The 72,089-nt window shown below is 39.2% G+C and overlaps 2 pseudogenes; both read left to right on the top strand.

The window, feature by feature from the left end:
* Nucleotides 1-40,555: 40,555 nt before the first annotated feature.
* Nucleotides 40,556-50,015, top strand: LOC131479859 (formin-binding protein 4-like; annotated as a pseudogene).
* On the top strand, nt 48,570-48,670 carry LOC118758951 (U6 spliceosomal RNA; annotated as a pseudogene).
* Nucleotides 50,016-72,089: the final 22,074 nt, after the last annotated feature.

Consider the following 72,089-nt stretch of genomic DNA (forward strand, 5'->3'; position numbering starts at 1 on the left):
AGAGTTGTCACTGTAATAGTAACAGACTAAACCGAATCTTGGAAAAGAAAGCAAGCTTTACAGCATTTACACAGGATTTCTGCAAAGACTTTTCTGAGTGAAATGATTAGTCTGGGGCATTAGCTGTTGAAACAATAGCATCGAAGGAAGCTGCAATTATAATCCAGAAATCTAAAAAGGGAAGTGAGATAATTCTCAATTTCAAGGTCCTTGCTTTTTTGGCAGATCTGGTAGTTGTGTTAAAGTTGAAGATGTTTTCTCTAGATTTTGCATGGCGACAAGTATAGACAGTAGACATTTTTAGAATATATACCCTTTCTGCCTTTACAATGCCTATTTACTCTCCTAGAGAAGAATTGCATTTTGTTTTAGATTGAAATCTCTTCGGATACTCATAGTGAGTCTGTACGCAAAAAGCACACAGCAGGCATCTGCCTCTGTAATTTAGCAAATCTTGCTGAATGTGTAATTCTAAGAGAAAAAAAGAGACCAATTAAATTTCATGAAGTTAACTTGAGCAAGAAATTATTTTTGACAAATAGGCAGCATTCTAGACAAAGATGCTCCTGAGTGCCTCACACTGACATATGTGCAGGCTATGCTCACATTTAGAGCTACAGGAGAGGAAGTCACACCAGAAATCACTTGATAGGCTGCAGTCTTTTCTTTATATGGTCGTATTATGAAAGATTTTGTCCTCAAATTGGATGTGCAGTTGTTATGATGGGTTATCAATCTGTAGTTTGTTATAATATTCTAGATTAGATTACAACATGCTTATAAAGCAAGCTACAGTACATGCTGTAAACATAAAACCAGCTGTTGGATCAGATTTATTGTTCAGAGGACTGGTAGTGGCATAGTAGACCAATCATTTGCCTGTGTTGACTGCATCCCATGTGAGTACTGGGTCCCAGAGATCCACTTCCACTGTTGCATTCTACGGGCTTCCTGGGAAAACTGCAGGATGAACAAAGCCCGCGGTTCTTGGTGTTTCCTGTCCAACATGTCCCTGCAACCACTGCGAGGGTAAAGCCACGGTGTTCTTCAGCAGCGGCCACCAGTGCAGGCAATCTGTTGGAGCATGTCCGTCTAGTGTAGTGCAAGCACAGACTAAGAAAGGGAATGCAGGGGGGGGCATCTCCTGACAGTCCTCCCACCCAACAACAGCACTGTAATTGGCTAGAAGACATGTCTATCTCTCTAGACTCTCCAATCATGTTATAGAACATGTATGGCTGGCAGATAGGTTTTGGGTCATGTTTACCAGGCAGGTTGGTAGGTAGCATGGCCTGCACCTGACTTCTAAGAGGTGCTTGTCAAGCAAGTCCTAGCACAGCTCACCCAAACAAAGAAGGGAGACTGGAAAGCAGGCCACTGCTTTCACCTGTATGACCAGTGAATAGGCAAGGTGGAGGACTTGGTTAGCTGAAACCAGTACCAAGGTTCCCCCAGGGACAGGGTGTGTCATGTGCCTATGACCTCCCACATAGGCCAAGCAGGTAGAGATCCAAGGATTTCCCACACTTGGGGTCCTGCACCTGCATAGAAGAAACAGAAGTTCCTGGCTTCTGACTTCAGATCCGCTCCTCTCTGGACATTGTAGCCATTTAGGGAGTGAAACAGTGGATGGAGGATTCTCTCTCTCTCTCTCTCTCTTTTTGAAAGAAATAAATCTTTAAGAAACAATGTTCAAGTCTGGAAGGTAATTTAACTACATTTCTTTAAGTCCAATGGTAACAGGATGGGGTTTCCTGAAGCTGTAGACATATATACAAAGCCAAGTGTGTTTTTCTTAGTGAACTTGTTCATTGGTTAGTTGTCTTAATCTCTTTAACATAACTTTGCACTTACCAAACAGTACAGTCCACTGTGATCTTAAGATTCACTTTTGCCGTAAGGGTGGAAGAACAGTATGTGTTTCTCTAATGGTGCAAGGTTTGGTTTAAAGTCTCATAGAAATTATCCTAAATATTTAACACATTCTAATTTGCAAAAATTAGTGTAATAAAAATTCTTTGTGCATTTAGATAGCATAGAATCGTAACTGTGAAAAAGTATCAGTAAAGTACACTGGAGATACTTGCTGAGTTCAAGCAGTTAACCCCATTCTCACTTTTCCCTGCTGAATTCCTATGTTGCTATCACTTTATAAAGCTTCCCTTCAAGCTGTTCAAGTCATCCTGATGCCACTTGGATGGCTCTTCCGTCTTCAATTCCACCTTCCTCTGTGTAAATTTTGAGTTGTTGATTTTCTGCTACCTCTCCCCTCCCTTTTCTGATTCTGCTTTAAAAGGTCTATTTACATCTGCATATGCCTAACTTATTTCTTTTTTTAAAAGATATATAAAATTTTTATTACAAAGTCAGATATACAGAGAGTTGGAGGACAAAGGGGAAGATCTTCTGTCCGATGATTCACTCCCCAAGTGAGCTGCAATGGTCAGTGCTGCGCCGATCCAAAGCCAGGAACCTGGAACTTCTTCCCAGTCTCCCACGCGGATGCAGGGTCCCAAAGCCTTGGGCTGTCCTGGATTGCTTTCCCAGGCCACAAGCAGAGAGCTGGATGGGAAGTGGAGCTACCGGGATTAGAACCGGGGCCCATATGGGATCCCGGGGCGTTCAAGGTGAGGACTTTAGCCGCTAGGCCACGCCGCCGGGTCCATACTTAACTTATTTCTTAAAGAAAATTTTAGTAGGAAGAAGAGACTGCTATTTCTCCATTAATGCTAAAAATAATATGAATCCCACCAGCATACATGTGTGTGTATGCACACACGTGCGCACACACACACACACACATAAAGAGAAAGCTTATTTAAATTTATTTTGTTTTTCTTTTCTTAAATTTCTATTTTTTTCTACTATCTCCCATAATTATGTTATTTCATTTTTTACTCAAACATTTTACTCTCTCTAAATTTTCTTTATTCCTTTTCCATGGATATCTCAAATTATTCAAAGTGGATACATAATGCTAAAACCATTAGGATTCTTCTGCAATTTGCTCCGGAACCAAGGAAAGCCTTGTTTTATATTCTGGTGCTTTCATTAAGGCCAACTTAACAATCTGAGAAAGATTGACACTGATTGTCTGCTTCCTATTGCCTATTGAAAAGTTCTGATTTTACTTTACTTATTTGGCAAACTGATATGAAAAGACTGAGATTCTATATGTGTTGGGGAATTAAAAGCTAATTTGCTCATTTGATGAGTGGCATGAATAGCAGTACTTCAAACAGTTGGCACTATAGATATTTTTGAGTATCGATCCAAATATGTCTAACTGTTAGTTATTAACTATAACTTCCAAGGAATATTGCCAGGTGCAGGTTGGAGCAAAAGCTCTGAACTTGGAATTCATTATATTACCCTCATATAAATCCATGAGACAGAGACTGACATGAGGTAAGGTTCTACTGAGAAGAAATGTAGAATATATGGGCTTCCCAGGTCCTTTCTTCACCCTCCTCCGTATTTCAGTAAATAACACCGTTTCTATCATAAATTCAGGAAAATTTCATTCTTTATATTTGTAATATTAAATTAAGGTTGTGTTATATACCGTGTATATACATGTCTACTGTAAACACAAATGCTGTGTTGTTAATGAAAAGATGCACCGTTGCCATGATCTCTATCCAGTGTCTTACATGTAGCACAGTCTTGTTATAACTTTACTTGTGATGGTCCCTCATTTTTATTTGTCTTCCTCCAAGCTTCCCCCACCCAGTTTTTTTTTTCTCTTGTTTCATACGTTTCTCATCACCTTTTTTCTTAGTTTAAATTTTGAAACTGTACATTAAAATTTGAATTTTAGGGGGGCCAAGTAAGTATATTTCGATTTGGTGATGATTGCTGAGTGTGTGTAAAGCAGCCTGAGGATGAATTTAGGTGCAGATGGGCAAGAACACGACATTGACGGATGAAGCATTATGAAAAATAAGATGATTATGTGGAGAAAATTGGAAAAAACGTCACCATCTTCCTAGTTTTAGGAGGCATGAGACTGGAAACTGTCCTTGCCTCTTCACAACTTTTTTTTATTCCCATCACTTTCAATAACCCGTCAGTTTCACTTATGAATATATTTTGATTCTGTCCAGTTATCTTTATGTCTGTTACACCTACTCTTGTCAAAACTCCCAGCTTACTTTTGTGAAAGTTTACAATGGTATCCTAATTGTTCCACATTCATCTATTATTTCAGTTATTGAACACCTACCAGGAAATAGAAGATTGAGAATAAAGACATTTGCTTTGCTGTAATAATGTATCTAACTCAGTATATAATTGAAACAATCTGGCAACAGCACATACAGTGACAGAACACTTCAGAGAAGCTTCTTCTCATAATTAAATCTCAATAGTACATCCAGGATGCTTTCCTAAAAATGCTAATGCAGATGTGGTTTCTGTTTTTGTAAATACTAAAGTGCTTCCACATTTTCCTTCGAATGAATGCAGAAACAACTTAGCGCTACCCCAGGAGCCTTCATGTCTCACCTGTGCAACCCTGTTGCCTGTTCTCATCCCTCACTTTTCTTCTTGAGTTTCTCTCTAATGCTATTTCTCACTTGGAGACCTGTTCCTATCATTTTCCGTTTCCCCACTCTTCATCATTCCCTTTTTGGGTCACAATTTAGATTTTCTACTATCCACTCCCATGACTTGTTTAGTGTTCTGGACTGTCTGTTAGACCATGTGTCCTGTGTATGTTCAATTTACTTTTTTTTTATCCATTAATTACATTGTATTATGTGTCACAGTTTCATAGGTACAGGGATTCTCCCCACCCCTCCCTAAACCCTCCCACCATGGTGGATTCCTCCACCTTGTTGCATAACCACAGTTCAAGTTCAGTTGAGAGTCCCTCATTGCAAGCATATACCAAACATAGAGTCCAGCATCTTATTGTCCAGTCAAGTTCAATGGCTTCTTAGGTATATCCTCTCTGGTCTGACGACAGAGCCAGAAGAGTATCATCCCGATCAATTAAAAGCTCCAACATACCATCAGTAAAAATTTACATCATTATGGAATTAATTGACATAGTAATGAGTAGCCAATATGTTAAAAACAAATGCTAGTTCTTAACCATCTGCTGTGACCACCTCATTGACATTTCAATTTTAGTTTATACACAACATATAACATAACATGTTACACATAACATCATATCATCTTAAATTAAAGCAAACATGTGGTATTTAATCTTTTGGGATTGGCTCATTTCCCTTAGCATTATGGTTTCCAGTTTGACCCATTTGGCCACAAAGAACTGCATTTTGTTTTTTTTTTTTTTAATAGCTGAGTAGTATTCCATGGAGTAGATGAACCATAGCTTTCTTATCCAATCCTCTGTTAATGGGCATTTTGGCTGCTTCCATGTTTTTGCAATTGCTGATTGTGCTGCTATGAACATGGGAATTCATGTTGATTTCTCATAAAACAAGTGTTCTGGATATATTCCTAGGAGTGCTAACTACTTAAAAAAGAAATTGAACAAGACCTCAAAAGATGGAGTAACACCCCATGCTCCTGGATAGGTAAAATCAATATCATTAAAATGTCTATACTGCCAAAAGCAATATATACATTCAATGCAATCCCAATCAAATTGCCCAAAACATTCTTCATGGAACTGGAAACAATGATTCAAAAGTTCATCTGGAAACACAAAAAAACACAAATAGCTAGAACCATTCTGAAGAACAGGAAGTTAGCAGGGGGAATCACAGTTCCGGACCTCTGGACATACTATAGGGCAGTGGTTATCTAAACAGCCTGTTACTGGCACAAAGATAGAGAGGAAGATCAATGGAGCAGAATAGAAACACCAGAAGGGAACCCAAACAGATACAGCCAAATAATCTTTGACAAAAAGACAAACGACAATCCAGGCAAATGGGAAGGTCTGTTCAATAAATGCTGTTGGGACAACTGGTTGATAGCCTGCAGAAACCAAAAGATAGACCCACATCTCTCACCATACACTAAGATCAAATATAAATGGATAACAGATCTAAACCTGCATCCAGAAACCTTCAAATTTTTGGAAGAAAATGTTGGAAATACTCTGCAAGATCTAGGGGTAGGTCCCTACTTCCTAAAAAGGACACCAAAGGCAATAGAAATCAAGACCAGAATAAACAAATGGGACCTCATCAAACTGAGAAGCTTCTGTACAGCAAGGGAAATAATCAACAAAGTAAAAAAGCAACCCACAGAATGGGAGAAGGTCTTCGCGCACTACATAGGGGATAGAGGGCTAATCTCCAGAATGTACAAAGAGCTACAAAACAACCAAAATGTCAAAACAAACAACCCACTCAAGAAATGGGCACGGGAAATGGGCAGACACTTCACAAAGGAACAAACCCAAATGGCAAATAAACATATGAAAAAATGCTCAAGTTCCCTGGCAATAAGGGAAATCCAAATTAAAACATCAATGAGGTACCACCTAACGCCAGTAAGACTGGCCCACATGAATAAAAGCACCAACAACACTTGCTGGCGAGGTTGCGGGGATAAGGAACCCTACTCCACTGCTGGTGGGGCTGCAGGCTGGTACAGCCTCTATGGAAATCAGTATGGAGAACATTCAAACAACTCAAATTCAACATACCATATGATCAATTTACTCTTATCTCTAATGAGTAGTAAAAACATTGAGGCAAAGTACAGAATAAACAAATGAATCTATCTCATTTAACTGCATTTCATTTTTTTTTCCTTAGGAGACTTTCATATGAGTACCTCTTTTCTCCCTAATAAAGCTCTCTCAGATTAATTACCATGTTTCCAAACCACTCATTTCACCTCTAACGCATTCCAGAAGTTTCATCCTTAGTGTTTCATCATACGGTTCCATTGGTCTGAATAAGTGTTCATGTTTTCTTGCTGCCAAGAGAATAATTCTCCAAATGATTGTGTAATACACAACATGCCCTCTGATTTACTACTTAAGTTCTCCAATCTTGTTGTTTTCTGCTCTTCCAGTGCCTACTTCCTTCTGGATTCTTTTTTTCTCTTCCCAAGAACAGAACATCTCCATGTTATTCCCTACTGAAATATCTGAGAAAGTTCAACTCAAAAAGTTTTTTTCTGCTATATCTTCTTCTGAAATCCTCTTCCAGTGTTAGGCTACCACTTTCTCCTTTGTGCTTTCAGAATATATTGAATATATCTCTCTTTTTGCATTTGGTATTTCAAATATTCATAAAATGTTTTGTTCTTTTGGACTGCACTTTATTTTAAAAAAACAAACATATGTTTTATTGAATGCAAAAATTGATAACAAACAGATTGCTGAAATGGCCATGATATAGGAAGGAGTAAAATATATTACAGATGTATCATTTGTCATACATTTGGCAAATTCTTCCAGTTAAAGCTTTAAATGCAGAAGGATCATAGAGGTTCAGATGTTGTCAGTCTGTTATCTATGACTAAGTGATGTTATTGCTAAATTTTTTCCCCATACCTTGAGATAAATGTATGCCAGCAGGGTCGCATGCTGCTTCTTTGCCTACTTTTAAAATATACTTCTGGTAATGGAGTGGTTCTGGAGGTACCATGTAGAGCTTTTCTTTCTGTGATAATAATACTAATGAATATTGTTATGACAGATTCCATAGTTACTGCGATGACCATAATTTTGAAGCACTATAGATGAAGATAATCATGAATTATTGCTGATGCTAAGAACAAAATATGTAAATACAAATAAGAAAGTAGAGGAAATCATATGCCACATCAGAAGTCAGTGGCCGGAAGAATACAAGTCTTAAATCTCTTAATTATTTGGTCAAATGATCATCTGCTGATGTTCACTTGCATTCTTAATATAATGAATGTGCAATCGAAGTGTGTTTTGTCACGTTATGCCTCAGTAAAACTGGTGCAGAATTAACTTCATTTGAATGGGAATATTATCTTCTCATTTAATAATGTACTTGGATTCTACAATTCCCTAGAACTGAAGGGAAATTAGGTGATTTAAAACAAAACAAAAAGCTACAAACATGGAATGCATGTCCAACCTCAAGTTGATTGCTTGCATAATTCTAACAAACTTTAGAGAAAGTAGCTTTCTTTCTGTTCCTGGAAAATATTCATGGTGATTCAAGAAGCACTAGCAAGGAATTAACTATGCAAAATTTTTCTTTAGATAGGCTCTATCATAGAAAGTGGGACACACTATAGAATTTGTTTCTCAAATTGAAGTCAAGTTGAACATGTATGTTTGAGGTACATGTGGACTATAAAATGCTTAAAAAGGAAGCTTTGATTGTGAATAAATACATTTGGTTGAACAGAGAGTTCTGATAGGGTTAGGGTGAGAATAATTCTTTCAAACAGTAGCTGGGCAGATCTGAAATTTGTTGACTCGATTCAAGCTCTTTGTGTCAGCTTTACAAGTTCAAAAACTACTGGGAAAATGTCAAATTGCCCATCGGTGTAGTTCAACAATTACTGAGGTCTCTCATTGAGAGAAATTTCCATTTCAATAGCTTTCCTCTTATTTCTGATGAAAAGAAACATAGAGATCATATTTTTTTAAAAAAATCTCACTTTCAATTGGGCATATATATATATATATATACACACAGAGAATTTTAAAACTAGCTTTACATGGCCACAGATACAAGCACATATATCTAACCCCATGTTCAAAAAGGCAGTGGCTGAGTCCTTGGCTATTTCAGGTCCAAGAACAATCTTCCCTCAGGGTGAGTAGCCATGAGGGGAACTTGGGAACTGGATTAATATCCTAGCTCCACCTTGCCACCAAAAGCTGGTGGCAGGATGAGTCTGGGAGGATTCCGGACCTTGTGGTTGGGGGCGGCTTATACCCCCCACAGTGCACCTGTGCACCTCATGTGGACCAGATCAGAGAAAAACCAGTCTGGGTGGATTATTCCTACTGGTGCAATCTACAATTAGAGTGGGTGAGGGTTGTTGGGGCTTAGCCGCAGCATCAGCTGGCAGAAGTTGGCACTGGGGGCTAGTTCTGTCAAGTTAAACTACAGAACCACCTGGAGAGTGCATAATCTGGGAGTGGGAGTGGTTTGGGAGGGAAATAGTGGGCACCTCCTTCTTGGGTTACCACCCCCCATGGGAGGGCATGAATAGGACAGGGGCTTGGGTGGCTATACAGACACCCAGCAACATCCATGAAGGCTGCATAGTGGAGCTGGTTAGATAGAACAAGGTTTTAATACCCATTGATATGTGTGAAAGCAGAAGGGGATGTGGGACAGACTGGACTAGTCTGCCACACATACTGGCAAACCAAGATAGGGGCGGGCCTGGTGGGGGTTATTGTGGGTCACTCTGACTAGGCTGAAGCTCCCACTGGTTTATGTGAGGGTCGAGTATGTGCTGGGCAGAACCAGGCTGGACTGCAAACACCCATTGGTTCCAGTGGAAGAGAGGGATGGAAACAGAACCAACTCAGCAATTGCAACCACCAGCTGACCCGAGCAATGGACTGTGGAGGGTCCTGTGCTTGCTAGTACGTACAAGAATCTGGTCTGGGAACACCTCACACAATTTCTTTGGGAATTCCCCCCCCCCAATCGAATTTCCGGACTCAGAAACCTAACCATCAAATGACAGAGGACAGAACAAGTCAAGCAAACCACCTCAGCTATGTTGGTAATAAAAATACTGGGTAAATGGAGACTCTATGATGGACTATGTCAATCAGTGGATTCTCCAATGACCTCATTGTGCTTGGAGTGGTGAGAGTGGCAGCGATTCAGAACTGTTGAACTATCAAAACCACTTGAGCATGCCCCACATCTGGGACCTGGAGTGGGTGGGAGACTGGGTGGGGCTTCTCCCTTAAAATCTCCTTTTACATTAGATGTATTAAGGAAACAATACGAAACTAACTGTCTTGCCCATCTTCCTGTAGTGCTTAACCTTTTTACCCTAATTATGTCAAGATTGTCAAAAAAATAAATATTAAAAAATAATTTAGAGATTATGGTTTGTCTTGTTTAGCAAATACTTTCTGTGCAAATAGAAAAATACACAGTCTTTTCTACTAATTTGAATAATGAATATTTGGGTATTAGAAATGCATGAAGAAAAGAACTTAAGTCTGGAATTCAATCATTTTATTATATTCTCTACAACAAACAGTTTTAAACTTTCAGATATTATGAAACTTTAAAAAATCAATTTAAATTATTTAATTGTGTTAGATGTTTATTAAAGTGTTACCTCATACTTCCTCTTTTTCTAATTAGAGATACTTCAAGGTATTGTATGTTCAAAAAATTGCTCCTATTCTAGGATATCTCATTAAAATTTAATTTAAAAACACCTCAATGTGATGCACAGAGAGGTAGGGGAATGTTGTGCTTCTACCTGTTCTTGTTTTCTGCAAATGCACTCATCGTATTGCATTATTCTAGTTGACAGACACCTTTATGTTAAATTTCACATGTAGTTTCTTAAGATAAAAGTTTTAGTACAGAAGAGATTTTTATCTTCAAGGTGTTAGCTAACTTTCATGAAGAAAAGTCATGAATTAAGAAAGCAAAAGCAGCAACAAAATCATTAGACCCAAGCTGCCTGTCTTAAGGATGTTGTGCTATGTAAATTATTATTGAGGAATCACTGTTTCAAAGAATACCTAGTTTTCAAATATGAGCTTGGAAGGTGGTGCACGTCTTATTGGATTAGATATCCTATATTAAAAGTGGTGAAAGTTATAGAATAAGAGGTTATTTCAGAAAGTTCATGGGACGTAGAAATAAAGAAATTAATTTTGGTACAAAATATTGTGTAATCCTCATATGGTATTTTTAAAACATGCATTTTTTTAGCCAACTTTTTGTAGATCCCTTAAATATTACATGGTGTTATTCCTTTTCTGCAGAAAAGAAGGTGAGATGTGGCACATCTTCACACTAGATATAAACAATAAAGGGAGAGTGGTTTATGTGCCTTGTTCCCACAACAGCTGTCTAAGAGGTTCACCATTTATAATACTACAGTATACTGTAACCTTTAATTTTTTTCTGTGTGCTTAGAAAATATTCATCCCCAGCTGCAAGCAACTCCTTAGGTTGCTTTCTACCTAGGCTGATGGAAGAAAATCAGCCAGTAGTTGGCAGGCATTCTGGGCCTGGTTAATGCCAAATTTGTGTTAGCTATACCTATGTGCCTGCATAGTATCCTATTCTATTATTATGATTTTTTTCAAGGTAAATGGGAAAGGTAAGGAAAGCCAAGCTTGGGCATCCCACCCTGGCTCTGCAGATCGCCCAGGGAAGGATGTCTGAGGATGTATTGGAGTGGGAGAGGCTGAGGGAATGTTTGACAGGGGAAGAATGACTTAGGGGGCTTCCATAGTACCAGGCCACAGTAGCCAAAAAGCTGAGATGGAGTATTTTATTGGAAACAGGAGAGAATATTTGGGTTAGGCAAGGGAACCTGCTAACATGGGAGACCTGGGCTGGGCTAAGTAGCAGAGCCTGTTACCTGCTGGTACACACGAAAGCTGGGGCTGAAAGATATGCCTGGCTAGGCCAGGCCGCTGTGTTTACCCATAAGTGTTTGAGCAAGCAGTGGGCCATTTCATGCTGGGCTGCAGCACCCAGCAGAATGCAAGAGAACTGGATCTGGGGTAAGGTGCTGTATGGGACTTATGGTCTTGCTTCTGTGGGACCGCAGCACCTCTCTAGTTGTGCAGAGAACTGGGGTGGTAATGGGCCAAACCAGGTTGTAACAGAAAACTCACCTGACAAGAAACCACATGATGCTTGCTGGGAATAGTTGGGCTGGGCCAGGCTACAACATCTTCCAGCATATGTATCTCCAGGACTGAGGGAATACCATGCCAAGCAGCACCGTGGCACCCACTAGCATATGTCAGATCCTGGACCTAATAGAGGAACTTGAGGAACTCCCCTGCTAAACCATAGCTCCTGTGGTGGAGTGCTATAGCACTCAAGGACATTCATTATAGCCAGGACAGAGTGTGGAACACACTGAGCTGGGATAGACTACGACACCTACCACTTTGAACTGAGTCTGTGAGTGAGCATGCTAAACTGGGCTGAAGCACTGGCCAACAAGCACAAAAATCTGAAGCTGGGAGTGGGCCAGGATTTGAACTCAGAGATTCCAGGGATGTGAGTGTACCAATCAGTGTCTTAACCAAATATCCATCCCTATTTCATTTTAAATGAATGGCTAGATCAAGCAAAATAATTTATTTCCATTAAAAGCAGGAAAGTAGAATAATGGTAATATTGGAAATAGCACACAGATGCATGAAAGGGGCCACAGATGGTGTTGTAACAACGGGCTCTAAAGGCGGTCACAAGTTCAAGTGGAAATAAAGTTAGAGGATAGGTAAGTAATTATCTTCTTCGCCTATTGAAATAACTCCTAGCAACAGACGTTCACAACAAGCTAAATTGTTTAGAAACTGTTGATGCCTTAATATTACCTGAGATTTTTCAACTGAAGCCTAGGAGTATTGGGACTTGAATTTAATTGCCAACATAGAAAATCAGCTGATTAAATCAATTTTACTTTTTATATGTAATAGGTATTTGACATGTATCTAGTTATGAAAGGAGAATCTGTGAAGATGTCACAGGTAAAATATTGGTGTTTCTGGTATAATTTTTCATGGATGAAATTTTTGATGTAAGAAACATATTGTAAAATTCAGCATGATATCCTTAGTCTTCCATAACGCCTATAATGTCACAGCTAGCAAGGTATTTAAGTCTAAAATTTTTATAGGTCTACGGAGGCAGAAATTCGGAATAGGGAGAAAAGCATAAACATATAACAATGCTTCTCTGAGTTCTAGGCTTCGTTGAATAAGTTCAGGGTATCTCCTCAAGCGTTTCTACCCCAGGATAGCAATGTAAAAGGAGGAAGGCGATTTTAGAACTCGGTAAAGAAAATAATTGGAGTGGACTGGTGGGATACAGACACAGCAGATATGAGGACCTGTGAAGCTCTGTTATAGGGACAGGCATTTACTGAAAGGAGAAAGACTGTCATCTACAATATCTTCTTTTTGTCATCTACTTGTTTCTGGGCACATTTCTTGATTTTGAGGGGGTTCACTTACCTCTTGTCTTAATTTTTCCCTTAAAGTCATGATTGCTAACTATCATATAAGCTGACTGTGAACTTTGGTTTTTGGTTTCTGATTTTGAATCTTTACTTTGGCTTGGTGCCTCCAAGGATTAATCCTTTGCTGGAGATTTCTTTCACTCAGCTTGGAGCTTCCCATGCATATGTATTACCGTGTACAGCTCTATAGGTGTGCAGATCCCTGGCTGAGATAATTACCAAGGTCTCCTGACCTGAACTCAACCATCTGCAAAAAACACCTGGTATTGCAATGCAGTAGAATAAAATCAGTCTGTAACTCGTATCTATCCTTTTTAAGTTCTCAAACTTCCTTGAACAGTTTTAGCAAGTTTTGATTTTTAAAAGCTCTAAAAATTTTGTGCAACTTTCTTGCTTTTATAAGCAGAGTATGATAAGCAACATTTAAGCAGTTCTTGATGGCTCATTTTAATTTTGAAAATTAGCCACTGTGTCACAATATAAAACAGAAGATATCACTACACTAAGTGGTCCCAGATGACTATATATTTTGCATCTTTATGACATAATTATTTTCTGTTTCCTTTCCAGTTGTTAAGATATCAAATCAGCTATTCTTCAAGAGTTCACTGAAGATTTTTAATATGTTTGGAATTTCAGAACTAGCGAACTAGATTTTGTAAAATTGTATCTCTAATAAAAGTAGCTGCTCTCTGAGAGAAATGGTTGATAAATGTGTGTTTAGAATAATGCAAAGTATGCCCCTCATGGAGGACCCCGGGATGGTTGGGAGGGCGGGTGTGGCTTCTCCTTTTGTCTCTCCCCTTCCCCAGATACAGGAAGGAAAGAACAGATTGTAGAAACTATGGTCTCACCCACTTTCCTGTAGCCCTTAACCCTTTGAGCCCTAAACAACTATGTAAAGATCATCAAAATTTAAAAAAAAAGCAAGTATTGAGATTTATTAGAGCTATTTTATTTGTTTGTTTGTTTTTGATTGGACTGTGGATGTTTTAGATCCCGAAACCTTCAGATAAGGTGAAATCTACCAATATTTTCTCATATGAATCAAGGAAACAATATGGTGCATCAGGCCAGGTAAACGCAGGCTTTTGGATCTTGTTTGTGTCATGTACTCATTTGAGCAAGGCAAACAGCTTAGCTTTGCTTTAGTTATCTTTGCGGTCATAAATGATGATCAGTAATGATGACTTGGTAAGTTATAAAATAAATTTTGTATGTGGAGTTTTTGGTGAATAGCAGCACCTTAAAACAAGTTACGAATTTGGATGTCTGTGAAGAGCTTGGGTGTTTTATTTAAAATTAGCCAAAATCTAGTTTTGTAAAGTATCTGAAGAATAAAGAAAAAGAACCTACTGAAACACATGGATGGAATAGATTAGTTCACAGAGTTTATCACTGCAAAACTAAACTGTAGTGCTAACAATATGCAAAACCATATGTAAGAATCCCTGAAGTTTCAACTGTCCTTATTGCTCGAATTATAATGGAAATCTTTTTTCCACTCTTAAGATCGTTACTATATTGATGAGCAGATGCTCAGGTGCCCAGACATCATGCTCCAACATACAGTGTCTCCTTACTCTGCATGCTGTTCCTGACTCCAACCAATTGCCCAATTTTAAAGGAATTTCAGTGAACCCAGACTGTCTCAAGCCAAGAAGAGTATGAAAATCCAGGAAGATGGAGCAGACAGGCCAGAATTAGCAAAATGTAACACCGAGTGATGATGTTTCAAATGGGAGCATTCTGTCTTCAGTTTTTGAAGAACCTATTCATTTGGTACGATTTTCGAATATCTTTTTAAGTTGTTGGAATAGCCCAAGTCCCATTCTAGAGAATTTATTTTTTGGTCAATACTTAAGCCTTTCAGCAATGAAAACCTTGTCCTCTTACTAGGATCATAACTAAACCTTAACACAGGCTTTTTCCTATTTTTTTCACATTATATCATCTTTATCAATCATTGAGTATTTTGCCACAATGTAACAATGACTACAAACATATTTTCACATGGTTAGGAAAAATAAAAAAGAAGAATATTTGACAAACGTACCTACAGATACATCTGTGTATATCTACACATAAAATTGATTTGCATTATTTAAAGCAGTTTTTCATTTTTTTTCTCCCATCCCACCCTAAAACCGTTCTTCTTTTTAAAGATTTATTTGATTTTTATTGCAAAGTCAGACATACAGAGAGGAAGATTTTCCCTCCGCTGATTCACTCCCCAGATGGCCACAAATGGCTGGTGCAGAGCCAATCCGAAGCCAGGAGACAGGAGCTTTTCCAGGTCTTCTGGGTCTCCCATTCAGGTGCAGATTCCCCAGGCTTCGAGCCATCATTGACTGCTTTCCCAGGCCACAAGCAGGGAGCTGGATGGGAAGTGGAGCTGCCAGGATACAAACTGGCACCCATATGGTTTCCTGGCAGGAGCCAGTATGGGTTGCGGCACCGGGCCCTATTTAAAGCAGTTCTATTTCATAAAGCCACTAGGAAACAAGTTTGGTCATTATTAAGCAATTATCCTAAAGGAAAAGAAGAAGGTGGATGTTCTGTGAATTTTTGGCCACAATGTTGTCAAATAATCAAAATATGACCCTGTTTCATATGTGTTTCTGTTTGAATACATCTAATTTGCATTTTGAATCACTAACATTAAGCTCATAGGAAAGAGCCTGGAATTCATATTAGAATGAAACTTGTGTGAGATATACGTGTATTTTTTCCATATGTCACAGCTTCGCCATTGATTTGGGATTACAAATAAATTTTAGTGAATAAAATTTAAATAAATGGAATCTGTGGATAATGAATATCAATTTTGTGTGTAACTTTTTAGCTAAAAATAAAGATTGCAACTTCAGCTGACCTCAAGACTTGCATTTAATTGACTAGTAGGACAGCCACAAATAAAATATTTAAAGAAAATGCAAACTTGATATAACAGGAAACTAAACACAGCGATCAAAATGCTAATAAAAAATTAAAGGAGGACTTTTTTGTAATAACCGGAGCAGATAAAATTAAAGAGAACTGGGATGTTTTCTGTGTCCTTGAATTTTCAATTTTGCCCCAAACGGGGGTTATTACGAACCTTGACGTGCAAGTTTAGAGTGAACAAGGGTTTGGAGGAATGGATGCTGATCTCAGGTGTCCTGAGGCATTTCATAGCAAACACAACACGGAAGCACACGTGAAGTAAAGAGCAGGACAGGCCAAATACATCACACTGCGCCAACTAGTCTGAGGGTTCCATCCCCTCAGCAGAAACACACTCCAGGCTGACCTTCATGTTCTGATTTCAGACCCAGACTCCCACAGAATAATGACTTTTCCTTTAATATACATACGTATTTAGCTAAATTAAGCACAGGGTAATCTGCACAGATGGGTACTTGTAAATCTGCTTTTTGGTTACTCTTTCACTCCTGCATTGCACAAGAGAAGCAAATGATTATAGTTGTTCTCCCTTTCCCAGCAGTCTCACAGTGTGGGCACAATGTTTCTGCTCACTGCCATTTCCTCTCCGCAGGATAAAGAAGACAAAATGACTGCAGCCATAACAAATATTAGCTCAGGTTTATTACTGAGCATTCCTAAGGGAGTGGAAACTAAACACATCTATGCGGCTTGCAGTACATGAGATTTATTCCGGGGCAAGTCCATAAGGATTTTATTCCTCAATCCTTCCTGAGGATGTGCCCATGATTAAAATCTATGCTGTCCTGAAAATGAAAATGAAATTCAACACAATTGGCAATCACTGTTCACCTGGAGCATCATGCTCACATGTGCATAGTGTTTAAACATCATTCATTAAATACACGAGTTCAAAGAAGAGCATATCAATGTTTTGTAGTTTTACTGCTCCCTCCAATGTTCTTATTTACAAAATAAACATAAGCAAATGACTGTTGCTGGGGTGAGGTTATAGACTTACACATGTTTCTTGGGTAGAGAAGGGAAAAGCTTTTTTTAAAATAAAAGGATAATAAATATTTTAGGCTCTGCCTGAGAGTATTCTGATGTGCTCAACTTTACTATGTAAATCCAGTTATATATAATACATAAATGAATGAGTATTGTGTGTCCCAACAAAATTTTCTTGATGGCAATAACATTTGAATTTGAAATATCTTTCACAAGATATAGGCATAGGAAAAGAGTTCTTAGAAAAGTCACCAAAAGCACAGGCAGTCAAAGACAAAATAAACAAATGGGACTACATCAAACTAAGAAGTTTCTGTATAGCAAAGAGAATGTTCAACAAAGCAAGGAAGCAACCAACAGGATGGGAAAAAATTTCTTAATACACTAGTCAACACACAGGGGACTAATACTTTGGGTATGGAGAGCTATTGAAACTCAATGACATTAAAACAAATAACCCTGTGAAAAACAAGCAAAGAATGAGTCAACATTTTTCAAATGAACAAAATTAAGTGGCTAATGGGTGTATGAAAGAATTCTAAGGCTCCTTACCTATCAGAAAAATACAAATAAAAACCGGAGTAAGATTCTGTCTAACTCCAGTGAGATTAGCCTACATTTAAAACTCTATTAACAAGGTTGTGGTGAGAAAGGTATTCTACTTTACTTTCAGTTGGAGCATGGGCTAGTAAAACCATGTTGGACATCAATATGGAAAGCGATCAGGCAACTGAAACTCACCTACCATATGATGCAACTATCCTACTCCTGGGAGTATATTTACAAGAAATGATATTTGCAAATGAGAAAGTTGCACCCCTATATTCTTAGCAGCACAATGCACAACAGCAATGACATGGAAATAACCTAGCCACCCATTGAAGGAGGTAAAGAAATCATAGTACATCTGTGGAATACTGCTCAGCCAGCAAAAAGAATGAAATTATTCCTTTTGCAAAATGGTCCCAATTTGAGCATAGTGATTACTATGCTCAGTGAAATAAGCCAATCCCCCAAAGATAAATATCATGTTCTCTCTGATGTGAGAAAGTTTTCATCCAAAATACAAAATGAAAAGATATAAATATAAGCAAATGTATACTTGCAATCTCACAAATGAAGAATGTAATGAATACCAGACCACCAGGAACGAAAGATCTGCAGTATACATTGTACTCCTAAATACAAGTAGGCCCCCAACAGAACTGTTACATACACCCAGTCAGCAAATACTGGACTGTACCATTGCTTACATCAACAATTTCATGATCTATAAGAATCAGACTGTAGGAATACAATATTGTAAAACATAGAGGAGACTAGGGATGGGATAAGAAGGAAGCAGCAAACGGAGGGAAAGGGGGAAGCTCCATATCTGCAAAACAGAAAATAAGAACGAAAAATTCATCTGTCTCTGTTGATACAGAAATTAAGGAAACTAAAAAACAAAGCATAAAAATTACTGTTTACCTTGTCTATTCTCCAGAGGAACAGTTATTTTTCTGTTTATTACTTGTGGAGCTCTTTATTTAGTGGAGGTTTAACTTGTGATTTTAAAGCAAATTGAAATCAAAAATTTCAAAAATGACAGAAAAAATAAGAAAGGAGGAGAGAGGATGGGAGCAAAGGAGAATAAAGTAGAAAGGATTGTACATGTTTAACACTACATTCATGAAATTCAAGAAATGTGTTTACATAAATACTTTATATTAATATAATATATGTTTTTAATAAATAAAACTACCACTTTACTTTGAAAATATCATTTGTTCTATATGATATAAGGGAATCTTCATGCAAAATAGATAATAGGTTAACATGTATATACATATATTCATCTAAAGGAACTCTATAATGGAGACTAGCATACTAAGAAGTGAAGATACACTATAGTATGCATCCGTACTCCCAAATAAAAGAAGGACTCCCAGTGAAACTGTTAAATATATCTTGATAATAGAATGTTGAACTTTCTAGCAGTGTCTATACCTACAATGTCAGGATACACTTTAATAGCAGAATGATGAACTTGTGATTGTTGTTTAAGGACTATAGTATTGTAATAATATGGGAGAAAAACATTGGGGAGACAGTAAATGGGGAAGGTAGATGGGGAAATTTCTTAGCCTATGGAACCTTATCAAACTGAAAATTTAGAAAAAGGAAAAAAATCACTAGTCTTCTTTTACTTAAACATCAATTATTCTAGTGAACCAAAAAAAAAAAAAAAGCACAACCTTAATTCAGAGAGAGATGACAAACATCTCATCCACTTGCTGCTTTTCCTTTTTTGTTCATGGGAAATATTGTTAACTGCTCAAAATGCTCCTACTACACCCTGCTGTGATTATGAAATTACATTTAGCAAAGTGCTGTGGAAGGCCACTAATAATGGATTGGAATGGAGATGCCGATTGAGATTGTTTCCTATAACAGTAAGCATAATACAATCTCATCTGCTGTATGGACTCCGAATTGTCAGCACAGTCTGTCTTCGTGATACTCAATAAGAAGCCTGAAGGAGACAGTCCTCAATGAGCTGTGTATAACTAAGTCATTTTATGTAATATAATGCATGTAGCACAAACATGTACTGGTTCCCATTTTAGCTAAGCATCCTTAGAGAGAATCTGCTTAAAAGAATCAACATTACACTCAAAGTTTCCAAGAACCACAATGGTGAACAGTTGCATAGGTTGCCTTGTACATAGGCAAGTGTCTCACTGCTGGGAGAAAAGCAGCCAGTAGCTGGAGAGTATTCTGGGCCTAACTGATGCCCTGAGTCACAAGTTGGAAGCCATAGCTCCCCTTCCCTATGTAACACTGCCTTCATAGCCGTCAATCAAATGATGCCTTCTCCAGAATGTCTCTCCTCACGTCCGAATGGGGGCTGGAATCATGTAACCACTTCCCTTTCCAGGCTCATAAGTGAGGAACACTCACTCTCTTCACTGCAGCTCATAAAGTAGAAACATCTTTATCCCACCTTTTTGTTCCTGCCCATCGAGCCAAGAAAATGCTCCAAATTATCTATGATTTCCTCACATTTCAAATAAACTTCACAAATAAAAAAGTTCCCAAGAACGGAAATTCCATTATGCTATTTTCCATTATAAAATGAGTGAAGTTAGATAGGCGCAAAGGCTAACTACCATCATTCATTTCTGCCCCCCCAACTAATTTCTTTTTTTTTTTTTTTTGAAAGATTTTATTTTATTACAAAGTCAGATATACAGAGAGGAGGAGAGACAGAGAGGAAGATCTTCCGTCCGATGATTCACTCCCCAAGTGAGCCGCAACGGCCGGTGCACGCCGATCTAAAGCCGGGAACCAGGAACCTCTTCCAGGTCTCCCACACGGGTGCAGGGTCCCAATGCATTGGGCCGTCCTCGACTGCTCTCCCAGGCCACAAGCAGGGAGCTGGATGGGAAGTGGAGCTGCCGGGATTAGAACCAGCGCCCATATGGGATCCCGGGGCTTTCAAGGTGAGGACTTTAGCCGCTAGGCCACGCTGCTGGGCCCCCAACTAATTTCTGTCATTGCTGTATATTACTAACTATAAAGAATCTAAAAATATAAGCATGAATGCATTTCTTTAAATTATAAAATATTATTTAAAATTTACATGAAATTTGCCATAAAACCTATTGGAGAATGCTGGAAGTAGCAGGAGTGTCTTGATAAATTGATAAATATACTTTGGGTGAATGAAATATGGAGAACATCTATTGATACGATATGTTTATTTTTCCTGTTTTTTTTTTAAAGAAATGTCTTGCATTTAAGGAATACATTTAGGAAATCTTATTTTTTGCCTCTGTTGGATTAGTAAATTATGTTGAATATTTCCCACCTTTGAGGATATTTTGGGCAGATGACATAATTTCTGCTATCAGGATATCATCTTTTTCAGATATAAGTACGTAGTTGTCCCTAAAAATTAGATACATACTATGAAATTCTGTTCCCCAACTGATTTAAATATCACCTCCCTTTGAATAGGCTTGGCTCAGGACTTGTCATGGCAGTAGTGGAGAAGACGCATGGATTCAGATATCTTGGTATTCCTTGCCTCAATTCGTCCCACACTTCAGGTTCTTTTACATATAATAAGAAAAAAGAAAATGCAACATGTTAATTGCTTATCTATTTATCATTCTTAATTTTTTTTACTGTTCTTCTCATTCAGTCCTCCGTTATGGAAAATCTTGCTGTTGCTTAAGAAAAATTCTCTATTCTCAGTCTTTTGAATCAATATCGAAGAGCTATATTCTGAACTAACTGTTTCTTCTTATTGTTCATGCCCCTCAGTTTCATCCCAGAGCCTGCTCTTGGTGGCAAGAAATGATCAAAATCAGAATATTTTCATAAAGCCTTTAGTGCAGTTCTCATCTGCTGTATCTGCTTGGTTTAGAAAGAGACTCACATGTTCTTGACCGACTGAACTCTGGAAATACACACCATTCATATAATCTCTGTTTCTTTTTTAAAAAATAAAACAAGATTTACTTATTAAAAAGGCAGATCAGGATTAAGAATAGAAGGAGGTAAAGAGAGAAAGATTTTCCATCCTGTGGGTCACCCCCTAAATGGCCACAATGGTTGGAGCTGAGCTGATCCAAAGCCAGGAGCCAGGGGCATTCTCAAGGTCTCCCATGGATATGCAGGTTCCTAAGGCTTTCAGCTATCATCTGCTGCACCATAAGCAGGGAGCTGGAAGGGAAGGGGAGCAGTTGGTGCACAAACTCACACCCATATGGGAGCCCGACACTTGCAAGGTGAGGATCCAGTCACTGAGCGAACGTGTCGGGCCCTGACTCTTTTTTCTGAGAGTCAGACACTGGTTTGTACACTTGTAATTTAGGGGAAGATATATCTATTTTCCGATGTACTTTTTCACTTCATAAAACATTTGTTCTATGAAAGCATCCAGGTTGGAGTCTCAAAATTCAAAATGTTAAGTCAGCTGATCTTCCTGGGAACTGACTTCTAGATTCTTTGGCAGAGTAGCTTGCAGCTTCTTCTCACTTAGTTGGAATTTAAGTCAGCACATCCTTCTCCCTCCCATCATAGAGAGAAAAGGGAAATATCATAGCACTCTATACTTCTACTAACCCCATTCACATGTTTATTTCCTATCTAATCAATCTGTCTTGAACTTCTTGTGCTTTCTTACATAGGGCATGGTGAACCATAATACAAGTGTTATGGGGAAGAATTTTGTCTGCCTCCTAGGAAATCTTATAGGGAAACTTTCTTTAACATATCGTGAATGGTCTTCGGCTTTGGGATGCAGTTAAAGAGAGAGGGGTGAGGGAGAGAGGGGGGTGAGGGAGGGAGAGAGAGAGAGAGAGAGAGAGAGAGAGAGAGAGAGAGAGAGAGAGAGAGAGAGAGAGAGATCTAACATAACATACATTTTACTTGCAAAGCAAGCCAATTCTACCAAGTTCAGGACTGGTTTTACATTACCAATTACAGACTCACAGAAGATATAAGAATCATAAATGTTAGTTAACAAACCTTCAGGCTAAATTTCCTCTGTAACACTCATTGATAATTTTTTCAGCTTTAATTCCATCTCCAGTTCTTGCAATGACCTATTGCATTTGGAAATCACTTCTGTTAGTAATCCATCTATGTCATACCAAAATTTGCTTGTTCGTAATTCTCTGAAACTTTCTTGCTTATTATGTGTCCTGAAGCTAAACAATACAACCCGCTGTGCCCTGAGAATATTTTGCATGGGAATAGTTAAATACTTCAGAACAAGAGTTGATTTTCTCCTTTTCCCATTGGAGATATGAGATTCCTATTAATTCCAAATGTCTCATAATATGAGTGTTTTAAATCTTATCATACAGGGTTGTCCTTTGAACAAAATCCTACTTACTCTTCCATTATTCCCACTCCTCTCTCTTGAAATATCACCTTATATATCCAGCTTTGTTTTTGTACCTAATGGAATGATGAGTTAATGAATTAATTTTATATCTGCTTTTTTTTTTAATTTACTAAGCATATCTTGAGACAAAGGCAGCATGTTGCTTCTCGTTATAATGGAACAAGCTGGAGGTATGATAAGTGGATAAGGATGGATAAGCATGAGGCTGTTGAATGGATAAGGATGAGGCTGTAGCCTAAGCTTCTCTTCTGCCTTCTTGTCGTGATGTCACATGGTTTTGGCCTATTAAGGGCTTTACCAATTTACATCCTGGACTTTTTTTTTTTGCTTTAGCTCATCCAAAAGATTTTCTCAATTACTTACACAACTATGTTTATTTTGACCCTATATATATGCTGAAAAAAAAAAAAAGATCTGAGGTTCAATTTTGGTGAAAAAGACTAAATTATCTTAAGGTCGGCTTTTACTTAGGATGGACCTTGTATTAACTCATGGTACAATAGGTACCTCAACAATTAAACTCTTTTGTTTTTAGACAGTTTTTCTTTCTTTCAGATTACTTTCCCTTAGAAAGATTTTAATAGCCATTTGTATAAAAAAATCCTCAAATGCCTCCATGGAATTCCAGGAGTCAATAAAATAACAAAGCAAAATAGAGTTTTGGGAATTTTTTCCAATGATTTAAAATAAATGATTTATTTATTTGCTGTAATTTTATTACTTTACAGCAAGAGAGAGGGAGAACTATATACAGAGAGATCTTCCATCTACTGACTCACACTCTAAATGGCCATAATGGCTAGGAGGGGGCCAGGTAAAATTCAGGAGTCAGGAGGTTGATGAAGATCTCTCACACGGGTGCAGATTTCCCAGTTGGGCCATTCTGTGCTGCTTTCCCAGACACATTATCAGGGAGCTACAACAGTAAGTGCGGCGGCTAGTATTGGTGCCCACATCAGATGCTGGTGTTGCAGGTGGTGGCTTAACCCATCACTTCACAATGCAAGCCATCCCTCCTTTCATTTATTTTGAAAGCTGAGAAAACATACAGAGGAGGGAAAAAGCTCTTCCTTACTATTCCAGGACATGAATTTCTTATAATATGTGTGTGTGTGTGTGTGTGTGTGTGTGCGCGCGCACATGTGTTGGTTAGGGGGTGTTCATAGAAACAATCTTTTTTAAGTCTCATGTTTCAAATCAATATTATGTATGAAAAGCTATATATATTTATATTTCGAATGTACAAATGTATGACCTGGGCATTAAGTCATCTGATAAGTCTGGAGAAATACAACTATATCACTCTGCTTATTAATATGAAAAAGTTGCCAAATAAGAAAAAACAGCGTAATAACATCCAGAATTTTAAATTTTATTTTATTATTGTTATTACCATGTTATGAGACAGTTCCATAAGCCTTGGGATTTCCCTTACTCTCATCCCAAGTCCCCACTTTCTATCCAGCTCCCTGCCTGTGGCCTGGGAAAGCAGTCTAAGAGAGCCCAACGTCTTGGGACCCTGCACCTGTGTGGGAGACCCAGTAGAGGATCTGGGCTCCTGGCTTTGAATTGGTGCAACACCAGACTGTTGTGGTCACTTGGAGAGAGAATTATTGGATGGAAGAGCTTTCTCTCTGTCTCTCCTCCTATCTATATATTTCTGACTTTGCAACAAAAATAAATAAATCTTAAAAAAGTTATCTTGCTCTTATTTGAAAGGCAGAAGTACAAAGAGAAGGAGAAACAGACAGAGAAAGCGAATCTTGTATCCATTGCTTCACTCTCTAAATGGCTGTAATGGCCAGAAATAGCCAGTCTAAAGCCAAGAATAAGGAGCTTTCTCTGAAATTCCCAAATGATTGCTGGGGCCAAAGGACCTGAGTCAGCCTCCACAGCTTTGCTAGGGCATAAGCAGTGAGCTAGATAGGAAGTGGAGCAGTTAGGACACAATCAGGAACCAATATGAGATGCTGTGGCTGCAGGCAGAAACCTAGCCTACTACACCACGGTTCCAGCCTTTCACTTAAACCTTTTTAAATTATATTATAACACTCATTGCATGCTAGAATTTTCTTTGAAATATAGTTTATATCCAAGTCAACCATTACATACTCTAAGACTTTAGTGACATTTTACCCATATATAGTGAAATACAGTACAGGGATTTTTCTGTTTTATTTTTAATTACTTTTTAAAAAAGATTTATTTATTTTTATTGCAAAGTGAGATAAATACAGGATGGATGAGAGGCAGAGAGGGAGATCTTCTGTTCAATGATTCATTCCCCAAGTGAATGCAATGGCCGGTGCTGTGCCAATCCGATGCCAGGAGCCCAGACCCTCTTTTGGGTCTCCCATGTGGGTGCAGGGCCCCAAGGCTTTAGGTCGTCCTCGACTGCTTTCCCATGCCACAAGCAAGGAGTTGCATGGGAAGTGGAGCTGCCAGGATTCAAACCATCACCCATATGGGACCCCAGAGTGTTCAAGGAGAGGACTTTAGCCCCTAGGCCATCGCACCAGGCCCAGAAAAGTTATTTTCTTTGCTCTTCCCCAAATCTAAACTTGAATGATTTGGTTTCACTTTGCAGTGACTCAGTGACAACACTTACTCCCACTACAATTAGGTAGTTATGTTAAGTTGCACTGATACTGCCATTACATCACAGTGCATACAACAAAACAAGTAAGATGACTTTTGATTGCACTGAACAGTTTTACACAAATAGATTCAATTATCTAATCAAATTTGTTTCAGAGCAATTTAAACACTAGCACTTTATCTAATTTATACCTGTATGTTAACTAAAGTTTTAAGTTGTAATGTCCTTTTCCTTCTTTTTCTTCTTCCTCCTCCCCCTCTTCCTCCTCCTCCCCTTCCTCCTCCTCCTCCTCCTCCTTCTTCTTCTTCCTTCATCTTCTTTTTCTTCTTTTAACCGAAGGATAAAAGGAAGCAAAAACCAAGTAGCTAAATGGTCGGCAAGAATATTGGAGGAAGGTGACTCACTAAATTTGGCTTTATTGTTGTTCCTATTAGCCTGTGGTTAAAAAGTCATCTGGGGGCCCGGCGTGGCCTAGTGGCTAAAGTCCTCACCTTGAAAGCCCCGGGATCCCATATGGGCGCCGGTTCTAATCCTGGCAGCTCCACTTCCCATCCAGCTCCCTGCTTGTGGCCTGGGAAAGCAGTCCAGGACGGCCCAAGGCTTTGGGACACTGCACCTGTGTGGGAGACCCGGAAGAGGTTCCTGGTTCCCGGCATCGGATTGGCGCGCACCGGCCCGTTGCGGCTCACTTGGGGAGTGAAACATCAGATGGAAGATCTTCCTCTCTGTCTCTCCTCCTCTCTGTATATCCAGCTTTCCAATAATAATAAAATCTTTAAAAAAAAAGTCATCTGGGCCTTGTAAAGCTCGAGGTCCAGTCCTGATTATTTGGAAAAACATTCTTCCCTGCAACATGCCTGGCCCATGTTCCTCAGTACACAAACGCAAGAAAAGTCTTATTCACTTAAAACTTGGAACTGCCTCGTAGCATAGAAGTCTCCCACCTTTTAAAACATATTTTTTTATTTTGATTGGAAAGTCAGATTTACAGACAAAAGGAGAGACAGAGAAGAGGATCTTCAATTTGCTGGTTAACTCTCCAAAACGCTGCAATGCCCGGAGCTGAGCGGATCCAAAGCCAAGAGAAAGTAAATTCTTCCAGGTCTCCCACAGGGGTGCAGGGTCCTAAGTCTTTGGGCCATCCTCAACTGCTTTCCCAAGACACAAGCAGGGTGGATGGGAAGTGGAGTAGCTGGGACATGAAGTGGTGCCCATATGGGATCCCAGCGCATGCAAGGGGAGGACTTTAGGCACTAGGCTATTGTTCTGGACCCTTGCCTATTTTTGTTTGTTTGCTTGTTTGTTTCTTTTATTTCCCCTGGTTTTTCCTAAGATGTTTCTAAAAGGACAAATAAAGATAATCCTGCATATGGTTGTATTTTAAGGTGGATGATGTGAAAATTGCTGTCAAAAATGTTATTCATAAATTTATTTTGTCACTCATTAAATTATCTTTCTACTAACTGCCAGTGTTTAATGTGTACTCACATATGCTTTATCTCCTGAATTCATTTTTCTTCCTTGCTAAAGAAATCCAAGTACATTACGGATTTCAGAAAAAAACTTCCATTAGAATGTTACACAGACTTATTGGACATGACTCTATTAAGCATGTCAGTGTAAGGGTAGGGGCCCAGTTTAAGGTGCTTGGACTCAGTTTAAGGTGTTGGTGACACGTACATTTCATGTCAGAGTTCCTGGATTTAAGTCCCAGCTCTGTTTCCAACTTCATCATTCTGTGAATGAGCCTTCCGGTAAGCAGCTCAAATTCTTGGCCCCGTCATATAGGTGAGAGACCTAGATCGAATTCTGGACTTCTGTCCTTGGCCCAACCCTGTCCTGGAGATTGAGAGCACTTGTGGAGTGAATCTGTGAATAGGTCCCTGTCCATCTGTTGACTTTATCTCTCATGTGAACACAATAACTGAAAAGAAATAATTTAAAAACAAAATGAAATCTGTTATCGTGGGTGCCTGAACACAAAGAAGACCTGAACATGAGCTATCAGGTGAAGACATGGCGATGCCGTGAGATTAGTTGGGAACAACTTTCCTTGTGATTTGAAATATCTCCTGCACATTTGTAGAGCGTTTATTTAAGACTGCTTATAACTAAGGACAATTTTTCAGACTCCTTGATGGTTATATTCACCTGAGACAGAGTATTCAGACTGATGGATGTCTATTTGTCATCAAGTTTTTTTTTTTATTATTTTTATTACAAAGTCGGATATACTGAGAGGAGGAGAGATAGAGAGGAAGTGGAGCTGCCGGGATTAGAACCAGTGGTCATATGGGATCAAGGCGAGGACCTTAGCCACTAGGCCACACTGCCGAGCCCGTCATCAAGTTTTTGAGTAGTTTTTCCATACTGCTTAGTCATCTTCTTAACTCCTGAAATTCAAATCCTAACTCTACTCCAACATTTAGCACATCTTTGGGACTCAATAAATGTTTAGCAGTTGGGATACTTATGTTTAACAGCTGCAACACTGACTCCAAGGACAGCTGTATGTTAATGGTGTGTGAAGTGATTTATATGTAAGCTGTTGAAACTCATAACTAACATACTTAGCACTCTAGGTTCCTCTGGGACAAAAAGTGATAGATTAAGGCAAATTGGTATTATTATTTAATTCTGAAAGAGGTAAATTGGAGAAACAAATGCTGTTTGATGCTACTGGCTAGCCACTGTGGTCTGAAACTTTGCCATCATCAGGAAATGTGGTCCAGTGGTCAGAGCCGCGGCGAAGGAGACAGGAGCCGTGGGCACTATTTCTGGTTTACTTGCTGTCTTCCTGAGTGACCTTGGGTAACTCATTTAACCTCCCCATGCCTCAGTCCCCATCCCTAGGAGTAGATATAGCCAATGCTTTGCCAAGGTCTGCTCCGTAAACTATGAAATGCTGTACTTGGCAATCATCCTTCAGCTGTAATGCTTACTTGTTTTGTCCCCAGCTGCATTGCTGACTGTTCAAAAGGCATTGCACGTTAACACATTCTTAGCCAAACGCAGTCTCCTAGTGGCCATGGAGTCAACAGTCTTTCAGAATACACCTGAACCACTGGAAAGGACCTACGATTGCACGCTTCTAATACTCTTGTGCCCACATTTTTAGAGATTTTTCTAGGAAAAGCAACATTTTTTTTTCTGAATTATTGATGATGGGTTATAAATCCGTTCTATCCTTAGGAAAAAAAAATATGTTTATAAGCCTGAAAAAGAATAGCAAATAAAACATTAACCTTAAGATGTTTTCTGATTTCTCAGTTGGATAAGATGGTGGAGAACAATAGAGGATCCAGGTTGATTCATTTCCCTCATGACCCTATTGAGTGGGGATGCTGTGCAGTTTTAACAGATGGCACTTCATGTCCTGAAGGGACCAGATCTTGAATTCTGAGCATGTTTCATGTTAAAATCCTGGGATAGCTGCATTGATTGCTATTCCCGACAAGGAGCAGGCAGATATGGGACAACATCCACTGCTGGCTAGGGGCAGGCTTATTTTTTTTCCCCCAAAGATTTACTTATTTATTTTTGTTGGAATGGCAGATACACACAGAGAGAAGGAGAAATAGAGAGAAAGATCTTCCATCCACTATTTCAATCCCCAGTTGGCCACAATGGTCAGAACTGAGCCAATCTGAAGCCAGGAGCCAGGATCTTCCTCCAGGTCTCTTCCCTGTACCATGTGGGTACAGGGTTCCATGGCTTTGGGCCATCCTCTACTGCTATCCCAGGCCACAGACATGGAGCTAGAAAGGAAGCAGAACAACCGAGACATGAACCAGTGCCCATATGGGGTCCTGGCACATACGAGGCAAGGACTTTAGCCTTTAGGCTAAAGTGCCGGGCCCTAGAGGTAGGCTTTTAGAACTCAGTAGATATACATTATAAGGCTTAACGAGTGAAAAATATAAAAGAACATCAGTACACAAAATGCAACAAAAGTTTTGTCAAATAATATATTTAAATGTTCAATGATTATTCCCCAATGACTTTTCATTACTTATTAAAATGTGCTGGGCATTTTGGAAGCGAAGATAGCATTTCTGTTTGATACTAATTTTAAGCAATCTTTAGACTGAATACTCAGCATGTGTTTCAATAGATCCATGGTTTCCATATGACAGTGAAATGATCAGAAAGGGTAAAGGAAAACAAAAGGCTTACATAGAAAAATATAGTATACTACTTTTTGAGCTTACAACTGCTGGACTTCTTATAACTGCTTCCCTTTTGCTTTTTAATTGATTTATTTTACTCATTGAAAAGCAGAGAGCGATTGAGAAAGGGAGAGCGAGTGCTTCCTTGTGTTTGTTACTCCCACAGTGCTTTCCGTGCTTTCAGCCACCAGGCCTGAAACTAGGGCGCGGATATTTAATCCGGAATTCCTGCATGGGCAGCAGGGACTCAAAGTCTTGGTCCTCTCCCCAGGAGTACATTAATTGGCAGCTGGAATTCATAACAGCACCAGATATGGTCATCCCAATCAGTGTCTTTAACCACTGCCAAACCATCTACCTGCATGCTTTTCTTTACTGGTGGTATTTATAAATTGTAGTATGATGTATTATTGCTTGATGAGCTCTTTAAAATCTTGTTTTCCAAGTTTTGCCTTATATATTCTGAGAATGGACCTCAAGATTTGTAAGATTCTCACATGCAGATTGAAAGGCAGGCATATAATTAATTAGCCACTTATTTTCTATTTTATCCAAGAAATTAATGATTCTCATTTTGCAATTAAATATAGCTGCTACTCATAAAAACTAATTTCATGGTGAAAATTATTACGGGAAAAAATAAACTTGATAGCCTGCATCTAAAACTATGATTACAGCACAATAGCATCAAACTCTACCACTCTGTCACATTATCATTGCCTTTTTAAAAGAGAGGTTTTGTTGGTTTGAGGGTTTTAAAAAAGTGACTTAAGATTTTGACAAGTGGTTGTCATTGTGGTGCAGTGGGCCAAGCCAGGGATGGGGTTATCTGCCTCCCATATTGGAGTGCATATTTTTGTCCCAAATGTTTCACTGCTAATCCAGCTTTTTGTTAACATTTACATATGTGTTCTCAATCACTGGCAGTAACAGAAAAAATAGAAATAAAAGTAATGTGTTTTCTAATGCATATTCTAACTTAACAGAAAAAGAAAATCTGAGTCTGTGTACTTTTTGGAAATACATTTATCATGTTAAGCTATGCAAATTGGCATCCAAATACTGTTATGCACATAATGTGTTATGCGTCTATAAGGTTTTTAAGATGTGGAAATTCTGGTTGTGGTTAATTTAGGGCAAAGTCTTCTTTAATGGTAGGAATAATGTATGTACTGGTGAATATGGTTTACTTCAGGAATTTTAATTTAACTTGCCTGATTTCTCCAGGCTCTTTCAATTTCACAAGGTGTGTTGGATTTTAACCCGCTTTGATGAATAAAATTAAGCCACAGAAAGTTGATTATTTGTCTAGTGTTAATGAGCAAAGATAATAACAGTGTGGTGATGTTTGAAGAATGGGAGTGACCAGGCTCACGTTTCCATCACAAGTCCTACATGAAATGATAAAACGAATCAAGCAATGAGGTCTCCGGCAGCTTGAAAAAAATTAGAAGAAACAGCCAGAGGCAGCAATATAGTGCTGCTTGTTTGCTTACAAGTATTTTTTGGACCTGTGACTATTTCAACACCAAAAGTGATTACTGTTTCTTATTTTAAGGAGCACTTTCGTTATTTTTGATGACCCATACAAAGTGAAAAATGGCCACAATTGTACCTCAGTCAAGATATGTTTTCAGTAAATTCTGGGAGATTTTGTGCCATCCATCAATTGGATAGATTGTCCTAAATACACAAGATCGTTCAGCCCACAGCAGATCCACAGCAGCTGAGAGTTACCTTGTTCAGTGAGGTGTTTAAACCTTGTCCTTCAGCAAAGTGAAACAAGGAAGGGTTTTCATTAACAGTCAAAATCCGAAAAGCGAGGTCTGAGCTGTCAAATGACCAAGCGGGTTCAAGGTAGGTTAAGCTGCTAAGACACTCAGATCCCTTTGAGCACTTGATTTGCCCCACAAGGGAGAAGGAGCTTTTGGAGACAGGATCCATCCTAAGTCATCCTTCATCATGCTTTGTTCAGCCACACACAAGCTCACAGCTAACATTAAGGTCCTGTTAACACATTTGTACACATTTCTCATTGCGGTTATTGTTTTTGGAATTTTTATGGCAAGATCTTCAAGCTTTGTCTACTTCTTGCATCTTTCTGCTTGGAGACACCTGTTTCAGAACAAGCCACAATTAAGTGAAAGAGATCGATGTGGACTGAATTTAATTGAATGCCTACAATATTAACCTTAATATTAATTAATCTTTTTTCTAGTTTGTATTCATGCTTGCGATAATATTCATGGTGTCAACAATAGTGAAAATAGCATTTAAAACCATAATCTCAGGTCTGTCCTAATAGAAACATGCCAAGTAGATTTTTGGTTAGATGCTCTCTTTGCTTGTGAGTAATGCAGAGATGCCTGATGAAATACAAAGGGCCACTTACTATAGAATTTTAGGCAAAAAGAAAATTAATATAGATAATCATGTTATAAATCTGGCCCAGGACAAGTTGTCAAAAAATAATTATTGATCATTTGTCTTAAACTGGATTGGGATAATCTTTTTATTTTATTTCATTTTTTTTCTAGCTCGGTTAATAGTGGTCAGGGAAACAGGTGTTTGATAAGACCAAGTGGTCTGATTGCTGTAGTCTCCCATAGAACAGCTTTCTCTATCCTCTCCCAGTTTACAAACCAAAAGGTGAAAGTCTTTGGCTAAGGGAAAGACATTTTCCATTAGCACAGTCCTGGTTCGTTTACAGAAGTATTTTCTTCTTCCTCAGAACTGACAAAAAACGGACTGGCTCCCACTAAGAGAGATTTATGATTTTCTCCAAATTGTCGTGGGACCACTAGATGGCAGTGTCAGCCCGTCAGACCACACCCCCTCCTCAACGATTTCCAGCACCTTGCCGTCTTTTAGCAGGATTCAGCTTGTCACCTTTACTTTCCCTCTTTGTTTTCTAATTATACTTTTATTCAAATGCCAGAAGAAACCCAGCTGGTTGGAGAAGTCATGCGGTGCTCCACTTGTTTGTCACAGGGGTGCTGTGTCTGTATAGCCTGGTTTTCTGGGCTGGATATCACACTTGGATTGGAAGCCCTGGCTAGGTAGGTGGGGACCTGGAGTTGAGCATGTTTTTCTGGGCCCTGGACACACGTCCACTCCTCCAGCATGTGGGATTGTTTCGGCTGCCTGCCAGGGCTACACAGGTGGACACACTGCTCACAAGACACTCAAATTGCAGTTGGATTTCTTGTTACAGTGATATGTTCAGGACATAAATTTTGTTTTTCAGAAGGCGGAAAAGCCCCATACTGAATTGCAAAGCCACATACATGCAGGTGTCAAAATTGATTGTGAGTGTGCAGAATGAGAACTCCTTGATTCTTTTCGTTAGTAAATGGGAGAAGAAAAATCTCCTAATATTCTTGCTCCAAAAAAGAAAGGGGAGAGAGGAAATGAATGAAATGGGTTCACATCCTGCAGGGACTCTTCCTGTCCACGGCAGGCACTCTTTCCTGCCTTCACGCTCCAGCCCCCTTCTCCTGGGCTCTTCCCACCCTTGCATACTGATAAGAAGTTGCCTGTGTACAAAGTGTTGCTACTAGTATTGGTCTTTTTGTTAGCATCCATACTTTGATTCTTTTTAGACTGGTAATTTATTTCACTTGAATATTTTAAAGCAAATTATAATCAAAATTTGAGTTTTACTTGCACCACACACCGTTTTTGCTGGTTGGTTGTTTTGTTTTGTTTCTATGAGAGGCAGAGAGATAAAGAGAGGGAGTCCCGTAGGCACAGGGTATCTATCTGCTGGCTTCAGCCCCAAATAGCCTTAATTGTCAGGGCTGGCCTGGGTCACCCTGAAAGCAGCAGCTGGAGGCATGATGTTGGTGCCCCTCATGGATGGCAGGCTCCCAAGAACCATCAGCTGCTGCCACTCACAATACGCATGAGCAGGAAACTGGAATACAGAAGGAGCGAGGAGTCAAATCCAGGCTCTGAAATAGGGGATGCTGGTTTTACAGGCACTTTCTCAACTGCCTGGCCGAATGTCCAGCTCCACGCTGCTTCATTTTTCCTCATTGTCAACCTAAAACAGCAGTATTTCTCCTCATGTGTCTTTCCTGATTTTGTGGAGAAAATCTAGCATATGCCCTTTCTAACGCAATTTGGGTATATGTGTTTCTCTTCAATTTTCTTATAGACCTGAGAAAATTAAATTCAGCCTATAGATCTGACTTTGAGCAGAACAGACAGCATCTTCACCATCATTGGCAATGGGCTGGTCCTTGAGAATTGCATCCGAGGAGAGCACCATGGCACTCGCTCTGGTAACTCATGGCGGTGCCCTGAGCATCGTCTTTGTTTTCTGTCTGTCTTCACTTGTTTCTGCAGGGAGACGAGGGTTCAAGCAAGCTTCTTCTGACAAGGGTCTAGAACCTGAAGAATTAGTTTCTGCATCTAGGAATCAAGCAGTAGTTTGGTTCTTCTTGCACTGGAATGTTTGAAAAAAAACAACAATTTAGAATATAAGAAGTCTAATTTCTTGTGAATCATTTGAATTAGTTCATTATTTATGTGAAAGGCAAAGTGACAAGGCAAAGAGAGATCTTCCATCTCCTGCTTCACACTTCAAAAGCTTGCAGCTGCTGTAGCTGGACCAGGCTGAAGCCAGAGCCTGGCCTGGTCGGGCCATCTTATGCTGCCTTGCCGTTCACATCAGCAGGAAGCTGGAGCGAAAGAGGAGTAACTGGGACCTGGACTGGCACTATGATATGGGATGCGGGTGTCCTAAAACAGCAGCTTAACTACGCTGCCATAAGCCTGCACCTGCAAACCACTTAGCCTATCCTATTCTACTAAATCATTAGCAAATGATTTTCATTACAGGAGTCTTGTACTTTATCCAGTGATTGCTAAGTAAACAAATGCAAGTTACATTTAATAACATTTTCTATTAAATGATGCACATTTGAAATGCTCCTTCATTAATGCATTCACAATTCATTAATGCATTCACAATTCATTAGTTCACTTATCCATACACATTTTAGTCATCTATTTGACAGGTGTTTATCTTTCATGTGTCTGATACTTTGATGAGGGCTGGGAAAACAAAACAAAACAAAGCAGAAAGAGCAAATTGGATTTTGACCCAGCCTTCATGGACTTATTGTAGATTTGGTAGTTTGTTTTAATGAACATTAAGTAAGAACATGATGATTTTAGAATCAGAGGCAAGGGCATGCACTTGACCTAGCAAATGATTTACCCCCTGAAACACAGCAGGTGATGGCTCCAGGAGTTGAGTCCCTGCCACTCACATGGGAAATTGAATTGGGTTCTGGCTCACAGTGTCAGCCTACATGTTTGTGTGCACGCTTGGTGAGCGAGCCGTAGGTAGCAGATATACCTATCTGACTGTCTCTGTCTCTCTGGATTTTGAATAAATAAGTAAATAAGACACAGTCAGACTCCGTATAACACAGGGAAAATGGGAAGTAACAATGTTATAGCTCCTATTAAATCCACATATTATCTCAGTTCTAACTTCACTGTGATGTCATGAATGTGTAGGTGCAAACACATTTGAAGTAATTGTTTGCAATGTTTAGTTAGCAGGAAAATGCCAATGTATCTCCTGATTATAAACCATCTCCCTGCATGGATTCATTCAAGGACAGCCCAATGCCAGATGAGTCACGCATTGGTTATAACATCAAAAACAGATCAAACTCATGAAATGCTTATACTAATTAGAAATTAAAAATAAGAATTTGACTTTCGTTTTAGTTGCTAGTGAGGAAGGGCACACCTGCTGAGCAAAGGAGAAGAGAGCAGACAGAATGAGAGCAAGTGACAGCAAGATTTGGTCCACTGGTTCACTCACTGTAAACCCACAAGGGCTCAGTACCAAGTTGGGAGGCTTGTACCCCATAGGGGTGGCAGGCTTTCAATTACTTGCATTATCACTGTTGCCTTCTACGGCCTACAGAAACAGAAATCCGAAGTCAGAAGCTGAAGCTAGGAAATAATTTCAGGCATATGATGTGAGAGGTAAGAATCTCAACTGCTAGATGAAAGAGTTGTTTTTATTTCATAATGAAAGAGACCTAACTCTACAACCCTGGGACAGTAGTGTGCAGAATAACGCTTCCAAAGGAGGTGTAGATGCAGGATGCTGTACCCTCGAGATGTTTAGTCTTCCTTATTCCTCCACCCCAGTTTGTAATAAATGTACTACTAAAGCAAAGACAGAATGTGTGTACATATATGAATATTTAGATATTTTCCCTTTTAAAATGATAAAAATATCTGTTAGGAAGAATTTTGAATGCAAAATACTTAATATATTTAATCATGTGACATTCAATATAGTATTTGGTAAACTCTCAGATTTTGACGAGTCTTGTTCATTTCTTTTGTATCTGTCCACCTCTTAGTCACCCTATCTATCTAAATTGTTGGGAATTAATTTTTAAGTATATATATATATTTTCAAAATATGCATGTGTATATTTAGATATATATTTTAATGTATTTATTTTAAACATATATTTAATACATTTTAAAATTATATATATATATTTATAAACATGTGTATAAATCTGCTCCATCTAAACAGGCAGTGAATGAGTCAAGCATCATGTGTGGTGATGCTCTGCTTTAAGGGGTTACAAAATGTTCTCACAAGGATGTTGGCATAAGCTAGCCCTTCAAAATTCAACTAAAATATTGATGGACAGTTTTCTTTACAGACAAAGCCGGATGCTATCTGATTGTAGTTTCTATAGATTTCTGAAGTAATGTGTGCTTCTTAGGCCAAATTTCAAAAAAAAAAAAAAAAAAAAAAAACTTTACTCCTATTTTTTCATTCACAGACTTGAGTTTGCAAACTTAATGCATCTAAAAATAAATGCAAATGTGGATGGCGCTTTTACCCCTTAACGTAAAATGCTTTTTATTTGATTTCTCTTGATTGCTGCCAAGAGAAGCTGATACATATATTGAAGTTTATGGTTTCTGGAGTTTTTTGGCAAATGTTAGAGTAAGGGGTTGATTGATTGCTATAAACATGTAGCAATGGCAACAGCTGCTAAAAAACTCAGAAAATGGGATGAAATTATTTAAAATAAACAGTAGTTACATTTATGACATGCATATTGCCTAGATATTTTTAATTTTCCTTGCCCTTGCTAAAAATGAAACACTTGTGGAGAATGCAGGAAAATAACCACATTGCAAATTAAAATATTCATGTGTCAGAAGTATGAGTCGTTCTGAGACCTTTTGTAGAATTTTATTTTAATGACTTTATTGCATTAGGCTTAATTCCCTACACCCCCAAACCATCACATTTATTTGAGGCTTAAAAATGTGGCTAGTTATACATAACATCGTGTCATCTTAAATTAAGGCAAACATGTGGTATTTAATCTTTTGGGATTGGCTCATTTCCCTTAGCATTATGGTTTCCAGTTTGGCCCATTTGGCCACAAAGAACTGCATTTTGTTTTTTTTAATAGCTGAGTAGTATTCCATGGAGTAGATGAACCATAGCTTTCTTATCCAATCCTCTGTTGATGGGCATTTTGGTTGCTTCCATGTTTTTGCAATTACTGATTGTGCTGCTATGAACATAGGAGATGTTATGTATAACAAGTTATGTTATGAATGTTATATGTTGTGTATAAACTAAAATGGAAATGTCAATGAGGTGGTCACAGAAGGTGGTTAAGAACTCGCATTTACTTTTACCATATTGGTTACTCATTACTATGTCAATTAATTCCATAATGATGTAAATTTTTGCTGATGGTATGTTGGAGCTTTTAATTGATCGGGATGATACTCTGCTGGCTCTGTCGTCAGACCAGAGAGGGTATACCTAAGAAGCCGTTGAACTTGACGAGACAATAAGATGCTGGACTCTATGTTTAGTATATGCTTGCAATGGGGGAATCTCAACTGAACTTGAACTGTGGTTATGCAACAAGGTGGAGGAATCCACCATGGTGGGAGGGTTTGGGGAGGGATGGGGAGAATCCCAGTACCTATGAAACTGTGTCACATAATGCAATGTAATTAATGAATTTAAAATAAAATTTTAAAAAAATGTGGCTAGTTTACAGCAAATGATTTTCATTTCTTTTTTCTGTGCCCTTGCTACTCTCAATATCTACCTTTTCATTTCATTAGTCAAAAATGACATGTCATGATTCCTGTAACAACTGACATTAAATGACATTTACTTCTGGAAATGGTCAGAATTTTTAAGATGAATCTTGGAGTGATCTTTGTATGATCTGTAAGACATGTTCTCAGAGACAATTAAGTCTAAATTGTCTTACATGTCAAGGTGTTTGTTTGATCTAACTTTGGAATTGGAGCCAAAATAATTTTCAAATGCATATTTTTTGACGACTGCTTTCTGGTGAAAGGAGAGCAAGCTGCGAGAACCACCTGGTGAAATCTCTGGAATGCTGATGCTTCTCCGGTACACTGGGAGAGATAAGCCTCCCAGCCTCTCAGAACTTGCTAACAGAGATTCAAAACTGAGAGCGCACCCTAATCTTCAGTGACCTGTCACCTTCTTCCATTTTTGAAATAAAACTGTCTTCTCACAGTTTGGTATCAACCAGAAATATTATTTCTTCCCCCTAAGCTTTTGTTCACACATTTGTATTTGTGTCTTTGAGAACACGAGGGGAAAAAGTATCTTGGTTTATCTTAAGTCTTAATTGCTCCATTCATTTCTCAACTTGTTCCTGAAAGAAAGGTTGTGTTATTGTTTCTGCTGACAAGGAAGATGAGTTACAGAGAAACTGGGTGGGAAGAACACAGTGACACCTAGCTCCTGATTGAACTGACCGAGCAACTGTTTTGTTTCAAAAGACCTTCATTATATCTATTGTTTATCCCTCAAAATTTGTCCCTGTACAAAGTTAGGTTGTCCAGTAGTTGAGTTCTTAGGAAGAAACACCAGAAAAACTGTGTTAATGTTACTTATATAGAGTATAGCTCTGAATGAAGATCAGTGTGGGCTATATGCTGCTTATCTTTAATGACAGTTGTTTTTTCTTTAAAGATCTAGTTATTTGAGAAGCAAAGTTACAGAAGGAGGTAGAGGAGGCAGAATAGAGATGATAGACATAAAGAATCTTCCATCTGCTAGCCCACTCTCCTAAGAGCTGTAACAGATGGATCTTAGCCATGTTTAGGCCAGCAGCTTAGAACTCCGTTTGGATCTCTATGCTGGCGGCAGGGATCCAAATATTTGGACCATCTTCTGTTGTCTTCCCAAGTTCATGAACAGGGAGCTGGAACTGATGTGGAGCACTTGGGACTCAAATCAGTTCTCACATGGGATACCAGCATTGCAGACCTAATCTGCTGCATGTACAAACCCATCAAACCTTTAATGTCATTTCTTAGGAGTTATAGTTTTTTCATAAGTAGGTCCTGAATGTATTGATATTGCTTGTTGGGCTTTGCAGGATAAAAGGTGATTTTTTTCCTCAGATATCAAGTGTTCCAGATGGGATGCATTTATTTAACAAAAGATTAATAACAGAAATACATGTTCATTAATGTATGCAGTGGAAAAATGCATGAAAGAAATCTTATTAATTGATTCTCAGATGATGGTTTAGGACTCTGTGCTGTGTAGCACCTTCAAGGAGAGAACAGTAAATTTGTAGGCGAAGGAGAACATCTGGGGGTTGCTTTGTAGAGGTCATAGGAAGCTTTGCCTGCAGATTCCCCTGACGCTGTCTCTTAGCTGACAAAAGTTTAGAACTGACTCCAGTGAGGGGAAATTTGTGCATGGAACGATAGGAAGAGTTTTCTTTTTTGTTTCTTTTCTGCTTATATTTACTCCTTACTAATTGTCTGCAGCTCAAAAGTCATTTTATGTCACATTGCCATATTTAGTTGTGATATTTTGTTTTGTTCAGTGCTAAAATAAGACGTTATATAGTCATCGATTTAATGCTTGGGGGCTATGTTAGACTAGTTTCGTTCTTTATTCCCATCTAATTCCCTCTCCCATTTTCCCCTACACTTTCTTCAGGTATCTGTGTGTGGTCAAGTCTCCATGACACTGAAAACCAAGCAGAACAGAGTGAGCTGAAGGCAGGTATGATTTGGGACTAGAGGCTTAAATAAAATGGTGGACGATGCTGGGAAAGCTGTTCTGCATACATGTTAGAGGCTCCAGGGGAGTGGGCTCATGTTTGAAAGTCTGGGAGAGAAGTCGATGAAGTTTAACCAGCGTAAATTAACAGTTTTATTTTGAAAAACATTTTATGATGTTTGTGGTATTCATTAGCTTTGCAAAAATCTGTGGTTTGTTAAAATAAATATTTGATGTTTAATCCTACTTTATAGAAATACTTTGCATTTTTGGGGAAAAAGAGCCTTCAAAATGTTTCTGGACTTCATAAAAATTGTATTATATTGTTGTGGACTTGGAAGGTTTTCTTCTTTCGATTTTCTGAATATATAACTCTGTGCGAGTCCATGCTACTGTATTCAATTGTGTTAAATTGCTGCAAAACAAATATTAATCTTCCTTTTGATGTGCATTTGTATTGTTTCCAGTTATTAGCAATGAAACATCAAATCCATGTAATGTAAATCATGGCCAAGAACCATGCAGATTCCCTTAGCCACAGGTGTCCTTGTTGGTCTCCCTAGTACATGGCGTCTTTCAGCAATAGGGATTCATTTACTTAAGAGGGTGATCCTGAGGAGTCTTTTGCTTCTCCAATAGATAAGAACCTAATGGTCAGTTGCATGTGGGGCTTCATCTAGGGGGAAGTCTTGGTAAAAATGTAGAGTCATATAATCCTCAGATGGACTGGAGCACGCATGGCTATCACACATCCTCTGAAGATCACTGCATTGCTGACCAATCAGGAACCTTCCTCGTATGTACCTCCCAGCCCCAATTTTCTGTCTGTACTCCCAGTGTGTCACCATTATAGTAAACTCCTTTGTTTGTCCTTCAATCATATTTCTTCCTAATTGGTCAGTTTTCTAAGCTAAATATAAAAATATACAGATACATATAATTTTTGAATCTCCGTTTGTGAAATCTCCCAAATGGAGATTTTTTTTAAATTTATTTAAACATGCTTTATTTATGTGTTTTTCTTTGATACTATGTCTTTTGTTATGTAGGGGCCTCAGCCTTGAACCGAAAAGGGGAAGAAATGACATTTATTTTCCTTTACAGTGTTTTAAAGTCTAAATTAAAAGCACCTTCTTAGAGAACTATTCCTTTTTTTCCCTATATAGATGATGGAGAGATATATGTCACAAAATACTCTTCCCTTGCTAAGCTTTTATTCTAGTGTTCCCAGTGGAGAACTTATTTATTTTTCTTCCAAAGTCAAAGAAGTAATTAAGCAATTGTGAAGTTTTGAATTTTATAGTTAAAAGCCTTGGTCTACCTGGTACTGATATGTGCAGCTAATATAAGCAGGATGCCCCATTACCTGATAGGATGAGGGATCAGCAGAGGGGTCACAGAAGGCATTACTATGACACTGACTGGCATTCAAGAACCATACTCGGGGCTAGAATGTGTAAGGCATACGTGGACCAATGCCCTGACACTCTGACCCCATTGGACGGTTTAGAAGGGCCGGTGGAGTCTATGCAGGAGGCATGACAGTCTATAGGACGCTCTGGGCTGACCAGAGCAGCCTCTGGCATAGTTAACACTGGCTGGCAACAGGCCTGGTTGGAGAGCGTGGTGGAGGCCTTGGCTGCGTGGAGCCTACCACTAAGGGGCACAGGAACTGGAGGGAGGCTGAGTTCTGGTCGGGTCACAGTTGTAATCCCTTGGCACAAATATCAATTCGGCTTTGACGCACCATGCCGGATTAGACCACAGCACAGTTTGGTGCTCTGGAGGACCAGGATAGACGTTGGACGGGCTCGGCTAGGCCTCAACCCCATCTGAGCCATATATGAGATATGCGTGGGTATGGACGAGCCGTGGCTGGGCTGAAACTCTCAACAGCAGGAACCAGAATGGATTGAAGAGCGGTGCTGGCCGAAGGACCTGCTGGAATGCGTGAAGCCCGACACCATGAAGGAGTCGGAGGGAGGAACCTGAACAGATCCTCTGACAGGACACTGACTCTACAAATAAACGCAGGAAGCATGGAGGTAAATAACCCAGAAGAGGCTTTGGAATGTGACCCACTGGAATACACTTGGCTCGGGTTGGGGCAGACCAGGCTGAGTCGGTTCACGTCATCCACTGGCAAGCCCAAGTGCTGAAACTGTGTGGGGGCCTGGCCGTGTTTGGTTGCGATAAAAAAAAAAAAAAAAAAAAAAAAAAAAAAAAAGTACAAAACACAAAATGCCAAGGTGAAATGGCCTGTGCTAGCAGGGAATGCAACACCCGACCAGCACTCCTCCCACTGGTTTAGGTGAGGGACAAGAGTGTGATGGGCAGAGCCGGGGAGAGATGCGATACTCATTGGTTCCAATAGAGGTCGGGGCTCAGAAGAGAACCAACCCAGGGGTTAAAACCATCAGCTGATCGGAGTGATGGATGGTGGCGGGCACTGTGCTTACTAGTAGTACATGTAGGAGCCTGGACTGGGAATGCCTCAAAGTTTTTTTTAGGGGGATTCCCCCGAACAAAATGGAGGAATCAAAGCATTAATCAAAAAAAGATGGAAAATATCCATTTAGATTTGATCTTAGTGTATGGTGAGAGATGTGGGTCTATCTTTTTGTTTCTGCAGGCTATCAACCAGTTGTCCCAACAGCATTTATTGAACAGACCTTCCCATTTGCTTGGATTGTTGTCTGTCTTTTTGTCAAAGATTAATTGACTGTATCTATGTGGATTACTGTCTGGTGATTCTATTCTGCTCCATTGATCTTCCTCTCTATCTTTGTGCCAGTACCACGCTGTTTTGATAACCACTGCCCTATAGTATGTCCAGAGGTCTGGAACTGTGATTCCCCCTGCTAACTTCCTGTTCTTCAGGATGGTTCTGGCTATTCGTGGTTTTTTGTGCTTCCAGATGAACTTTTGGATCATTGTTTCCAGTTCCATGAAGAATGTTTTGGGCAGTTTGATTGGAATTGCGTTGAATGTATATATCGCCTTTGGCAATATAGACATTTTAATGATATTGATTTTACCTATCCAGGAGCATGGGATGTTACTCCATCTTTTGAGGTCTTCTTCAATTTCTTTTTTAAGTGGTTTGTAGTTTTCCTCAAATAGGTCTCCTACATTTTTGGTTAGGTTAATTCCCAGATACTTCATAGTTTTCTCTGTTATTTTGAATGGTATTTTGCTGCTTAGATCTTTTTCCAACTTTGGGTTGTTTGCATACACTATGGCTGTTGATTTCTGTTCATTAATTTTGTACCCTGCCACACTCCCAAACTCTCGTATAAGTTCTAGGCGTCTCTGTGTTGAGCCTCTTGGCTCTTCTATGTAAAGAATCATGTCATCTGCGTATAGTGAAAGTTTGACTTCTTCATTTCCAATTTGGATTCCTTTGATTTCTTTTTCTTGTCTTATGGCCTCAGCGAGTACCTCTAGGACTATGTTGAATAGCAGTGGAGAAAGTGGACATCCCTGTCTTGTTCCAGTTCTTAGTGGGAAGGGTTCCAGTTTTTCTCCATTCAGTATGATGCTGGCGTTGGGTTTTTCATATATTGCTTTGATTATGTTGTGGATTTTTCCATCTATGCCTACTTTGGTTAGGGTTTTTAGCAGGAAGTGGTGTTGGATTTTGTCAAAAGCTTTTTCAGCGTCTATTGATAGACCCACATCTCTCACCATACACTAAGATCAAATCTAAATGGATAAAAGACCTAAACCTACATCCAGAAACCTTCAAACTTTTGGAAGAAAATGTTGGAAACACACTGCAACACTTAGGAGTAGGCCCTCACTTCCTAAAAAAGACTCCAAATGCAGTAGAAATCGAGACCAAAATAAACAATTGGGACCTCATCAAACTAAGAAGCTTCTGTACAGCTAGAGAAACAATCAACAAAGTAAAAAAGCAACCCACAGAATGGGAGAAGATCTTTGCGCACGACATAGGTGACAGAGGGCTAATTTCCAGAATATACAAAGAACTACAAAACAACCAAAATGTCAAAACAAACAAGCCACTCAAGAAATGGGCACAGGAAATGGGCAGACATTTCACAAAGGAACAAACCCAAATGGCAAACAAGCATATGAAAAAATGCTCAAGCTCCCTGGCAATAAGGGAAATCCAAATGAAGACAACCTTGAGGTACCACCTAACTCCAGTAAGGATGGCACACATACGTAATACCACCAACACTTGTTGGCGAGGATGTGGGGAAAAGGGAACCCTTCTCCACTGCTGGTGGGACTGCAGATTGGTACAGCCTCTATGGGAATCAGTTTGGCGAATACTCAAGCAACTGAAAATCAACATGCCATATGATCCAGCAATAGCACTCCTAGGGATATATCCAAAACATCTCCTACTCAAGAAACCAACATGCACGTCAATGTTCATAGCAGCACAATCTACAATCGCAAAAACCTGGAAGCAGCCAAAATGCCCATCAATAGAAGACTGGATAAGGAAGCTATGGTTCATCTACTCTATGGAATACTACTCAGCTATTAAAAAAAACGAAATGCAGTTCTTTGTGGACAAATGGGCCCGACTGGAATCCATCATGCTAAGAGAAATGAACCAATCCCAAAAGGTTAAATACCACATGTTTGCCTTAATCTGAGATGAAAAGATGACAACCTGATAGTACCTGTATATTGTAATATTATTGCAATCTCTAACAACCTGTATCCAATACAATAAGATAATGTGATATAATCTATAAACCAACAATTAATGTCAGAATACTTAAGATCTACATCGAAAAACTGTAAAACCTACTATACCCTCAATACGTTATGTTAATCCGTAATGGGGGGGAGTGCAGGGAAGCCTTTCAGGACCATAAAAAGAGTGAGGAAAAAGTATAATATAGCCTATCATGATCAAATCTGGTAATTCATAGACAACAGACTCAAAGCAGCACTAAACAATAGTAAAACTACTATACCAATGCATGAGGGGGGAATCGGGTGCGATCCTGACAACCTCTTAACAGGAGGTCATGTGCGTGGAGCAGGGGGGCACTCCAGGGTAGAGCAGATGGCAAGGAGAAAGCCTGGATCCCAACCATGAAGACTCCCAGACCTTCACCACAAACTACTAATACGAGCAACAAGGACTATATCCCAACTGCCAAGGAGGCCACAGGGAATTGGTTGCCCTCGGAGGCCGAGTACTCTGAGGTCACCCACCCCTAACCGGAGCTCCCGCAGGGGATGGAAGAAGTCCAAACACTACCGCGCAGAAACCAACGTCATTGGAATGACAACCAGAAGCCCTGAGCGGTCCGCAGAAACAGAAGAACAATAAACGTCCCTCGGGACCAGGGAGGAGAGCTTTCTCTGGACCGAGCCTGGCTCCGCCTCTGGACCCCCACCCTCCCTTGCAATGACCATCAGGATCGCTCCGAAAACCCCTCACAGCAAACAAACAATCATACAAACTAAAAAAAAAACCTAAAATAAATAGACAAACAACAAAAAGTAGAGCTTGAAATCCGACAGGAAAGAGCTGGCATGGATTGGCTAATGCCTCGCTGGGTAGGACACAAAGATTAGTCACTCCTTACCATGGTGTTGGGGACTTTCCTGCACACCCCCCCCCCAAAAAAAAAAAAATGTTCTGCACCTTAACTGCTGACAAATGTCTTGTTAGAGTTACAAGCCAGTCTAGATTATCCTAAAATCTGCCAAGATCAGTAAAATTAGACTTCAACACAACAAATGGCTAAATACTAAAATGAAACAGACACGAGACAGCTGAATGGTACCTTATAGCCATTTTAAGGTATATAGCAGCTGGTCCTGTATATGAACTAAAATTGAAATGTCAATGAGCTAATCATAGGTTGTGGTTAAGAACTTGCTTCTTTTTTGTTTTGTATTGTTTTGTTTTGTTTTTTTTAACATACTGGTTACGCAAAACCTTGTCAATTCCATAATGTTACAAATTGCTGTTAATGTTATATTGAGACTCTTAATTGACTGGGATGATATTCTACCAGCTCTGACTTTGGACCAGAAATGGTCTCCCCAACAAACTGTTCAACCCATCTGGACAATGAGTAGCTGGACTCTATGCTGGGTATATGTTTGCAAGGAAAGAATCTTGATGGAATTTGAACTGTAATACTGCATCAAGGTGGAGGAATCCACCAGGGGGGAGGGGTGTAGGGAGGGGTGGGGGGATTCCCAGAGCATATGAAACTGTCACATAATGCATAATAATTAATAAAAAAAAAAAAAAAAAAAAAAAAAACACCTGACTGTTTAAAAAGGCCATCAAAACACACACCTATTAAATTTCCAGAGGGTAGTAATGCAGCTGGTCTCACATGACGCATGTAATTCATAACTGAGCACAATTAGATTAAAGTCTTTGGCAGAACTCAGGTATGGTCAAGCTGAGGCACTTGCACATAGTAGCCCATTAGAAAGCAATTTTAGGTTTTTACGAGGCAGTGGAGTAAACTGCTCACACCAGGAATGTTTCAGTTGAAAGACATCAACTATTTCTCGGATGATATCAATACAGTTTGAACAAGAAAGGAGGCACCAACAAAATTCCACATAAAGCGAAGATGGAATATTCAGAAGAATGTTTAAACTGAATGATGCTTGCCACATGCACAAGAACGTTAGCTTTATGGAGTTCTTTATAGTAAGTAAGCTGAAATCTGTGGATACAGCAGAAAATGTTGGGCCTGGCCTGATGCCTCATTGGCTAAATTCTTGCCTTGCATGTGCTGGGATCCCATATGTGAGTCAGTTCATGTCCCAGCTGTTCCATTTACCATCCAGCTCCCTGCTTGTTACCTGGGAAAGCAGTAGAGGGTAGGCCAAGGCCTTGGGACCCTGCACCTGCATGGGAGACACAGAAGAAGCTCCTGGCTCCAGCTGTTGTGGCAACTTTGGTAGTGAACCACAGGATGAAAGAACGAATTTTCTGTATCTCTTTCTCTCTGTGAATCTCCCTTTCAAATAAAAATAAGCAAATCTTTAAAAAAAAAAAAAAAAAAAAAAAAAAAAAGATGGAAAATAGAGTAGATGAATCAACCACCTCAGCTTTATGCTTGCAGCGGAAAACTGGACAAGGGGAAACCCTAAGACGGACTATGTCAATCAGTGGACTCTGCACCAGCCTCATCGTACCTGGACTGTTGCTGATGATATGTTGGAGCTTCTAATTGATCGAGGTGACGCTCTGCTGGCTCTGCCTACAAACCTGAGAGGGCCTCCCTAAGAGGCGGTTGAACTTGAACTGGACAAGTGGGATGCTGGACTCTGTATGGTGTAAACTTTTAATTAGGGAATCTCAACGGAACTTGAGCTGTGGTTATGCATCAAGGTGAAGGAATTCATGATGGGGGAAGGGTTTGGGGTGAAGGGGGGGGAAATCCCAGTACCTATGAAATTGTGTCATGTAATGCAGTGTAATTAATGAATAAATGAATATTTAAAAAAAAAATATAAGCTTTTAATTCCATGTCGCTGCTATAAAGAAAAACATATTTGCACGTTATTAAATCATTTCTATTAAATCATGTGTTACACATTCTAATGATGTGTATGATCATTAACTCCATATGTGTAACACCCATGAAGGTGGGATTGGTGTATCGACTCTGTTTTCTTGCTGTGAGTTTGATTACTCCTTTGCCAAACTTTTATATATATATATATATATTTCAAAGATTTATTTATTTATTTATTGGAAAGCCGGATATACAGAGAGGAGGAGAGACAGAGAGGATGATCTTCCATCAGATGATTCACTCCCCAAGTGGCCGCAATAGCTGTTGCTGAGCCAATCCAAAGCCAGGAGCTAGGAGCTCTTTTGGGTCTCTCATGCAGGTAGGGGGTCCCAAGACTTTGGGCCATGCTCGACTGCCCTCCCAGGCCACGAGCAGGGAGCTGGATGGGAAGTGGGGCTGCCAGGATTAGAACCAGTGCCCATAAGGGATAATGGCACATGCAAGGTGAGGACTTTAACCACTATGCTATTGTGCCAGGCCCCAAACTTATATTTTTAATTGTTGTATGTATTTTTTTTAAATATTTTTTTTTTATTATTATTGGAAAGCCGGATATACAGAGAGGAGGAGAGACAGAGAGGAAGATCTCCCATCCAATGTTTCACTCCCCAAGTGAGCCGCAACGGGCCGGTACGCGCCAATCTGATGCCGGGAACCAGGAACCTCTTCCAGGTCTCCCACGCAGGTGCAGGGTCCCAAAGCTTTGGGCCGTCCTCAACTGCTTTCCCAGGCCAGAAGCAGGGAGCTGGATGGGAAGTGGAGCTGCCGGGATTAGAACCGGCGCCCATATGGGATCCCGGGGCTTTCAAGGCGAGGACTTTAGCCGCTAGGCCATGCCGCCGGGCCCAATTGTTGTATATTATAGTAATTAAGATAAAAGTGGAGTGTAATATGAAATTGATACTCTTTTCTGTTCTGTGTATGAATGCATATATTCCATGCATATAACCACTTTTAGGTTTTAATGAAATAAATGTTATCCATTTTTCTTGTCAACCTGTGTTTTGCCATGATTGTTGGCATGACCCTATGATGAGTGAGAAAATACATCCCAGTTTTCTACCCCTACAATGTTTCTAATATTAAGGTCACTAGTATGTTTCCATTTGACTAAGTTCTGACTTTAGCAGAATCTTCAGGATCTACACAAATAGATCACTTCATGCCTGCTAGCTAGCTTTTTGTAAGATATCTGCTTTTATGCTTGCTTTGGCAGCACATATGCTAAAATAGAATGATTCAGAGAAGATTAGCGTGGCTCTGCACAAGGATGGGACGTAAATTTGTGAAGTGCCCCATATTTTTCCATCACCAACTTTCATGTTCTACTTGTACAGACTGAGACTCGAATTGCAGACTGGCGAGAAGGGACTCTTCATGGAATCTACCTTAAACAAAAGCTCCAGGATGCAGCAGAGCAGCTAAAATAGTATGAAATGAACACCACTCCTAAAGGCTGGTCCTGCCACTGGGACAGGGCCTCTGGAAACAGCTTCTCCTGATTAACCCCAGTGAAGTCAAGAAAAACTTCGTGGCTGAAGATGTGGGTGAAGAACAAGATTACTACCCTCTTCGGTAGCGATCATACAGTATATTTCTATGTGAACGCACAGGATGAATCTCAGTGGGAGTTCCCAGATGGTAGGGCAGAAGAAAGAAATCCACGCCCAAGAAATTGGAGTCTTCTTAGGCAGACCTGGAAAGACAAAACTGGTACTGATTCAAATTCTACAGAATCCATTGAGAATTCTACAGGTTCCCCTCCTTAAGTAAGATGTTCCTGAGCTTCAGCCTCATTAACTTTGGAAATGCCTCCACCCCTGCCTGTGCCTGAGTCCCTGCCCCAGCTGCTACCTCCTGTAGAGGGGGAGTTCCAGGAGGTGGAAATGGAGTACCAGGGCAGTGGGGAACCTCCAGCCCCAGAATAAAGCAGGATACACTTTGGAAACCAACACCACAAACTACAGTTGTCACTAGCCAGAGTTCAGCTGATTCCGCCTTTTATAGTTCTCCTAACATTAAAGCGATAAAGAGAAAAGCTACGGAAATGAGCAGTGCAGTGGTTCAGAGATAAGTGACCGTTGGCAGTTCTCCAGTCCTCTTCAGCCAGCTAGCTATAGCTTCAGGTCACCAGGCCACAGGGGCTGGGCACCAGGCAATACCAATTAGCCATCCAGCAACAGGAATGTGTCATCAGACCAGAGCAACGAGCCCACAGTCCAGTTACCTGGGACTGGCAGCAACACCTGCAACTATGAGTTAGACCCGCTGTTCTGTCCTGCCTCCTCCCCCTCCTCCATTTGCCACCACCTGAAAAAATGAAAAAAGGAAAGAAAGAGAAGGCAAAGAAAAGTAAAACCGAAATGCCATCCTTGGTCAGAAAGTGGCAGAGTATCCAGCGTGAGTTAGATGCAGAGAACTCAAGTTCCAATGAAGAGGACAGGGAATCAACAGCACAGAAGTGAATGGAAGGGTGGAAGCAGCAGCCGGTTGGTGACTTAACAGAAAAGAATGCTAATGTTGAAGCCCTTTCTGCGCAAGGATAAAGAGAAGGAAAATATCTCCAAATACATCGTTGAATTCTTTTAGGAATTTTGTCCTTGTATATTCAGTTTGGAGTCTTAAAACCAGTGTTGTCCTTGTCAGATAAATGACAAATGTTTCAGTGGCAAGCATATGCACTTCCTGAGCATATGCTCACAATTCTTTCACATTTGTGAAATGTGATTTTTCTGCTCTCCTGAAGGGAGAGGTTATTGAATTGTTTGGGCCTGGCTGGAAAACATTGCCTGTTGGGTGTATTAAGCTCATCGCTGAAAACCGTGATGAGTATGACAGCGTGAGGGGTCACAACAGAAAGCACAGAATTCTCCTGCCTGAAAACTCGCTAACTTCTGCCTCAGAGCAGGTACAATTCAGGCAGCTCTATGTGAATCATGCAGGAGTAGGACTGTCAGAGCCGCTTACTGACATCTCCCTCTATCTGCCACTCCTGAAGTGCTGGTCTTGGTGGACCTGGCACTGTGCACATCTCACACACACTCAGTGTTGTATGTAAAGGTTAACTTAGGCAGAAATAGCAACCCATGTCCCCATTACTGATATTTGAGCATTTATCCCTAAAGTATGTGGAGTAGCTGTATGAAGGGCCACTCTGGGGAGTGATGTGTCTCCATTACCTAACTTTGTTCCAAAATTCATGTGTGTATGCATGTGTTCTCCACACAATTCCAGTATTTAAAAAGCAGTTTATGTTCTGTACCTTTTGTTGTATCACAATCAGGTAAAATTCATTTTAAACTGAGGAAAACGGGTCCAGCGCAGTAGCCTAGTCACTCAAGTCCTTGCCTTGCACATGCCAAGATCCCATACAGGCTCTGGTTCATATCCTGGAGGCTCCACTTCAGTTCAGCTCCCTGCTTGTTGCCTAAGGCAGTCGAACAAGGCCCAAAGTCTTGGGACCCTGTACCTATGTGGGAGACCCGGAAGAGGTTCCTGGCTTCAGGTCGGCTCAGCTCTGGCCTTTGTGGCCTCTTTGGGAGTAAATCAGTGGACAGAAGATCTTCCTCTCTGTCTCTCCTCTTCTCTGTATATCTGACTTTCCAATAATTATAAAATAAATCTTTAAAAAACTGAAGAAAAGGTAACTTGTGTTTTAAGGCTATTTATATTTCTCCACTTTATGACCATGTAAATTTGTGTACATATGCACTAATAAAGTGGTTTTTATAAAACAAGAAAAGATACTCTTTTACTTACTTCTTATCTTAAGTGAAATGTTCTTAAACATCAGGATTATCAACATAGTTTGTTCAGCTGAAGATAACCGGACATCACCCTCAGAATTTCTGATTCACTGATCTGTGGTAGGGGTCCAAGGATTTGTATTTTTATGAAGTTCCTTAGAGAAATTGATGTTACTATTCTGGGTCTGGGAACCACGAATCGGAAACCGCAAATATCACAGACTACCTTTGTGCAATTCCATCAATTTTGCTCCTTTTGGTTTCCATATCACATTACATTCATGAGGTATGTTGAATTTGATTTCTTTGTGGTGGAAATTCATTACAAATGGTGAAAACAAGTTTGGCTCTTGTCTCATGAAAGAAGAATTTTCACGTAGATAATTTCAGTGAGCAAAGCAAAATTTATTAAACATGTAAACCTTTTCCCACAGTGTCAGAAGGTAGATTTTCAAGAAGGACTCGAAAAATCATGTAATTGCTTCCAACACTCACAGGCTGGAATTATTTTTTAAAGATTTATTTATTTTGATTGGAAAGGCAGATATACAGACAGACGGAGAGGCAGAGCGAAAGATCTTCTATCTGCCAATTCACTCCCTAAGTGGCTAGAGCTGAGCAGATGTGAAACCAGATCCGGGAACTTCTTCCAGCTCTCCCACAGGGGTGCGAGGTCCCAAGGAGCTGGGCCATTCTCTACTGTTTTCCTGGGCCACACACAGGGAGCTGGAAGGGAAATGGGGCAGCCAGAACTCAAACTGGTGCCCACATGGGATCCTGGCACAAACAAGTAGACAATTTAGCCATTAGATTATTGCATCAGGCCACAGGCTAGAATTCTAACTCTGTCTAGCTTGTGCAGAAGAAGTCATCAGAGGGTGTGATAGACCACTGCGTCCTACTTTCAAGATAAGCTGAACTTTCAAGTACTGAGATTTCTTTTTGCTTCCTCATGGTAAATTCAAAGTCATATGGTTTGATGATTTGATTTGGTCCAAGTTAGCTTTAGGAGAGACACTTCACATTTCCTCAAAGAAACTTCCTTTTTTCTATTTGTTGATAAAATTGATATTAAGAGTGAGATATTCACACTCCAATTGGGGCTTTACCTAACTACCAGGAAGCTTTTCCAAAGAAGCAAAAGAGGGGAAAGCAAGATTTTCAATTTTCAAAGCAAAATTTCACTAGGGACATTGACCCTAAGTGTCCTTTAGTCCAACTGACTCCTTATACTTTGTGGTGATAGTCAGTTGATTTTTTAAATTATTTAAATGATATAGAACACAAATACAAACACAGAGAGAATTTCTACCCACTGTTTTATTCCCCAAATGCCTGCAGACCTAGAGTAGGACCAGGCTCAAGCCAGAATCCAGGAATTCGATCCAGGTCTCCTACATGGGGAGCAAGGTCCTTCTATCACCTGCTGTCTCAATCCGTATTAACCAAGTACTTGAACCTGAAACAGAGTAGCTGGGTCTTGAACCTGAAACACCGTGATGTGGACATCTTAAGCAGTGACTTAACATGTATGCTAAAGCAGGTAATGTATTAAGCTTCTTGTGTAATAGTCTTCAGAATTCCTTTTTTTTTTTCTTGTGCAATCACCACTAGTTTATCCATAAAATAGGAAAACAATACTCTTGCTGAAATATAGAGGTTTACAGCATCCTACAATGTTACCATGTTTTCTCTCATGCCAATTTCCTTTCTGTTCCACTTACCTATTACCTACTTATCCTGTCAGAGACAAGCAGGTTTTGTTTTTTACGCCACAAATTTACTGCCATCCTTAAATTTCACATAAATTGGTTTATAAAAGATGTATGGCTTTTTGAGTTTCATGAAGGTTTATGTATATGTGTATGTGTGTTACCTATGTATAGAAGAGCAAAAAAAGGCAAGGGAAAATTCAAAGCTTTTAATTCCAGAAAGGAATGGGAAACACCATGTAATAACTTGTTATAGGTGACTATTCATTTATAAAGCAATTACTTAAAATTGTTAGGAGTAATGTGGAGACTTAAGGTATACTCCCAGTTTTTTTTTTTTAACTGCTAGCAATTTCCTGACTTATTAGCTGTATCTATAATTTATTTGCTTTGGTTTCCGTGGAGGCTTGTTCTAACTGAACATCATAACTAATAAAATATTCTTCAAGTTCTTTCCGTTAGCTTTGCAGCTGTATTTCCATCAAATGAAGGAAACATTTTAAATCCACATGTGGAGTGTCAGATCCAAGGATGCCAATTTTCACTTACTCTTTGAACTTCTGCAGGGGAGTACATTTTGGGAAACTTATTTTTCATTTACTCTGTTGTTCCACCACAAATCTACATAACAGATGCAATTATATGAACAAAAATCACATGAATGTCACCACCTATGTCAAGTCCTCCAGTAAGCACAGGCAAAAGAATATGAACAAGACGGATACATGCTCTCCCTACCTTGATGGCAAAGATTTGTAGGGAAGACAAATAAGTAAAGATGCTTGAATAGTAAAACACGGTATGATACATGAAGCTGTGATCTTGCTCAGGTGCCGCTGATGACTACATGAGATCTGTCAGGGAAAGGATTCAGCAACACATGAACAAATTTAAAAATGTGGCAATATGCATATATAAAGGAAAGAGGAAGCATACCCACATGAGATTCAGAAATCCCTGCTCTTCACACAACTGTCCTGATGTAAACTGTCAAATTTATTTAATCCATGAATATTTAGGGTAAGTATTTTGTTTAGAATCCAGATTCAGAAACACAAGCAATACAGACCTATATCCCTCTGGAACTGTTAGTCCCTAAAGGAAGTAAAGGAAGCAAGCTCTGAGCTTAAACACTAGACACTGGGTAATAAAAAATCAACAACACTACAAGTGAACATTCAGAAAGAATTAATGACCTTGCAAGGTAAAACATTGTCCAAGAATAGGTGAATGTGACAGCAGTTAGAAGCCCTTACTCCCTGAAAATAATAATAACCAAAAAATCCATTTTGTCTGCAGTCTGAAATGCAAGCAATGATCAACTGTTGTACACTAGAATAATAGCATCTTTGGCAGTAATGCCTGCAAAGATAACATGGCACTAGCAGGAGGCCTGCCTAGAGCATGCTAGGGGGGCTGCAATGCAATACTTCCTGTGCTTGTGAGATAATGGGATACGTTTCTTCTTGGCCACCTGTTATGCCAAACAAAATCTCCTAAGGGATAAAATCTCTAGTCAACCTGTCATCTTCATTTACCAACCTGGATATTCCTCTTCTTAACCTATTTTTTTTGGTTTTAGTTATTATTCATTTCTCACAACTAAAATGCAAACATTTCTCTAATAATTATTGTGATTATAAAGTAACATCTGCAATTGAAGAAAATAGTGCTAAAATTTTCAGTTTACTTTTTTGTTTGCCTGTTATTTTTTTAAGATTTATTTTTATTACAAAGTCAGGTATATATTAATATATTAATATATAAATATTAAGATTTATTTATTTTATATACATTAATGTATATAATTTATAAATATTGAGATTTATTTTATTGTAGTCATATATAAAAATATATATACTTATATATGTCTATATAAAGAGATATAAAGAGGAAGAAAGACAGGAGGAAGATCTTCAGTCCAATGATTCACCCCCCAAGCGGCCGCAACGGCAAGAGCTGTGCTGATCCAAAGCCAGGAGCCAGGAGCTCTTCCGGGTCTTCCATGCAGGTGCAGGGACCTAAGGCTTTGAGCCATCCTCAACTGCTTTCCCAGGAGACAAGCAGGGAGCTGCGTAGGAAGTGGGGCTGCTGGGATTAGAACCAGTGCCCAGATGGGATCCAAGTGCATTCATGGCAAGGGCTTTAGCTGTTAGACCACTGTGCCTGGCCCCAATTATTTGTTCTTTAATGCAGCATCTTCTACTTTAGTATTGTCATCTTTCTTCAGACCTTTGTTGAAAAGATGACTGGAAAATTAACACTGATAAAATGAGTGTGTTAGGAGAAAAGGCGAAGAAAGAAAATTTGCAAATCTTTCCTCTAATGTTATCACACTTAATCATGCTTACAGGCTTCACAAAACAATAATAATAAAAAAGGAAGCTTCACAGGCTTTTTTTCCTGCAGAAAGGAAGGTCAAAAGCACCTTGTATGTGAGATAAAGAGTCATGAAGTTCATGTGCAGCAATTAAAAATTTGTTAGCATAAATTAAAAATTTTTGAGTTAATCAGAAGCCAATTTTAAGTCTGGGTAGGGAAAACGTGCTTAGCGGTGTACCTACTTACTTGTCATTGGTATATTTTTCAGTTTTTAAAAATGCTTACAGCCACTATTCACAGAATATACTAAAGGTACTAAATTTTAGAGATCAGTGCAAATAGCATATGCCCTTTGGTATATCACTCAAAAAAATTGGAAGTCACAAAAATATCTTACTCAGAAACAAACATTATTAGATAATTAAAATGAAATAAGTCTTTGGGGCCCTATTTAGAAACATTAATGTGTGGGAGAAAACTGAGAATCCTTAAATTTTCTGAAGGTTATTTCATTTTATATCCTATAACTAGCTCACTTATCTGTCTTTCTACACTTGAAAATCAATTGACTAATAATTATTTCACAAATGTTCTGCATTTTAGTTGCATATCTACTTCATAAGCTTATACTGGAGTAATCCTTTTGCACTGAGCTGAAGAAATAGAACAAGGGAATTGATAGGTAGTTTTCAAGGTTTAGCAAATTAATAATTATTGCTTTGTCTCCCGACCCCTAGGTAGTTGCATGTGGATTTTAATCAGTGAGTAGTCAGGAGTAAAGAAAGTGTTGTCACACTAAGTTTAACTTGTACTGACTGGTTGATTTAAGCAGTAGGCAGTCAGAATTATTGACATCTGATTCCAGGATATCCATGGAAAACTAAAGGTGGAATATTGAGATCACCGCTGACCACCCGCTGGTGGAATAATATCAGCAAGTTGTCCAAAGGTGTAATAGAAGCTTTATAGGAAAATCTGCTCCTGCGACCCTTTTGAGTAGTGTAGAGGGAAGAAGGAGGAAGTGAAAAGGGCGGGCTGAGATATGTGTTGGGGAGTGTTAGACCTCTCTGGACACCAGGACTGGCAAAGGGCCTGTCTGTGCCCTAGTTAGGTAAGGAATGTCCGTTCAAGTGTGTCATTGGTCTGCTGGAATCTTGCCAGGCTGGTGACATAACTGGCTGCTGTGGTCCCTCCCTGCTCTGGGCTGAAGCCTGAGCCATCTCCTGGGTCTAGAGTTAACCCAGCTCCTCCACTCCTGTGCCTTGAGTAACCATCAATCATAATGTGAACTAGCTGTACTAGTAAAGATAGAGGAATGCAAGAGTAAATTTGTATTAACAAACCATCTTTCATTACAATATCTTAAAACAATATCAAACACATGTAGCAATTAGAAGAAAATTCTTTATTATTAAAACATTAAGATGCTGACTAATTCGCTTCATAACTAACTCAAAAACATTTGCTATATTGAGGTGAAGTTCCAGGATAGGGAAAACAAAATATAATATGTAACATACAAAAAAACTCAACATATGTCAACTTGCCAAGAGCATTGATATTCCAATCCTTTAATATGCTGAACCTAGTGATTTTTAATGTGAAAATCAAGACAACACCAAAGTGGAAACTGAGGTCTGAAATCTTTTCAACTAGACCTGGAGATGCAGTGAGCCAAAGGTGAAAGATAGGATTTTAGGGTCTAAAGAGTGGGGTATGTCTTTTTTTTCCCTCTTTTCTCTCTCTCTAGATATGAATCACACACACACACACACACACACACACACACACATTATTGGAAAGGCAGAGAAAGAATGAGATACAGAAAGATCTTTCATTTGCAGATTTAACCCTGAAGTGGTTGCAATGGCCAATCTGAAGCCAGGAGCCAGGACCTGCTGGGTGTCCCACATGGGTGCAGGTCCCGAGGCTTTGAGTTGTCCTCTGCTGCTTTCCTAGACCACAAACAGAGAGCTGGAAGGGAAGTAGGGCAGCCAGAACAGGAACTGGTACCCACATGGGATCCTGATGCATGCAAGGTGGTGATATAGCCACCGAGCTGAGCTGTCTGTTGGGGCACCTCCAGGGGTGGGAGTGTGGTGGGGCTTGGGGGTATAGTGAGTGGTGGGGGATGGTTATTCCTTTAAGCATCATTTTAAGCTGTGTAAAATAGCCATGCGATTGATTTCTGTCAAAGCATTTAATACGGAGAAAGCACTATTCTTAGATGTTCTACTCTGAATCATATTGGGTTATGAAGTCTTGGAGCTGGATGGCTCTTCCTAGCTATCAGTCCCCATAGAAATTTAAACCAACATTCAATCTGTGAAGATTGACATTTCATACCTGCACACAATACTAAAATACATAATAATAATGTAGAGCAAAATTGGTTGAGAAAATTGTACAGATTGTTTATGTATAATTCTCCATTACATCTCATTTATACCATTTTCTAACATGCAATAATGCTTCACAATATGTAACTACAAAGAAAGAGGCTGTCAAAAGTCTTACTTTATTTTATTGCATTTCCATTTCTTTTAACCTGTAGAGTAATTCTGTGTTACATCATTTTAAGTGATTTCTTCTGTTACGTGTGTGTGTTTTTAAGGTACGTTGAACTTTTAAGATAATAAAGTTTGACACATTATTCAAAGTTTTCTACAATTGCTTACCTATGACAATGACACAAACTGTTTTCTTACTTTTTTTGGCTCTGAAACTTGCAAAGGTGCCAGAAGCTAATAAATGATGGGTGAATCTCATAAATGTAATAAATACATAATAACTAACTAACTGAATAATATGTATCTTCACTATTGAATTTCTTGGGAAATGTGTGTTTAGGGAGAAGAGATACAAGTTGACAGTTTTTAAAGTGCTTTATAAAAGGATCCATTTAAATATAATATATTGCTATTATTCTACAGGCAAGTACCTCCCTATAAGTACCTGTCAGCACTTCTATTGGAAGCCTTCATTATGAGGGTGTATAACTCTAAATTGTGCTGTCAGCTGAAAAATGGTATATGAAGTTTCAGTGCCACTGCCATTTTTTTCAACATTTGGAATCACAGAATTCTTGTTTGTTTGTTTCTTCACATGTGGACATTAAGCCAAAGCAGAAGTGGGTAATTGCCAATGCTATCAAATTTTATTCCATCTGAATAAGATGATATTTCCTAAGAAATCAAAACTGCCAGCACTAAGAAGTGTATGTAAATAGATTTTTGTGATTCTGCTTTATGTCAGCGTTTTGGTCAAACTTAATGCATAGGTGATTGCTGTAATACCTGCTTCCAAGTCATTTGGAGAAAAATAATTATGCCTGGGGCTCTAGAATAATTTCAGTTCTGAACTAGAGATGCAAAAGTATTAACAATCACACCTACTGAGATGAACTATCTACCAGTGACATTTAAAACTAGCCTATTCATTACTATTCTTTATGTGCTAGATGTTTATTTCAGGAATTTATGGCAAACATCTGATCCAAAAGTAGTTATGTTCTTGACAACAAAACGTGATAAAGAAGCTGTAGAGAGCAATGAAAATTGATGTGGATAGAGTGATAAACAGTAAAAGAGAACCATTAAGGGCCAAATGATTGGTAAAGCCTAGAGAGAAGGAACTGAGGGCTAAATTGAAGTGCAGGTTGATGATTTCACAGGTGCAATCTGCCAGTTCTTCCCAATATTTTTGGTTAGCTTCCAGTTGAAATATAAAGATAACTGACTGGGTATTGGGTCTGAGGTTATTCTGCAGTTGTGAGAGAAAAAGAAGTGCTATAATTTGTGTTTTCAGGAAACATAATAGACAATGTAGTAACATCAACAATTTCCAAGTCAGGTTTACAGAGGGTATATTAACAGAACTGAGCAAAATAAAAATGAATGAGAGTGAAATGTGTGTCTGCCATTGTTGCATAGCATATTATACTGTCAGTTGCAATGACAACATCTCAAATGAGCACCGTTCTGAGTTTCAGCTGCTCCACTTGCTATCCAGTTCTGTTAATGACCTGGGAAATGCAATGGAAGGTGGTCCAAAGACTTGGACCTCTGCAATCTAAGTGCTTGGGTCTCCAAGTGGGAGATTTGGAAGGATCTTCTGACTCGTGGCTTCAGCCTGGCCTGGTGCAGACCGTTGTAGCGATTTTGGGAGTGGACCAAGCTGAGAGATGATTCTCTCTCTCTCTCTCTCTCTCTCTCTCTGTCTCTCTCTGACTCTTCCTCTCTCTATAACTCTGCCTTCCAAATGAATACTTTTTAAGTGTGAAGTGTAAATTTCCTGATGAACTGTGATTTTGAATGGACTCTGAATTTTTAAATTTTAATCTTATTTTAAAAATTTATTTATTTGAAAGGCAGAGTTATGTAGAGAGAAAGGGGTTAGGGCAAGAGAGAGAGATTTTGGCCTTTTATTGCTTCTGGTTAGTTCCATAAATAGCCACCATGGCAAGAGCTGGGCCAGTCAGAAGTCAGGAATCAGGATCTTCTGGGTTTCCTACATAATACAGGAGCCCAAGAACTCAGCCTGTCTTCCACTGCTTTCCTAGGCCATTTTCAGGACACTGGATCAGAACTGGAGCAATGGAGACTCAAAGCAGTGCTTATTTGGGAATTCTGTCGCATGCAGTGTCTTTCCTTGTTCTGCCATAGCGCTGGCCTTGAATGCAACCTTTTAGAAATATGATGAGTTCAGATATTAGGGACTCATGGTTAGTCAATCTTTTTGGAAATAACACTGGAAACACAACACTTGATTGCTTTAGAAGTGACATTTAAAAATATGCTTTCCTTTCCTCTCAGGAAACAAAAATAAAGACAATCATATTTGCCTGTCACTCATCACTGGAATGCAAATAGAAACCGAGTGGAGAAACTTTCTGTTCTCAGAGGCAGATCCAGGGGCTTAAGATCATTCTGGGCACTTTGTGTACATTCATCCAACTATCCATCTAAAGTCTTAGATTACAAAACTTTACGTCAAAACGATACAAACTGATTGTCAAGTTTGCAGAACAAATAAACTACCAGACATGGGCCTTTTTGCATCAAAGTCCATTCTCTCTCAAACGGCAATCCAAAATTTTATAAGTACAAAATTTTCTGAAAACTAAATATGTAAACTCATCTTAGCATGAATCCATAAATATCTATCAACATACATAGCATCAAGATTTTATGGGATGGCTTTGAAAATCCTAATTTGAGACTCATTGTATTATTGCTGGTTTCTGAATGAGATTGTTAACAATTTTGTCACAAAATAGCTGTCGTTTTTTTCCCCAGGTAACATTTGTCTTCTCTACTAATGACACACTGATGGGCTTAAAATAGGTTCTCAAAGAAAGTTGTTGATAGATTTAACTTCACCTGATGATCTGCATTTAGAAATGGCTAATGGTGTAGCTTCTTTTGATAAATTAGCTGTCATCATTTTATTTTTCAGTAATGCTAAGGATGAAGATATTTCATGTTATGGCTTCAGTTTGAGAGTGAACTTGCCAATTTTGACAGCATACTATGATTGTCCCTTGGCTTGTGTTGCAAAACTGTGGCAGTAGTTGAGTAGAAAAAAGAAAATGTCTCTGCCCAGGTTGAAGAGGATAGTGTCAACAGACACCGTATTTTTTACCTTCGGATAAAGTGGCTTTTTGGAAGATGCAGAGCAACACATGACTTCTAAACCATGATGTACCTTCTCAGAGCCTCTAGAAACTGTGCAACAGAAACGCAGAAATGTGAATAGATCTCAGGGTGGTGCCAGATGAAGATGAATGACAAATAGCAAATTAGGTATTGAAATCGGTAGTCTTGCAGTTCATAGTTCTTCCAAAGAGCTTTTGGTTCCTCACTAACTTCCTTTCTGAGCAGATCTTCTTTGAACTCTCCCTGTTTAAAACCCTTTCCAATAGAGTTACTTCTTCCTAAGACCCCGTCAAAAAAAGTGGGAATTTAGTTATTGTGAATTCTAGGTCTCCATGTGAATTACTAAGACACCAGAAATCTGAATATTTAGCCAATGGGAAAAATTTCTGTTGTAATGTGAGTGTGAAAAAAAAAAGTTGCTTAGCTAACTCCCAATTCTACATTCCTTAAGGAATAAAACTATAATTGTATCCGGAAATTAAACCCCCAAGCAAACCTCCATCAATATCTCTTTTCCTTTCCTTCTAGAATCAGAAAGTAAAACAATGTAAGAAAATATTCCGTATGGTTTAAAAGTTGATTGCACGAATTGGCACAGTTTCTCTTTAAAGATCTGTTCCAAAGTCATTTTTACATTTGTGGTGTTTTATGTTTTTAAATTCATGAGTGTGTCTGAATATATAAAAACAAGAAACCTTTTATTTGAATTCCTGATTTCCCAGTCTCCTGAAATCCGACATGGAGTTACTAGAAAGGACCCCCAGACCACTTAGTGGGTTGGATACTTCAAACTGATCCAGGCTAGAGACAGAACAAGAGCATCCTAGAGGAAATAGGCGAAGAGTGGGATGAATAGACTCTGCTTCTCTATTTTATATTTTTATGTTTTCAAGCTGACAGAAGTAACTAAGGAAAATAAAAGCAATAGCCTGAATTTTTTTATTTTATTTTACGTTAAAGAAAAAGATGCCTTCAGGGCTGAAAATGAATGTAATATATACTAAGTTTCAGCTGGGAACAATTTTTCCCTCATAGACAGTATAATAAGTTTGTTCTCGAGGCTTATGGGGTTTATAATGGAAATGTGAACGAAACTTCATAGAGGCATCATGTGTGGCTATAGATATAATAACAGCTCTGAAAACCTTCAGAACAAGGAGGCCAGCAGATCTTCTGTGAGTAGGAGGGAAAGTCTGCAGTGTCCATAAAAATGTGCACACCAAAAAAAGAACAAATATGTGTTTTCAGTATTGCAACCCAACATTTTGAATTATTTGGAGTATGATTTGGGTGCCTGTCTTTATAATGGAGTTAAATTGGTTTCTTATTTTAGCCACTGCATTGGTTCGGCTTCATTCAGTTCCATTCTAAAAACGCATCAGCGCATCAGTCAGCTGCAGAGCAATCGACTCAGCCCTGACAATGGGAGCGCAGGGTAAGTGTACCAGAACTTGAAAGATCTGAATTTAAAAGTTTACAGTGATAGGTAGTCTGAACAGGCAAAACAAACCAGAGCAATCTCAAAAGGATGAGCTGCAACCACCCTTTACAACACTATTTATGCTGTGTGTGACTCCATTAGGCCTTGCAGTTGTTTGAGTATATTGAGCATTGAAAGTTTATCCACAACTATCTTATACAATTACAATTTATTGTTGAGTTTGCTGCTTACTAAACTATCAAATAAAATGATAGTGCCTTTGCAGTGAAAGCAATTAAAACCAGAATATAATGAAACAGAGAGTATCAGGACTATCTTCCTTCCTATTAACTTGCACAACTGCACATGTGTGTCAGCAATCACAGATTAAAGAAGCAATTAGTCTGAACAGGGAAAACGTGAACCCAATACATAATACCACAACACACCGTGAGCTTGCGAGACTCCATTTTTGGTACAGTGCAAGCAGTATTGCAAAAATCTGTTCCATCACATCTCATTGTAATCAAATTTAAACAGCCAATATTGGCAAATTGCATCCCTATGTCATAAATCCACATTTTGAGAGATTTATGGATCCTGGAGTTAATTGATATTATGATCTATATCATCTGTGATTAAATGCTGAACAACTTCATGTGTTCTGATGTTGTTTCCAAGGAAGTAGACTCTAAAACAATGAGAAGTCAAGGAGCAGCATTGACTGTTTTTCCTCACAGATGACTTCTGCAGTGCTTAGGGATATGTTAATAAATGAGTCACACTGAGGGGAAAGATGAAAGGCAGATGTCAATTGTACTTGTTGAAATTAATCTGATACAACTGTTCAATATAGTTAAACAGAGAAGGAATGTTACAGCAGCTTTCTTATGACCGACAGCTATTTTTCTTCTACTTTAATCTTCAGTTTTCTTGGGCTCTGCTTATCGCCACTCCCCGACCCCAAGCATGCACACAAACACAGAAAGTTGTTACAACATCTTCAGTCTCTTAGAGTGATTCTGAACAGATAGAGGGTACATTAGCACAAACAGTTCCTTGTGAAATGACTGAGGAAACACAAGGACTTGAGACTTCTGTAAGTTACAGTGAGCACATTGACTAGCACTTTAGAAGACTCCTTTCTACTCACTGTCATGTCACCTGAGACAGGAATCATTGACTTACTATAATCACTGTCTTTCTTCCATTCACCCAGAGTGACTTCTCACGCATCTTTGGTGAAATATTTTTTAAATTAAAAACTTAATATGTATAACTAAATATTTTATAAATATGTAATAAACTGCCTGAAATACCTCAGGAAATTGTGCAAAATGGAAATAGGACAGAGGTGTATCAGTCATGCAAATGTACCATAAAATCTTAGCACTGAAAACAATATTATGTTTGGACGGAAACAGAAAAAAAAATAAGATTGAATAAGACAGGAATGCAAGATGGCAGAATAGGGTGTGGACAGGTTAAAATGGCTGGAGAAGGGTTGGCAGAGAAGAAGCAGAGGGAGCGTGTTGCCAGGAGAGGAGAAAGCAGGCTGACAGCAGAGGGACACGAGGATGTCCATGGACACAGGGAAACAGCAAAGGCAGCAGAGCGCTGTTGCAGTGAGCAGAGACCCCAGTGCCAGGCAGAGATCCACCAGCAGTCAGGTGGAAAGGAGAGATCACTAGACCTCAGGAAGTGAACCCAGTCACAGGACTGTGGATCCTGCTGATTTTAATCCAGTCAATGGCAGAAGGAGAGTGACAGAGCCCTGGTGGAGGGTGCGAAATCAGGGTGGACTTCATGTCCCAGAGGCCCACCCGTGCCACATCAGACATCATTTTGCGTTGAGACAAAGGATCTGTGGAGAGACAACAGTGAGCTGCACATGCACTGAGCAAGGGAACAACTCACTTGTAACACATTGCACTGATTCCAACAGGAAAATAGTATCAAATTTGCATCCCATGGGTTCCATTCAACTACCTCTCAGGTAGTTGGTAACATTATTCTATTTTTTTTAAATATTTATTTTTATTGCAAAGTCAGATATATAGAGAGGAGGAGAGACAGAGAGGAAGATCTTCTGTCTGATGATTTACTCCCCAAGTGACCGCAATAGCTGGTGCTGCGCCAACCCGAAGCCAGAAGCCTGGAGCCTAACAGTGCAGGGTCTCAAGGCTTTGTGCTGTCCTCAACTGCTTTCCCAGGCCACAAGCAGGGAGCTGGATGGGAAGTGGAGCCACCAAGTTTAGAACAGGCACCCATATGGAATCCCGGCACGTTCAAGGCGAGGACTTTCGGTGCTAGGCCACCACACCGGGACCACATTATTCTATTTTTATGAGTAACGCATTTGATACTCAGACTAGTTAGAAACTAAAGTTCATGCCAACTGTAATAAGAAGAGGGAAAACATAAACACAGAAAGGAGCACATTTTTTGAATCATATGTTAGACTCTATTTCCAAACAGCTGTTAGCACTAAGGCTACTGCCCAGCAAATAGTACATATTCATTAGTACTGACTATTATAACCTAAGAAAGGACAGGTAAATGGTGATCAGTTTCAAATTACTTATTTTTCTAGGCTTTATTTTTATTTAATATTCAGCTTCCTGGCAGGAGCCCGAAGAAACATGCAAATAGCGTACTTAAAGACAACTTCAGAAAGGTATTAATTGCAAAGTTGTGTTCAAGGTTGGGAGAAACAAAGAAAAAACAATTTTTTTTAGCAAGGGATGAACATCATTGTCACCACAAATCTGAAACTGAAACCCTAAAATAATAGGATCTGCACTTACATTTGTGGCTATTTGGTGATCAGCATAGCCATTGAGATGTCTTTGACCCCTAAATGGTGCAATGGAGATACAGCCTACATCTCTCTTCCCATTCTTCAATGTCTTGCAATATCCTCTAGTCAGAATCAATTGAAAGCCAAAGAAGAAAGCGGCCTTAATTAAATAGTTAGTAGAAGTTAATCTTTCATTGTCCAGAGCATAATGTAAAATGATACAATTTAGATCTGGTGGGAAAGGATGTCTAATGCATTCTACATGCTGAATTTATTAGGTTTTTTTTTTTTTTTTTTTGTATGCCCACCAAACACGACAGTAAGTGCTGGTGAGCATTTCAAATACATGTGATGACGCTGGCCTGTTCACTCAGTGAGTGTACTGTTTAGAAATGGATTAGACGGGATGGTACAATGGCTCAACTAACTAATCCTCCACCTGCAAGTGTCTGCCTTCAAAATGGGTCATGCAGGTGCCAGTTTGCGGTCCAACTGCTCCACTTTCAGCTCCTGGATTGTGGCCTTGTAACTCTACACCTGCGTGGGAGACCTAAAAGAGGCTCCTGGCTTTGGAACAGCTTAGCTCTGGCTATTCTGACCTTTTGGGGAATGAACCAGTAGACAGATTTTTCTCTGTATGTCTCTTTCTCTCTGTAAATATGCCTAATAAAAGTAAACAAATCTGGGCCCAGTGCCAGAGCCCAGCAACTAAAGTCCTTGGCCTTGCATGAGCCAAGACACCGTATGGGTGCTGGTTCTATTCCAGGCTGCTCCACTTCCCTTCCAGCTCCATGCTTATGGCCTGGGAAAGCAGTGGAGAACTGTCCAAAGCCTTGGGACACTGCACTCGTGTGGGAGACCCAGAAGAAGCTCCTGGCTCCTGGCTCTTGGCTTTGGATCGGCTCAGCTCTAGCCATTGCAGCCACTTGGGGAGTGAACCGGTGGATGAAAGATCTTTCTCTCTGTCTCTCCTTCTCTCTGTAAATCTGACTTGCCAATAAAACATAGATAAATCTTTAAAAATAAATAAATCTTTAAGAAAAAATAAAAGGAAAACAGTGTTAGTCATGTTACCAATGTAGAGTTAAAAGCTTGAGCGCAGGTTTCAGAGTTATGTTATAAATGTTGGTTACCAAAAACACATAGGAACTCTAGTGAACAATGTTTAGATTAGGTAGGCTGATTCAGGTGAAGCATTTAGGACCGTAGTTTCAGTACTGTAATCACTTAATGATGACTATTACAATTATTGGTCAAGTGTGACGCAAAAAGTACGAGTGGAACACTACATTTGTTTCTGTGGGAGGGAACATGAACCCAAAGGGAGCTGCAGGAGACATCTCAGAGGTCTATCCTGGATTCCTACATTTCATGACAATTCTTCAAGGTCACAGATAGATATACATAGTATCATAAGTACTCTTGATTTCCTTTGTGAATTTTAACTACCTGACCAGACTTCCTCCCTTCTTGAGTCTGTAAACTTCATAAAGTAACGCTACTCAGGATAATAATAGATGAAATATTGTATTGGCTATTTAAATGTTCTAAAAAGCATAAGTTAAAAATTACAGTATTGATGACCTAAAAGCAATTGAGCTCAGTGTAATAAGGCATTTTATAAATCAATCAGCCTCACTTGCGTCTTGGATCTAAGGTTCAGTTCATGAGTCATGGGTCACAAATGCCTTTTTGTAGTCTTTGCTTTCCTCATTGGAAAACGATTTAATTTTTATCAGCATTAATGTGATTGCCACTGTTATTTTTGTAGATAAAGTACATATGTCTATCCAATATTTGGCTTAGACAAGCCTCTCTTAGACCAATGAAAAATATGATGCTGATTTTTTCTTCCCTCCAAAATGTTCAGATGTTTATTACCAAGTTTTAAATTTTCTTTTTTAAAATCTAATATCACCAAATATTTTGAGCTTTAACTAGTTTCATACTTTGACTAAGGTGCTTTTAAATCAACAAAACAACAGGGAGTGTCCCTTTGCAAAAGAGAAATGAGCTGCTAATTAAACAGTAAAGGAAACCCCAACCCAGCTCCTTGTAATCCCTGTGATTTACAGAAGGCTTGCTTTACCCCTGTGGTTTGCTAGACAAAGAAGTAATAAGAAGCGGTTGAGTCTCTTTCCATGTCATTATTTGCTTCCTGGAATAGAAATACTTTATTAAACTAGTAAATGCTGCAAGGAAGCTCAGAAATGCTGAGAGATGATTCTGCCTTTTATATATGACTATGTGGCAATCTAACTTGGTAATGCGGTTTGGCTGGCTTTTAAAAATGTTCTCTGTTGCCAAGTGAGTTTAATGGTAGGCATAGAAATGGGCTTTAAGTAAGTTCTTCGAACAAGCTTTTGCACAACAGCAATCACAGCATTTATAAGCGGCAACCACTCCATATGGGAAAAAAAAAAAGACAAGCTAGAAGTGGAAATTACATCATCCTTTCCATATTAGACAAGTTAATTAGTTGGTCCATAATCACAGACTCTGTTCTAAATGAAAAGAATAGTTTTTCTCCTTTTAAATGGAAAAACACAGAAGGTACAATACCTGTGCAATTCATTAACAGTAAGAATGTTTTGAAGGAATAGCTCCTGAATTTAGATTGTCTTGAACTGTAGATTGTAATAAGCACAGTTGTAGGGTAACTGGCAGTCTCCCAAAAACAATTTTAAAATGTAAATTTTCCCATTTGTGCCTATCAGAATCATTATAAGGAGTCTGGAGGCTTTGGGGAGCTGTTTGTTATTTTTAAGATATAAGGACACTGAGATTCTGGTACACTGAATATGCTTTGAAACTTACTGATTGAAGCAGCAATCGAATGTTAGATCTAAAATATCTCCTAAAACAGTTTGAGAAATGAGGAATTTAGAATCAAAGTTTTGATTTCTATTTGTCGTTTTGTTCCATGAATTTATTTTAAGAGAGAAAGATTTGCTTGAAGGTTATGTAAATATGGGACTGGCATTATGAGACGATAAATGAAGCCACTGTGAGTGATACTTGTCATCCCATCTGAGTACAGGTTTTAGTTCTAGCTGTTCCACTTCCTAGCCAGCTCTCTGCTGAGAAAAAGATCTGCAGTCCTCTGCCTCATTCTCCAGAAGGCCACACTAGTCTGAGTGTGGTGAGTTGAAGCTAGGAGCTTCTTCTGGTCATCCGAGGGGCACAAGGACTGGGGCCATCCTCTCCTGTTTTTCTGGACATATTTGAAGGGGTGGTGGATCGGAAGCAGAGCAGCTTGACACAACCCAGTGACCATATGGAATGTGGGTACTGCAGGTGGCGATGTCATAACCACCTCTGATGCTTCTTTGCTATTATTTTTATTTTCACTTGGGATGTGTTAATATTGCTACCTAACGGGGTGCCGTTTTTTTAGTGGTTGGAAGCAAATTCTCATAGCCTTTTATTTTATATTTAGATGAAATAAAATGACTTTTCCCTCTTTTCCCTTGTATTCTCCAATTAAAAAAAAAAGAGGATCTAAAGCAATGACGTTTAGTCTCTCACAAGTAAGTAAATCAGAACAGGTTGTTGTTACTTCTCTAAATCTACCTGGAAAGTCTACAGAAGCCAAGAATGCCAACAAAGGAAATGAGTAACACCTTGAGAACTTTTTAGGGTACAGGCATCAGCGTGTGGTGAGGCAGCTGGGTGAAACTCAGCTGGGGGAAGACAGCTTGAGAGAGGTGTTCTCACTCGGGTTGCCTCTTCCTGGGCTGGCAGCTGCTACAGGGCTATTTTTCACTCAGTGTGCTCAGAAATCTCTGCAGCAGCTGCTGCTGGCTAATAATGCCAAGGGTCTGCACGGAGAGTAACCTATGGGACATGTGGCAGCTGCCAGGGATCCTAGTTCCCTGTCTTAGTTCTCTTTAAATGCTGGAATTTATGGATTTTACTTCAAGACCATGTGAAGTTCAAAGAGTCAGAAGGTTTGTTGGGTGGAGTGGCAGTAGAACGGTCGTGGGGGAAGACTCTTCTGTCTTTCGAGGATTCCCACATAGCCTGACTCTGTTCTCTATTTACCAGCAGGATAGTAACTTGGGCTCTTAACCAAGTCGTATTATTAGTGTCATGAGCCTACACTGGGGACAGGTCTAGAATATGGAGACAATAATCTTTTTAAAAATTATGAATTATTTTAATCTTGGCGATTTTTACATAGTTGATTAAGGTGACTAGGGTCAAGTGCTACAGGCAGGGGGATGAGATCATCATTTCCACATTCTCTAGTTTTCTTTCAGTATCTGGGGAGAAGTCACACTCAGCCTCCCAAATGCCTCGGCACCCTGGGATGGAGGGAAGCTTCCCTCAACCCTCGGATTTTCCCATTGCTTGTCAGCGGTGGATGGCGAGCTAGGCTCCTTAGCAGGAAGCCTGGCTTGGCACGAGTTCTCCCAGCCAGAAGCACCTGGTTGGGAGATTCAGACACTGTACCTCCAAGCAGACTTGCCTTGAGACACTAATCTTTATAAGAAAATATGGCAAGTTAAAAATAATGTCTGTGAAGTAACTCCTGAAATAAATGGACCCAGATCATTTGAAAACAAGTTTATTTGAAAACTAAAAAGGATAAGGACAGTATAGATACACAAATAGTGACAAGAAAGAGCCATACAGGAACTGTTAGCATGAAAGTTGTAATAATGGAAATAAAGATCAGGACAAGTAAGATAAAAAAGATTCAATTGAAGAGTTAATTTACAGAAAAATTAAAGTGAAAACTTTGAAATTAATAACATAGAATGAGTAAAATATAATCATAAACTAAGAGATTTGGAGAACAGAAATAAAAGTACCAATTTTAAGTTATTAAGATCCTTGGAAGAAAGCAGTGCTACAGAGGAACCTACTTGAAGAAATAAAGACTTGTATAATCCCAGAACTAAAGAAAGGTTACAGGTTTCTTATCTGAAATGATACATAAGACAAAATTACTTTATCAGTGCCATCTACTGATAAGATAGGTATTATAAAGTACATATATTAAAATTGTGCAGAGTAAATGAGTTAACTTAGACTAATGTATCAAACATAATCATTATTAAATACTAGTTATAATTATTACCTATGTGTATTACAATTAAAATTGGGAAAAGCAAAGAAAATAGAACATTTTCTAGAGTGAATGGGCAAATCACACACACCTACATGCACATACACATACAATTTAGACTTAGATTTTATTTTTGAAATTTATCTGAAAGGCAGGAAAAGAAAGAGCATGGCAAGGAGAAAAGGAGAGACTCTTTCATCGACTTATATGTCAAGCCAGCAACAGTCAGGGCAGAGCCAGTTGATGCCAGAAACCTGGAAATTGGTTTATGAGCCAAGTGCTTGAGCCAGCACCTGCTATTTTTCAGGATATACAGTAATAGGAAGCTAGGCTGGAAACAAAGCTGAGAATCAACTCGGGGCTCACTGACCCAAGATGGGAAGATTTAATTGCTTTGCCGCATGCCAGTAGGATTTCAGGCTTCTTAATAGTAATTTCATATGAGAATCAAGGTCGCTAGATACAATCAGACATATCTCTAAATATTTACTGAAAACCCACTTTGAATAAAACTATCCAACTGGGATTCTGGTGCATACAATGTGAAAATTTAACCACCATCACACTGGGCCCAGAACTTTGTTTTTTTTTAAATTGCGTTTCATTTTATGACATTGTTTCATAGACTCTGAGGTTCCCCTAAACCCTTCCTGTGCCATCTCCCCATGGTGGATTACTCCACCTTATTGCAGTATTACAGTTCAAATCCAGTCTTGTTTCTTTCCTTGCAAGCATGTGCCATGCACAGAGTCCAGCATCTTATTGTCCAGATCAATTCAACAGTTTCTTGGAAGACCATCTCTGGTCTAAGGGCAAAGCTGGCAAAATATCGTTCTGACCAATTAAAAGCCATAACATAACATCAACAACAGTTTACAACTTTCTTGTAAGATGATGCTACATTCTAAAAAGCATTCTGGCTTTTACCAATTGAATTAAATACGCATGTGCACTACAGCTCTGTAACTTCCTTCCTGCATCAACATCTGAGAGACATCGCCATGAAGACTCATATGAGGACAAGCGATCATTCACTGAAATTGTAGGTAGAGGTTCTTATAGTGTTCAATAATAGAGGACTGAATGAGTTACATAAGCAACAACATAACAACTTCCAAATTCACAGCAAGGACAGCAACTTTGTACTTACAGTTTGGCATATACAGCCTCTAGTGGGGCTCTTTGTACAATCTTCAGAAGGAGTAGGCTGGTCCTCTGAAAGTGTTAGGAATGATGGAAAGAGGGAGTGACTTTGGGCCCCAAACGTAAGACTTGGACTGTCCTTTGCTCAAGCTGGAGGATTGTGGCTGCAGTAGAGAGATCTTATTTTGCAAACTCTGGACATTACGAGGTTCTCAGACTTGCATCGGCAATTGTGGATTTAGAAAAGAACATGAGAAGGAAAACCAAAAAGAAAACTGGCTTTATAACTAGATGGGTTAAAGAAACAGGTTTCTGGCCTTCAATAATATAATCGATACTCCAGTTTAGCATGATGAATAACTTAGGGGTTTATAAAGAGAAAAATGATGAAATAATAATGATATTTGTCAGCATGGAAATATGAATTAACACAGTCTATAATAATTGATCATTTTGCACTCTCTTTAGAACGCCTTAATAGTAAACAGGAGATGAAGTGCTTGACGAATGGAAAGTTAAGGGCAGGCGTTTGTTGGAATGGCTTCAGTGGCTGTTTGGAATGCCACATCCATATCAGAGTGCCTGGTTCAAAGCCTGGCTCATCTGCCTTCAAGCCAGGTTATTGTTCATGTGCATACTCAGAAGCATCAGGTGATGACTCAACCACTTCAGTGTATGCCACTCACACAGGAGAACTGGGTGAAATCATAGACTGTTGGTTGCTGCCTGGCACAGCCTTGGATTTTCCTGGCATTTGCAGAATAAGTTATCACATGGAAGAAACCCCCCTGTTCCATGACTTTCAAATAAGATGAAAATAAATAAAACTTTAAAATGACTGTAGCTGTTA

The sequence above is a fragment of the Ochotona princeps genome, chromosome 3, assembly GCF_030435755.1.
Source record: "Ochotona princeps isolate mOchPri1 chromosome 3, mOchPri1.hap1, whole genome shotgun sequence".
Lineage (NCBI taxonomy): Eukaryota > Metazoa > Chordata > Mammalia > Lagomorpha > Ochotonidae > Ochotona > Ochotona princeps.